General features: G+C 45.1%; 3 protein-coding genes and 1 pseudogene across 3 annotated transcripts in view; 2 read left to right on the forward strand and 2 right to left on the reverse strand.

The window, feature by feature from the left end:
* The first annotated feature begins 9,395 nt into the window (after nt 1-9,395).
* LOC143975979 (vomeronasal type-2 receptor 1-like) lies at nt 9,396-38,664 on the forward strand. The gene is made up of 5 exons (XM_077478507.1): nt 9,396-9,442; nt 15,267-15,558; nt 21,982-22,767; nt 33,602-33,847; nt 38,620-38,664. Exons 1-5 carry the CDS (start codon nt 9,396-9,398, stop codon nt 38,662-38,664), a joined length of 1,416 nt encoding a protein of 471 aa, XP_077334633.1.
* A 789-nt stretch (nt 38,665-39,453) lies between these two features.
* LOC143976257 (vomeronasal type-2 receptor 26-like) lies at nt 39,454-44,541 on the forward strand. The gene is made up of 2 exons (XM_077478668.1): nt 39,454-39,646; nt 43,612-44,541. Exons 1-2 carry the CDS (start codon nt 39,514-39,516, stop codon nt 44,526-44,528), a joined length of 1,050 nt encoding a protein of 349 aa, XP_077334794.1. The 5' UTR covers nt 39,454-39,513; the 3' UTR covers nt 44,529-44,541.
* Nucleotides 44,542-53,286: 8,745 nt separating this feature from the next.
* On the reverse strand, nt 53,287-53,419 carry LOC143979957 (U2 spliceosomal RNA; annotated as a pseudogene).
* Nucleotides 53,420-69,810: 16,391 nt separating this feature from the next.
* Nucleotides 69,811-72,089, reverse strand: part of LOC143975980 (vomeronasal type-2 receptor 26-like) — a 13,951-nt gene continuing 11,672 nt past the window's right edge. The window contains exon 2 of the mRNA XM_077478508.1: nt 69,811-70,727. Coding sequence (XP_077334634.1) covers nt 69,811-70,727 — 917 coding nt within the window. The remainder of the gene's footprint in view (nt 70,728-72,089) is intronic.

The raw sequence follows: 72,089 nt of genomic DNA on the forward strand, positions 1-72,089 counted from the left end.
TAAACAATAGTCAAGGACAACACAAGTAAACACAAAATGCAATTTGTAAATGAAGGTGTTTATTATTAAAGGTGAAAAAAAATCCAAACCATCATGGCCCTGTGTGAAAAAGTGATTGCCCCCCTTGTTAAAACATACTATAACTGTGGTTGTCCACACCTGAGTTCAATTTCTCTAGCCACACCCAGGCCTGATTATTGCCACACCTGTTCCCAATCAAGGCATCACTTAAATAGGAGCTGCTTGACACAGTAAGGTCCACCAGAAGATCCTTAAAAGCTACACATCATGCCGAGACCCAAAGAAATTCAGGAACAATTGAGAAAGAAAGTAATTGAGATCTATCAGTCTGGAAAGGGTTATAAAGCCATTTCCAAAGCTTTGGGAATCCAGCGAACCACAGTGAGAGCCATTATCCACAAATGGCGAAGACATGGAACAGTGGTGAACCTTCCCAGGAGTGGCCGGCCGCCCAAAATTACCCCAAGAGCGCAGCGACGACTCATCCAAGAGGTCACAAAAGACCCCACAACAACGTCCAAGGAACTGCAGGCCTCACTTGCCTCAGTTAAGGTCAACGTTCATGCCTCCACCATCAGGAAAAGACTGGGCAAAAATGGCCTGCATGACAGAGTTCCAAGGAGAAAACCACTGCTGAGCAAAAAGAACATCAAAGCTCGTCTCAATTTCTCCACAACACATCTTGATGATCCCCAAGACTTTTGGGACAACATTCTGTGGACCGATGAGACAAAAGTGGAACTCTTTGGAAGGTGTGTGTCCAAGTATATCTGGCGTAGAAGGAACACTGCATTTCATAAAAAGAACATTATACCAACAGTAAAATATGGTGGTGGTAGTGTGATGGTCTGGGGCTGTTTTGCTGCTTCAGGACCTGGAAGACTTGCCGTGATAAAAGGAACTATGAATTTTGCTGTCTACCAAGAGATCCTGAAGGAGAATGTCCGACCATCTGTTCGTGTACTCAAGCTGAAACGAACTTGGGTTCTGCAGCAGGACAATGATCCTAAACACACCAGCAAGTCCACCACCGAATGGCTGAAGAAAAACAAAATGAAGACTTTGGAGTGGCCTAGCCAAAGTCCTGACCTGAATCCTATTGAGATGTTGTGGTATGACCTTAAAAAGGCCGTTCATGCTCGAAAACCCTCTAATGTAACTGAATTAGGACAATTCTGCAAAGATGAGTGGGCCAAAATTCCTCCAGGACGCTGTAAAAGCCTCATTGCACGTTATCGCAAACGCTTGGTTGCAGTTGTTGCTGCTAAGGGTGGCCCAACCAGTTATTAGGCTTAGGGGGCAATCACTTTTTCACACAGGGCCATGATGGTTTGGATTTTTTTTCACCTTTAATAATAAACACCTTCATTTACAAATTGCATTTTGTGTTTACTTGTGTTGTCCTTGACTATTGTTTCAATTGGTTTGATGTTCCGAAACACTTAAGTGTGACAAACATGCAAAGGAACAGGAAATGAGGAAGGGGGCAAACACTTTTTCACACCACTGTAATATATATGTATTTCAAACACCATAATGGTGGTCTTTGCAATACTATATGTCACACCGTATTTGCGCAGAGCTCTTAACCCTTTCATGACTAAGCCTATTTTTGACATTTGGTGTTTACAAGTTAAAATCCATATTTTTTGCTAGAAAATTACTTGGAACCCCCAAACATTATATATATATATATTTTTTTAGCAGAGACTCTAGAGAATAAAATGGCGATTGTTGCAATATTTTATGTCACACGGTATTTGCGCAGCGGTATTTTAAACGCAACTTTTTGGGAAAAGGGACGATTTCAAGAATTAAAAAAAAAACGAAAACAGTGAAATTAGCCCAATTTTGTTTGCATAATGTGAAAGATGATGTTACGCCGAGTAAATAGATACCAAACATGTCACACTTTATAATCGCACGCACTCGTGGAATGACGACAAAGTACGGTACCTAAAAATCTCAATCGGCGACGCTTTAAAACATTTTTTACGGTTACCAGGTAAGCGTTACAGAGGAAGTCTAGTGCAAGAATTATTGCTCTCGCTCTGACGATCGCGGCGATACCTCACATGTGTGATTTGAACACCGTTTACATATACGGACGTGACTTCCGTATGCGTTTTCTTTGCTTAGCGAGCTCGCGGGGACGTTTATTTTACATTTTTTTATTTTATTTTATTTTTTAAAGAAAATAAAAATTTGATCACTTTTATTGCTGTCACAAGGAATGTAAACATCCCTTGTGACAGTAATAGGTGGTGACAGGTCCTCTTTATGGCGGGATGGGGGGTCTAAAAGATCCCTCCTTTACACTTCAATGTATTCAGATCGCCGAAAACGGCGATTCTGAATACCGTATATTTTTTTTAAACCGGCGCCATTGGCAGCCGAGTAAATGGGAAGTGACGTCATGACGTCGCTTCCGTGTTTACTATTAGGAGACTGGAATGACGCTGAGTACAGTGTCATTCCAGTTCCTCCCCAGCAGCCGGAGGCATCCAATCGTGAATCGGTGTTCCCGATCGAGCAGGAGCACCGGTAACAGCGGCGCGAGGCGGCGGGAGGGGGGGGGACGTCCCCTCCCGCTCCTCTGGCATAACAGCCGAGCGGCTTGTTATGGCTGGATAGCCAATCGTCCGCTGTAAAAAACGGTACCGGGATGATGCCTGCAGGTGCGGGCATCATCCCGGTATAACCCCCGGAAGCCGAGTACGCACATCTGTGTATGCTCGGCGGGAAGGGGTTAAAACAGTAAAATTAGCCCAATTTTTTTTTTATATTGTGAAAGATAATGTTTTGCCGAGTAAATTGATACCCAACATGTCACGCTTCAAAGTTGCGCCCGCTTGATGAATGGCCACAAACTTTGACCCTTAAAAATCTCCATAGGCGTTGTTTAAACATTTCTACAGGTTTCCAGTTTTGAGTCACAGAGGAGGTCTAGAGCTAGAATTATTGCTCTCGCTCTACCGATCACAGCGATACCTCACATGTGTGGTTTGAACGTCGTTTTCATATGCGGCGCGGCTTACGTATGCCTTCGCTCCTGTGCGCGATCTCGGCGGGACTCCGCGCTTTATATTTTTTATTTTTATGTTTTCTTATTTATTGAACTTTTTTTTTTTTTACAATGTTCTTTAAAAAAAAAAAAAAAAAAGGTCACTTTTATTCCTATTACAAGGAATGTAAACATCCCTTGTAATAGAAAAAAAAAAAAAAAGCACGACAGGACCTCTTAAATTTGAGGTCTAGGGTAAAAAAAACTCAGATCTCACATCTATACTTAAATGCAATAAAAAATAAAATAAATACAAATAAATAAATGTCTTTTTTTTTTTTTTTTGCAAAAAAAATAAAATATAAAATTCCCCTTTAAGTCTATTGGGCGGAAGTGAGGTTTGACGTTGCTTGCGCCATCTAATGTTATGGAGCCGAGTGGGGGGCCATCTTTCCCTCACTCGGCTCCAGGCCTGCCAGGGGAAAGGACTGGCAGCTCCGGTAAGCGCAGGAGATGTCCGCCCCCCGATAAAAGTGATCTCGTGGTAAAATCCACCTCAGAGACCACAAAGAGAACCGCCCACATTTGTTGAAAATACCGGGGTTATGGCAGCTAGCTGCTGCCATACCAATGTTATTTAGCGTCAAAGTACCCATGTACACTGACGGCGGTTTGCGTTAAGTGGTTAAATGAGGAATTTGCAGGCTGTGATTGCTGGCCTCAGGAATTCCCTCTCCTCTTATTTACATGTTTGTATAGACTTAGCCCTTGTACACACGGTCGGAAATTCTGACGGAAAATGTCCGATCGGACCGTGTTGTCGGATAATCCGACCGCGTGTGGGTTTCATCAAAATGTTTCCGTCGGAATATCCGACCGACAACGTTTTAGAGCTGGTCTATAAAATTTTCCGACAACATGGTCCGATCGTTTGTAGAGAATTCCGATCGGACAAAGTGCCACGCATGCTCAGATCAAATTACAAGACCAAATCTGTTGGCTACTAGCCTGAACGTAGTCCTGTCGTAATGAAATAACGTCATCATGTTACGAACGATCGGATTTTCCGACAACTTTGTCTGACCGTGTGTATGCAACAGTTTCGGACAAAATCCATCAGACAAAATCCGACGGATTTTGTTGTCGGAATGTCCGACCCGTGTGTACAAGGGCTAAGAGAAAGCAATGCATCCATTGATGGTAAGGCAACGTGCATGTCCTGTTTCTGGCAGCCTCCTTATTTCCCTCAGTAGAGGTTTCCTGGAAGTTGAAGTCTCATTTGCAACTCCCCATTCCGGTGTGAGCGTATATATACAGTTGCGCTCATAAGTTTACATACCCTGGCAGAATTTATGATTTCTTGGCCATTTTTCAGAGAATATGAATGTAAAACGCAAAAACGTTTCTTTCACTCGTGGTTAGTGTTTGGCTGAAGGCCATTTATTATCAATCAAGTCATTTGGAGCGATGAGACCAAAAGCGTGAGCTTTTTGGCCACAACCATAAAGGCTCAACAAGGCCTGTGATGAAAGGTCCACCATTCCTACTGTGAAACACGGCGGTGGATCGCTGATGTTTTGGGGATGTGTGAGCTACAAAGGTCACAGGAAATTTGGTCAAAATTGATGGCAAGATGAATGCCAAAACTTTTCTTTCACTCGTGGTTGGTGTTTGGCTGAATCCATTTATTATCAATCAACCGTCTTTTACATACACCAGTTCCTAATACAGTGTATTTCCCCCTTTAACCACTTGCAGACCGGACCAATTTGCTGGTCAAAGACCAGACCCCTTTTTGCGATTCGGCACTGCGTCGCTTTAACTGACAATTGCGCGGTCGTGCGACGTGGCTCCCAAACAAAATTGACATCCTTTTTTTCCCACAAATAGAGCTTTCTTTTGGTGGTATTTGATCGCCTCTGCGGTTTTTATTTTTTGCGCTATAAACAAAAATAGAGCGACAATTTTGAAAAAAACGCATTATTTTTTACTTTTTGTAATAATAAATATCCCACCAAAAATATATAAAAAAACATTTTTTTCCCTCAGTTTAGGCCGATACGTATTCTTCTACATATTTTTGGTAAAAAAAATCGCAATAAGCGATTATTGATTGGTTTGCGCAAAAGTTATAGCGTTTACAAAATAGGGATAGTTTTATAGCATTTTTATTAATAATTTTTTATTATTTTTTTTTTTACTAGTAATGGCGGCGATCAGCAATTTTTATTGTGACTGCGACATTATGGAGGACACATCGGACATTTTTGACACATTTTTGGGACCATTGTCATTTATACAGCAATCACTGCTATACAAATGCAGTGATTCCTGTGTAAATGACACTGGCAGTGAAGGGGTTAACCAGTGGGTGGCAGTGTAGGGGTTAAGTGTTCCTAGGGGTGTGTTACTAACTGTGTGGGGGTTGGGCTTTCATTTAGTGAACACTGATCTCTGCTCCAATCACATGGAGCAGAGATCAGCGTCACTAGTTGCTAGGCAGAATGGAGAAATGTTGTTTACACAGCATTTCCTCCATTCAGCCGTCCCGTGAGACGATCGCGGGGATGCCCGCGGCGATCGAGTCCACGGGTCCTGCGACCGGACTCACGGGGGTCCCGACCAGCGCGGGAGCGCGCCGCCGGCGGCGCGCTCCCGATGGCAGGGCGGCATTGAATATTGGACGTACCTGTACGCCAATATGCCTGCCCGTGCCATTCTGTCGACGTACATCGTCGTGCGCTGGTCGGGAAGTGGTTAACATCAATGACAGCTTAAAGTCTTTTGTAGTATTTGTGGATGAGGCTCTTTATCTTCTCAGATGGTAAAGCTGCCCATTCTTCTTGGCAAAAAGTCTCCAGTTCTTGGAAATTCTTGGGCTGTGTTGCATGGACGGCACGTTTTGAGATCTCCCCAGAGGGGCTCAATGACATTGAGGTCAGGAGACTGAGATGACCACTCCTGAACCTTCACTTTATTCTGCTGTAGCCAATGGCAGGTGGACTTGGCCTTGTGTTTTGGATCATCGTCATGTTGGAATGTCCAAGTACGTCCCATGCGCAGCTTCCTGGCTGATGAATGCGAATGTTCCTCCAGTATTTTTTGATAACATTCTGCATTCATCTTTCCATCAATTTTGACCAAATTTCCTGTGGCCTTTGTAGCTCACACATCCCCAAATCATCAGCGTATCCACCGCCATGTTTCACAGTAGGAATGGTGGACCTTTCATCACAGGCCTTGTTGAGCGTTTATGGTTGTGGCGCAAAAAGCTCAATTTTGGCCCCGTCACTCCAAATGACTTGATTGATAATAAATGGCTTCAGCCAAACACTAACATATATAGTTACATAGTAGGCGAGGTTGAAAAAAAGACACAAGTCCATCAAATCCAACCTAACCACGAGTGAAAGAAAAGTTTTGGAGTTATCACTCATATTCTCTGAAAAATGGCCAAGAAATCATAAATGCTGCCAGGGTATGTAAACTTATGAGCACAACTGTATTTGTTTCGTTATTGCAACACACCAGACCCCCCAAAATGGACATGCACCATTTAAAGCAAGGCACTGAAATGCATGTGAGTTCCCTAATTACATTAGGGGGCATTGAAAATGAATTGCAATGCACGGACGTGCCTATGTTGCATTAATGCGAGATGTGTTACTGCAATGTATAGTTATAAATGCGTCCTGAATAGTTTTACAGGTTAGGTCTAAATTTTCTTATGAATAGCTAAATAAGATCAATACTTTTTTTGTTTTTTTTAATGCATTATCTTGTTTGTGAAAGCTAAACCACACAATATGCTGAAAGGTTTGTGGACACCCGACCATCCCACCTGCTATACGGTATATCAGTGATGGAGAACCTCGGCACCCCCAGATGTTCTGGAACTACATTTCCTATGATGATCATGCACTCTGCAGTGTAGTTGAGCATCATGGGAAATGTAGTTCCAAAACATCTGGGGGTGCCAAGGATCACCATCACTGGGGTATATCAAAAAGTTTGTGGACCACATCGATTCAGATCAGCCTTTCTCAACCTTTCCAACACAGAGGAACCCTTGAAATAGTTCTCCAGTCTCGGGGGAACCCTCTAAACCCTAAAAATTAAAAATCTACAACTCATGATACATTAGTGTGATGGTCAGTGGGAAGAATGGTCCTCACACTTGTGGTCAGTGGGAAGAATGGTCCTTACACTTGTGGTCAGTGGGAAGAATGGTCCTTACATTTGTGGTCGTTGGGAAGAATGGTCCTCACACTTGTGGTCAGTGGGAAGAATGGTCCTTACACTTGTGGTCATTGGGAAGAATGGTTCTTACACTTGAGGTCAGTGGGAAGAATGGTCCTTACACTTGTGGTCAGTGGGAAGAATGGTCCTTACATTTGTGGTCGTTGGGAAGAATGGTCCTCACACTTGTGGTCAGTGGGAAGAATGGTCCTTACACTTGTGGTCAGTGGGAAGAATGGTCCTTACACTTGTGGTCAGTGGGAAGAATGGTTCTTACACTTGTGGTCAGTGGGAAGAATGGTCCTTACACTTGTGGTCAGTGGGAAGAATGGTCCTTACATTTGTGGTCGTTGGGAAGAATGGTCCTCACACTTGTGGTCAGTGGGAAGAATGGTCCTTACACTTGTGGTCAGTGGGAAGAATGGTCCTTACACTTGTGGTCAGTGGGAAGAATGGTCCTTACACTTGTGGTCATTGGGAAGAATGGTCCTTACACTTGTGGTCGTTGGGAAGAATGGTCCTTATACTTGTGGTCGTTGGGAAGAATGGTCCTTACACTTGTGGTCATTGGGAAGAATGGTCCTTACACTTGTGGTCATTGGGAAGAATGGTCTTTACACTTGTGGTCAGTGGGAAGAATGGTCCTTACACTTGAGGTCATTGGGAAGAATGGTCCTTACACTTGTGGTCGTTGGGAAGAATGGTCCTTACACTTGTGGTCATTGGGAAGAATGGTCCTTACACTTGTGGTCATTGGGAAGAATTACCTCCTTACAGATAGCTAAAAAGATCAATGTTGTCGGTGGGAACTTATCTGAGAGGCAGAAATTGCCCAATGCTGAAGGAACCCCTAGTAACCTCTGGAGGAACCCTAGGGTTCCACGCAACCCAGGTTGAGAAACACAGGTTTAGATGTTTCCAGCGAAGGGCACTGCTCATCCTTTAGGATACACAGACATTTCAAAACAATTGTGTGCCGCCTCCAACTGTAGAACCCTCCTAGATACTGTAGGTGCTGGGATTCGTTCCATTTGGTGCTGGCTCGCTCTGTTCATTGGAGCTGGATTTTAGTTGCTAGGTACATTTAGCTTGTCTCACTGTGAGGCTGCATTCACGCCTGAGAGTAGCGCCTTTGAGTGTTTTTTTTCTCTGGTCTTTTTTGGCGTGTTTTTGTGCGACGCGTCGTGTTTGTATGCAGCTTTTTTATGGTCAAAAATTTGTGTAACGACGAACACTGTATCAATACCTTACATGGATTTAACTGAGTCAGTCATATAGCCATAGCCACATAAAGTGCTCCCATGCATGATGTGCAAACCAAATACAATTAATTCAAAATAAAAATTAATTACAATTCAATAAAAAAAAAGTGCGTAATGTGCATATAAAGTGCAATCTTCATTAGTGCTAAACTTATGGAGACTTGAAAGGTGCTAGAAAGGTAATATATAATCACATACAGTACTAATATAACCTAAAAAATGCTTCATAAAGTACCTGTGTGCACACTAGCGCTTAATAGATTGTATAACTGATACACAAAAATCTGTGGACAATGTGATCTAATATCCCACATAAACCATATGCTTTACGTACTACACAGTGTTAAACAACTCATCCTCCTAATTGCTCATGATAAGGTGCTGGTATACTCATACAGATCAATAAAATCGCCAAAAAAGTCACTTCTGGTAAAGATTTTACTCCTTTTATCACCGCTGGACCTTGCAGTCAGCTCCGATTAGATCTATTCCACCGCAGTTATCTTCACCTCCACATTAAACCACACTGGTCTCTTAATCCCCCTGTCTTATCCTCCCTCCGACTTATAAGCGAACCAATTTAGCAGGTGCAGACATATGGGAGAACAGAGAGAAAAAAAAAAAATTCCCTTGAGAATGTCACGTGACCTGTGACGCAACGCGTCGGGAGGGGGAGCCAAGTGGCATGGAGCCTTCGGTCTGCAGGGAGGCTGTGAGGAGGAGTGCAAATACTGATGCTCTATCAGAGGCTTGACTCACGTTTAGGTTTTGTGAGTAGGACCGCCAAATACAGTGCAGTATTACTCCGTGCCTGCAGTATCACACTATTGGGTTTTTTTTCTCTCGGAGCAGCGAGACCCACCAAGAAGATGGAGGCTCCGTACTACAGTGGTGACTTCGCCGGCTCCTGTGTCAGGTACAGTGGTGTGAAAAAGTGTTTGCCCCCTTCCTCATTTCCTGTTCCTTTGCATGTTTGTCACACTTAAGTGTTTCGGAACATCAAACCAATTTAAACAATAGTCAAGGACAACACAAGTAAACACAAAATGCAATTTGTAAATGAAGGTGTTTATTATTAAAGGTGAAAAAAAATCCAAACCATCATGGCCCTGTGTGAAAAAGTGATTGCCCCCCTTGTTAAAACATACTATAACTGTGGTTGTCCACACCTGAGTTCAATTTCTCTAGCCACACCCAGGCCTGATTATTGCCACACCTGTTCACAATCAAGGCATCACTTGAATAGGAGCTGCTTGACACAGTAAGGTCCACCAGAAGATCCTTAAAAGCTACACATCATGCCGAGACCCAAAGAAATTCAGGAACAATTGAGAAAGAAAGTAATTGAGATCTATCAGTCTGGAAAGGGTTATAAAGCCATTTCCAAAGCTTTGGGAATCCAACGAACCACAGTGAGAGCCATTATCCACAAATGGAGAAGACATGGAACAGTGGTGAACCTTCCCAGGAGTGGCCGGCCGCCCAAAATTACCCCAAGAGTGCAGCGACGACTCATCCAAGAGGTCACAAAAGACCCCACAACAACGTCCAAGGAACTGCAGGCCTCACTTGCCTCAGTTAAGGTCAGCGTTCATGCCTCCACCATCAGGAAAAGACTGGGCAAAAATGGCCTGCATGGCAGAGTTCCAAGGAGAAAACCACTGCTGAGCAAAAAGAACATCAAAGCTCGTCTCAATTTCTCCACAACACATCTTGATGATCCCCAAGACTTTTGGGACAACATTCTGTGGACCGATGAGACAAAAGTGGAACTCTTTGGAAGGTGTGTGTCCAAGTATATCTGGCGTAGAAGGAACACTGCATTTCAGAAAAAGAACATTATACCAACAGTAAAATATGGTGGTGGTAGTGTGATGGTCTGGGGCTGTTTTGCTGCTTCAGGACCTGGAAGACTTGCCGTGATAAAAGGAACTATGAATTCTGCTGTCTACCAAGAGATCCTGAAGGAGAATGTCCGCCCATCTGTTCGTGTACTCAAGCTGAAACGAACTTGGGTTCTGCAGCAGGACAATGATCCTAAACACACCAGCAAGTCCACCGCCGAATGGCTGAAGAAAAACAAAATGAAGACTTTGGAGTGGCCTAGCCAAAGTCCTGACCTGAATCCTATTGAGATGTTGTGGTATGACCTTAAAAAGGCCGTTCATGCTCGAAAACCCTCTAATGTAACTGAATTAGGACAATTCTGCAAAGATGAGTGGGCCAAAATTCCTCCAGGACGCTGTAAAAGCCTCATTGCACGTTATCGCAAACGCTTGGTTGCAGTTGTTGCTGCTAAGGGTGGCCCAACCAGTTATTAGGTTTAGGGGGCAATCACTTTTTCACACAGGGCCATGATGGTTTGGATTTTTTTTCACCTTTAAAAATAAACACCTTCATTTACAAATTGCATTTTGTGTTTACTTGTGTTGTCCTTGACTATTGTTTAAATTGGTTTGATGTTCCGAAACACTTAAGTGTGACAAACATGCAAAGGAACAGGAAATGAGGAAGGGGGCAAACACTTTTTCACACCACTGTAAGTGACACATAATGGGCTACTATGTGATGCGATGCGATGCATAGTAGTCCATTATGCTTTACCTTTGCAGGGAATCAAAGAGGAAGTAACACCCATCAGGGTTTACTTCCTCTTTAGCCCACAACAGTAAAATCAGTCTGTATATGCAGAATAGCATGCTTGTTATACTCACTGTGGAACTTAAGGGGTTAATCCTCTGTGGTAGAGGACAGTGCTATGGGGGTGGCCCAGCCCATAGCAGTGTCCACTGCCCCTTCACATCACCCCCTCCCCCCCTCCACACACACAGTAGTGTTCTCCCCCCTTCCCTCCCATTGCAATGTTCCATTGCATCCAACTTGTACACACCAGACTATGCAGCAGAACAGTTCTGTACAGGGGACGGGAGCAGGAGATGGCCGAGTGACTTTTCTTATTAACAAGCTGGTGATTGGTTGCTAGGTCCTAAGCAACCAATCACCTGCAGGTTAACTCGAAAAGTTAATTTGGCCAGGTCCTCTGCCTGCCCCCTGTCCTGAGCTGTGCTGCCTCTCGCTCTCACTGTTCACTAATGACAGTGGTGGAGGAGACAGGAGGGGAGGGAGAGCGGAGGACTGAAGGCTCGGCGGAAGAGGCTGAGGGCAGAGAGTAGGAGGCGGGGATTGGTGGCGCAGACCTGTTCCCGGTCTACCTGTCACCTACCCGCGGTCGACAGGTAGCTTGCGACTATATACTGTATAAAAATAAATACATTTTGTTTATTTTTATGTAAAGAGCATCAGTCCTACTTAAATATATGGGCAGCTAAGGGATGTGGATGAATTAAAATTGAAATAAGAATAGAAATATAGATTTAGGGACCTAGAAGAATAACTAAGAATGGAGATGGAGAATGGAATGAACACAGCTATACAAGTGACGATTTTATCATGTGCTCTTGCTACGGGCATGATTTAATATTCTACTCATAAAAGATAATAAAGAAGAATTACCTGAAAATGATAGTATGGATAGTATGTAAAATTAATAGAAATAAGAATAACATATAAACATAGTAATATTCTATTTTACAACATAACAAAGCCATTCACAACTCTGCCCTGAGCTACATCACCAATCTAGTCTCCAAATATCACCCAAATCGTCCTCTCCGCTCCTCTCAAAACCTCCTGCTCTCAAGCTCCCTTGTCTCCCTTGGTTGGTGAGTTGAGCTGGGAATTTTCCTCTGGTTTTGTCTTTCATGCGTTTGCCCTTCCATGTTCTCCTTGCTGTGAAGGCCAGTTATAGGTGGGGGCAGGGGCCCTCTGTTTGAACCCTGTCTATTACCCCTTACTGCCACGTACCAGTGCCGGAAAACTCTTTGTAAAACCTCAGGAAATGTTTTTTTCAGACTCTATCGGTGGGAGACCTTCTGGATCTATAACCTTGAAACCCTCTCCCCTGGTGGCCTTAATGAAGATTTGGAGGTGGCCACCATCCTCTAATTCTAGACAGTTAGCATAGTCTGTACCCTTATGAGAAACCAGCACCTAGATTCATAATGGAATTGTAGAGACATTTGCAAGCACATGCATTAACAAAAAAGTTAAATATAAATGGCTATGTTTATATGTTATTCCTATTTCAATACATTTTACATACTATACATACTATAATTTTCAGGTAATTCTTCTTTATTGTCTTTCATGAGTAGAATATTCCATCATGCCCATAGTAAGTACACATGATAAAATTGTCACTTGTGTAACACTAACCCCCGAAGGAGCTGCTGATTAGGTTGGGCCTGCACACTACCAAGAAACCCCACTAACTTGACTCAACCCCCTTGGCACAGCTGTGGTGCAATGTAATACAGTACAATATAAAACAATGAAAAGTACCTGTATTACACCCTCAGGATCCACTGGCTTTACCTGGTGGGAAGAAACAGTATGCTACACAACTGGATACTTAACCAGAAATATCTTTACTGCAAAATATTTACACAGGTGATTACAGGAATTGTGCTGTCATCCCAACGTAGGACGACAGCACAATATATTTCAATATAACTCAATACAAAATGTATATATATGTATAACTTGGGAGCTCCCCCTGCTTTAAATGCTATACTTGAGGCCTCACTTAAAGTACTTTTATCCGGGGTCTTCTTTTCTTCGCTAGCTAAAGTCACTCCTTTGTATTTGTAATCCAAAATTCATGGAGAATTAAGCTGAAATGCTCCTGGTGTAACTCCAGTAACTTATTTACAAACGCTTGAGGCGCCAAGGTAGATAGGCCTCGAGCCTGCTCAGTTTCAGTTGCTCTGCTGGGCCTCCATGGAACTACAGGTTCCAGTGAGGCCTGTATGCGAGTCTAACTGCGTGCACAATTTAACAAACGGTGTGCCTCAAACCGCTCACCAACTGGATCAGAGGTTCCGCGCAATCACTTTGGTCTGGTGACTGTAGCTTGCCTTTCCGTCAGCTGGGCCAGACGCTCTGTATCGCTCCGCTGAATCAATCCGGTTCTCTGATTCTCCGCTGAGTGTCTTTGGACCTTCTCAATCTGGCTACCGTCTGTCAGGCTCCGTCAGGTCACCTCACAAACAGGCTGGCACTCTGCGATGGCTGTCGGCCACTGCCTCCAAGAAAGTAGGACTGATGCACTTTACATAAGAATGAACAAAATGCATTTATTTTTATCTTTATATATTTTAATTATTTATCTACCATGGTTCATGATTTTATAAATAGATTTTTTTTCTTGTATAATAATGCATATTCTTTATGAACTGTGTATAATATATACTATGCTGTATTATTTCTGGCACAAGCATAGTAGTTTTAGATAATGGTATCATTTACATCATTGTTCTTGTGCAGGCTTATCCAGCTCTATATAAGAAACCCCGTCTTCCTGCAGTACTAGCCTGATGAAAGAGCGTGCATGACCCTTTGAGGGTTTGTGCATGCCCAGAAACGCGTTGTTCACTGCTCCCTTACATAGTTAGTAAGGTTGAATAAAGACACCAGTCCATCCAGTTCAACCTGAGTGAGTGTCTAAAATTGCCCCTATCCCTGTATATTTCACACTCACATTGGTCCCTACCCTCAAGGAGCCCACAATCCAAGGTCCCCATTCATATACTAGGGCCAATTTAGACAGAAGCCAATTAACCTACCACCATGTCCTTCTCCGGTGTTATCACACCACTGACGCTGCGGGCCACGTGTGTACTCCAGTGCCATCTTTGGAAGATCTGACTGGCATTCTCCTGCACTCCACGGCGTGGTAGCGGACCCTGGTGTCCCCCCCCCCGACATACCATCCTGCACAGCCTTCTCGGATTTTCCACCTTCTGATGTGCCTTTTCTGTCCTCATACCACCAAAAACAGAACATTCCATAGCTCAACTCACCTCATATCATCATCATCATCATATCATCTTTGTTACTGCATTAAAATACTTTTTAACAGTCTGCACTTAGAGGCGCCTTCCCTTTTTGTAACTACTGGGAAAAGAACCCGGGCAATTTCCAGTGGCTTCTTCGGGGGTAGTGCTACACAACCTTCAGGGCAAGTTTAAGCAAGACTCTCTTCTGTTGGAGTGTGACTGTGCTCCTGTGCACATAACCAACCGTAAAGATATGACCTCAACACCTTACAATATATACTCAACACCTTACAATATATACTTATCACCTTTGGGATGAATTGGAAACATCAAATGCGAGCCTGGTTTCCCTTGCGCAATATCAGTACCTGACCTCACCAAGGCTCTTTTGGTTGAATGGGGAAAAATTCCCGCAGACACGCGCCAAAATCTCGTGGAAGACCTTCCTAGAACAGTAGATGATATTAGAGCTGCCTGGGGGGCACACATTCATATTATTACCATGGTTTAGAAATAATATATAGGGATGATGGTAAAGATGTCTACAAACCTATAGCCCAGTGTTTCTTAACTCCAGTCCTCAAGGCGCCCCAACAGGTCATGTTTTAAGACTTTTCATTATTTTGCACAGGTGGTTTGAGCAGTTTCACCACCTTAGTAATTACCACAGCTGTTCCATCTGAGGGTAATATTGAAAACATGACCTGTTGGTCACCTGTTGGGAAGCCCTGAGGACTGTTGTTGAGAAACTATAGCCATATCCAGTAACATATGGGCTTCTGCCATAAATTGTTCCAGGAAAAAGACATTCAATGTATTTGAATAGTTCTTGATATTCTGCAGTGTTAACCTTGAAGAATATAAAAACATCTTGACGCTGATCTTTGCTGTCAATGAGATAAACAAGGACCCCGATCTTCTGCCCAACGTTACTCTGGGTTATCGTATATTTGATACTTGTGGAGATCCAAAGAAAACCTTGGGATATGTCCTGCAGATATTGTCTGGAAAAAAGATGGAAGCTCCTAATTATTCCTGTAGAGGACACGGGGAAGTGGCCGGTTTTATTGGTGACTCCAATTTCTATACAAGTCATGCCATGGCCCACTTACTCAGTCGGTATCAGTACACACAGGTAAGTGATTAATGTAAAATAACATAATATAATATATATCGCTACCCCCAAAGGAGTCGGTTGGTATGATGAGTTCTGTTCTCTGCCACAGCTTTGTAAACCACTTTATCCACTCTGATACCCCTGGATATATTTAAGCGTGGGTCTAAATATAAATTGCGGTGAATAAATTAATAAATGATTGTTAAGTGTTGATGAATCTATAAGCACATACAAAAAAAAAAAAAGGAAAAGAAAAATCCATAAAGTGACATGAAGTCCAATCAGTGCCTCTTACTTTCACCAGAATGACCGTGAATTTTAAAGAAAAGCCTCCACCTCATGAAATGGCCGCTTACCAGCTCCTCATGGCTTCCTGTTACAGAAGGTTTTTTTGCGCTTATGGCTTTATAGCCAACCAGGGCCTTCGATCGTGTTGAGGGATCGCGATTTCAAGCCTCCACCGCCCCAATTAGATTTGATCACATAAGGCCCAAAAAGCGATAAGGCCTCCACAGTGTAATAGCCTCAATATTTATGAATGAAATCGATCCTCCCTATGCGTTTTGTCACAGATGACGTCTTCCTTGGGTAACTTTACATTTATCAACAATAAACTTAATTTGCCACGTAGTTGCCCAATCAAACAGTGCATTGAGGTCTACTTGTAAGTTGGAGACATCCTGTAAGCATGTTATTCTACGTCAAAGATTGGTGTTATCAGACCTTTAGATCTCAAATTATAGAGATCTCACATGCTGAAGATGTACCTTGGAAGTTCAGCAGCAAAAAGGGAGACGTGCTGTGAGGATTTAGGGCAGGGCAGAAGAACAATAAGTAGTTAAATAAATCCATTTGAATGCAGTCAACTAACTGACATGAGTACCAACTAGGATATGGCAGTTAGATTCGACTTACTGCCACTGTGATCTGAACTAACTGGTGTCAGCAGCACTAGTAAGGGTTAGCATAAACCATGAACCATATGAATCATGAACAACATAAACAGTAAAGTCTCACAGTACCTAGAAATATAGAAACATAGAAAAATGACAGCAGAAAAAAAGACCAAGTGGTCCATTGAGTCGGCCTGGTTTTCTATTTTGCGAGAAAGAGGCCTTTTGTGTACATAGAAAAAGTCGTAGATCTTTCAGTTCAGCTCATGATAAATAAGGCCAAACACAAAAGTGTTAAGTTTAAAATTTTGCTCAGTGTATTTAGTGATAGTTAAGTTATTAGTTAGTTATTTCAGATTTTTGAATTTTCTAAATTTTCTAATTTACGAATATTCCAAAAAATTTGTTAAATGTGTTTTCGTTTGGGAATCTAGTGGACCCTCGATCATGCAAATTGTTGCCTTTTGCCAAACCTCAGACCAAATTTGATCTGCCCCGCCAGGTGTTTTACGGGTACCTGCAAATCCGCCACTACGCCCTAACTATAGCCCCAAACCTGCAATTCTCCCCTCCAACCCCCCTTTGAAAGCCTAATCCTAGCAGGCTTTGCCCAGAAGGGCCTAATTTCCGATATATACAGGATACTAAACGCCGACCCCTTAGAAGTGTGTGGCAAACACGCCTATATGATCACATGGGAAAAAGCTCTCAATAAGGAAATCCCTATAGAGCAGTGGCGGGTGATCTGGTCCCAAGCAGCGAAAAGCTCACTCTGCACACCGTATAAAGAAAACACTTATAAAATCCTACTTTTCTGGTACATGACCCCGGATGTGCTCCATGCCATCTATCCTACTAGCTCCGACCTCTGCTGGCATTGTCAGGAAGACAAAGGTGCCCTCCTCCATACTCCTTTACTGGAGCTGCCCACCGATTGCCCCTTTTTGGAACTCAGTCCAACAGCTGTTGGCCCGTCTTTTCGAGATACCAGTCCCCACGACACCAACATTTTTTTTTTTTACTAGGCTAGTACGTTTTTATTTTTAGCTCTCTCCTCTTTTTTGCCCTTTATTGCTGGTCCCCAACAGTTTAAGTACCATCCCATTGGATGCCTCGGCAGGGAGGGAGAAGCTCAGCTCACTCCATGACACCCAAGAACTTTCGAGAGGGGTTGGGAGCGCCTCTTGCACAAGACCACCCATTGCAGCCGGCGAGTTGATTTTGGTTTGGATGGAAACCTACCTCAGTTTCAAGGGGTTGGGCGGGGTGGGAGGAAAGGAAAGTTGCCCCCTCGAGGGGTGATTTTTGGTTTATGGTTACTTTTTGATTTCTTAAAAAAAAATTATGTTACAAACATGTTTTGAAATTGCATTACAAGTGTCAGTGTTGTATATCTGCTTGTGTTGCCCTCTCCGAGTCAGACGGGCAGTCTCAGGGGGGAGAACGCTCCTCCAGTCCTTGATTACCTTCCAAAAACGCAAATATGACATCATTTAACATACTGTCATAGAACACCAGGGGTCTGAACTCCCCATTCAAGAGATCACTGGTGTTTCAGTTAATTAAGCCCTTGTATACATGATCGGACATTCCAACAACAAAATCCGTCAGATTTTGTCCGACGGATTTTGTCCAAAACTTGTGTTGCACACACACGGTCGGGCAAAGTTGTTGGAAAATCCGATCGTTCAGAACGTGATGATGTTATTTCATTACGATGGGATTACGTTCAGGCTAGTAGCCAATAGCTTTGGTCTAGGAATTCGATCAGAGCATGCGTGGCACTTTGTCCGATCGGAATTCTCTACAAACGATCGGACAAAGTCCAATCAGATCATGTTGTCCTAAAATTTTATAGACCAGCTCTAAAACTTTGTCAGTCAGATATTCCGACGGAAACAGTCCGTCGAATATCCGACTGTGTGTACAAGGGCTAAGGCCCACAATCCATACATTTGCATCCTCCAGGAAACCCACCTAGTGGGTAGTAAAACACTGGCCCTAAAAAAAAAACGCTGGATTGGATATCACTATCCTTCTTCACACTCAAACTTTGCAAGGGGTGTTGGCATCCTTGTCCACAAGTCTCTCCCCTTTAGACTGCTAGACCCGGTATTGGATTTAGAGGGAACATATGTTATAATTCAAGCACAAATCCATACTATGATGTGGGTCATAGCAGGTGTATACTTGCCCCCTCCAGCATCAATGTCTCTTCTACACCAGATCGCATCAAAGATAGCAGAATTTCCTATTGGGAACATGGACATTATGGAAGACTTTAACCACTTCAGCCCCAGAAAAATTTACCCCCTTCCTGACCAGAGCACTTTTTGCGAATTCGGCACTACGTCGCTTTAACTGACAATTGCGCGGTCATGCGACGTGGCTCCCAAACAAAATTGACGTCCTTTTTTTCCCACAAATAGAGCTTTCTTTTGCTGGTATTTGATCACTTCTGCGGTTTTTATTTTTTGCAATACAAACAAAAAAAGAGCGTAAATTTTGAAAAAAAAAAACGCATTATTTTTTACTTTTTGCTATAATAAATATCCCCCCAAAAAATTTTTTTCCTCAGTTTGGGCCGATACGTATTCTTCTATATATTTTTGGTAAAAAAAATTGCAATAAGCGATTATTGATTGGTTTGCACAAAAGTTATAGCGTTTACAAAATAGGGGATAGTTTTATGGCATTTTTATTAATAATTTTTTTTTACTAGTAATGGCGGCGATCAGCGATTTTTATTGTGACTGCGACATTATGGCGAACAGATCGGGCACTTTTGACACATTTTTGGGACCATTGTAATTTATACAGCAGTCAGTGCTATACAAATGCAGTGATTCCTGTGTAAATGACACTGGCAGTGAAGGGGTTAACCAGTGGGTGGCAGTGTAGGGGTTAAGTGTTCCTAGGGGTGTGTTACTAACTGTTGGGGGCTGGGCTTTCTTTTAGTGAACACTGATCTCTGCTCCAATCACATGGAGCAGAGATCAGCGTCACTTGTTGCTAGGCAGAACGGGGAGATGCTGTTTACAACGGCATCTCCTAGTTCAGCCGCCCCGTGAGACGATCGCGGGTATGCCTACGGCGTTCGAGTCCACGGGACCCAAGACCGGACTCACAGGGGTCCCGACCGTCACGATGGCAGGGCAGCAAATTTAAAGGGATGTACAGGTACGCCCATTTGCCTGCCCGTGCCATTCTGCCGATGTACATCGGCGTGCGCTGGTCGGGAAGGGGTTAAGAAAGAAAAATTAAGAAAAAAAATGCGTGGGGTTCCCCCGTGCCAAAAAAAATTAAATAAATGGCGTGGGGGAGTCCCCCTCAAAATCCATACCAGGTCTGGCATGGATTTTAAGGAGAAGTTTTATGGCATTTTTATTAATATATATATATATTTTTTTTAAATGGCGGTGATCATCGATTTTTATCATGACTGCGACAATATGGCGGACACATCGGACATTTTTGACACATTTTTGGCACCATTGTCATTTATACAGCAATCAGTGCTATACAAATGCACTGATTCCTGTGTAAATGACACTGGGGTTAAATGTGTCCTAGGGGTGTGTTGCTAACTGTGGGGGGTGTGTCTGTGTCCAATCACAGGGAGCAGAAATCAGTGTCACTGTTGCTAGGCAGAACAGGGAGATGCTTGTTCACTTTAGCATCTCCCCGTTCTTCCTCTCCGTGAGGCGATCGCGGGTATCCCCACGGCGATTGAGTCCACAGGACCCACGACCAGACTCACGGAACTTCCCGCGGGTGTGCAAGGAAAAGGGCAACGTACAGGTACATGATTTTGCCTGTACGTGCCCTTCTGCCAACGTATATCGGCGTAAGGCGGTCCTGGAAGCCGTTAACATGGTTCCTGATCTAGAAGTAGACAGATGTCCGCTAGCGGGCACGCCCACTCAGGACTAGTGGAGTGGGAAAAGCTGTATGGACTGACAGATGTGTGACGCTGGAGGAATCCTCACTCCAGGGCATACACCTGCCACTCAGCATCTCACAGATCCTTCTCCAGGATCGATCTGGCGTTTCTGGGTGGCCTGGCTTTGTCCAAGGTAACGGATATTAAGATACTTCCCAGGGGCATATCTGACCATGCACCGGTCCTCCTGACGCTGGAACTCTCCTCCACCCCAGCAAACACATTGTGGAGATTGTCTCGGTTCTGGGTGTCGGATGAGGCAGTGGATGGTCATTTTAAGTGGGCACTGAAGGAATACTGGGCAGTTAACCCCCGGCTCAGCCAGTGCATTGACGGTGTGGGACACTTTTAAAGCATACACTAGGGGGAGATACCAGACTATTATAGACAAGATCCGTAGGGAGAGAAGAGCTGACTTGACTAGTGCAGAAAGAAAGGCTGACCTACAAGAAGAACAATATGTTAGATCCAAGGACCCTAGAGACTATGACGTACTTCAGTCTCTGACTCGAGAGGCAGTTCGTATTTGCACCTCTCTCACTCAAAAATGCCTACTTGCCCAAACGCAATGCATATTCGAACAAGGGGAAAGGTCTGGGAAACTGTTGGCCTGGCTGTCCAGGGAACAATCTGGGGGGATGTGCGTACCTTGCATACAAGGACCCGGTGGGGACCTACTGTTTGCCCCTGACGAGATAAATGAGTGTTTTGTCTCGTTCTACAGAAACCTTTATAGCTCTAAGGTTACATACACCCACAACTAGTTGACTTCTTATTTAAACCCCATTGACATCCCGGTCCTGACCGCAAAATATCGTGACACGCTTGATGCCCCTATAACCACTGAAAAAATCTTAAAAGCTATTCAGACTCTCCAATCGGGTAAGTCCCCGGGCCCTGACGGTATACCAGTTGAGTTTTACAAGCAATATGCAGAAGAGTTGACGGGCAAACTGCATGCTATGTTAACTGAAGCACAGAGGTTGAAGACGCTCCCAGACTCCCTGAACGAGGCAGTGGTAGTTGTGATCCCCAAGCCAGGCAAGGACCCATCCTTATGCTCCTCCTACCATCCCATCTCATTGATAATTGTCAATGTAAAACTCCTAGCTAAAGTCTTAGCCATGAGACTTAATACAGTCATAACCGCTTTAGTACATCTGGACTAGACCGTGTTCATGCCGGGCAGGGGAACATACATCAATATCCGAAGGCTTTTCACACACATGGATAGGACTCGGCCGGAGTCGGCGGGAGTGGTGGCTTCACTCGGAGCCGAAAAAAGCCTTTGATTCATTGGAGTGGGGGTTCCTGTGGGGGGTCCTCTTGAAGTTCGGATTTGGACCGAAATTCATGACATGGTTGAGGATGCTTTATGACGGCCCAAGAGCGAGGGTCCACACGTATGGCACACTCTCTGAAACCTTTCCACTAGGCAGAGGAACCCGCCAGGGTTGCACCCTATTGCTGGGCCTATTCCCTCTGGCGGTGGAGCCCCTTGCCATCCCTCTGGGCGAGGGCCGAAACAGGGTAAAGGGCATAAGAGTTTGTGCAATAGAAAAAAAGGTATCCTATTAATGTACTATTGATCATCCCATTATACAGCTTAATTATCAAGTCACCAACCCTCTAATGAGCGACAGATCAATGTTTCCAACTTTATACCGGATGATCCCAGATGATCGGATCTGTTATAAGGCTGTTTTAAAATGTTTGCTACATTTCGGATGGACCTGGGTTGGGATAGTGACACCAAATGACGGAAGTGGTGACACGGAGGTCCAGGAACTGAGAAAGATGATGGCTCGGCATGGAATCTGTATTGAATATGTCATCAAATTTAGTGATAAATTTAGAACGTTGAATAAGCAGGAAACAAGAGTTATTCGGAGGTCAACAAGTAAAATTGTAATAGTGTGCGGTTTCTTCTCAGAATACTTTCTTCATTTTTTTACTGAACTGCACAATGAACAGAAGGTCAACCTGACCTTCATTTTTCATGAGCCGTGGAAGTATTTAAAGAGCCTGGACAATTTTCATCAAAAAATAGTCAACTGCAGTTTAATATTCCTGCAGCCTCTAATAACATTCAGCGCCATAGAAGAGTTTGTCAACGATCATATTTTGTCTACCTCTCCAAATGACCCGATAAGAGAACCTTTCTGGCTTCAGATGCTTTATATGTTTTCTTCAATCCCAAGGAAAAAGGGACAATTTCGTAAGTTTATTCAAGTAAACTACACAGATTTGGACCGATTCAAGCCAATTCTTTATGGAATAAAGGACTCAAAGCCAGTCTATGTGTTTAGAGCAGTATATATTCTGGCCTTTGCCCTGGAATATATGGACTTGGTAAAAGGTAAATCCGGAAGTTATGGACTAGAACATATAGTAAGTTGTGTTATTATTATTTCTATTATTATTATTGTTCTTGTTGCTATTATTTTTTCGCAATGATGGCGAACAAATGAAGTGATAAAAAATGAATGAAGCTGCTATACACAAAGTGCTAGACACTTGAACAAAGTAAGAGAATATAAATCCAGCGCTCACAAACATAAACGCATCATAAGTGAAAAATCAAAACATAAAAGTCCATAAAATAACTGAAAAAAACAAAAAAATGCTTCGCATCCGCTGTGCAGAAAGTGCAAAAAAGAGTTTCAGAAATATTCAGGCGTCACCGGATCACAACGACACCCAGCTTTTCAGTCTGGGGGTCAATTCAGACTCATACCGATATCCAGAGATGACAGATTCAATGATAAGACTTGATGACAAATACTTCTTTAAGATGGTCATTAATTTCTTCAAGATGATTCCTCGGCCAAAGATGGACTAATAGTGAAGTACGCTAAGAACAGGTTTCATTGCGCATAAGAATGCATACTTACAGACATAAGTTAAAAACAGGCATAACATGGAGATGACAACACAACAAACGCTATTCCTAGCGTTCTTACCATGAGACCGGAAGTGACGTCAGTCATGCCGGAAGTTGCGTCAATGCATTCCGCCCTCCCAGAGGGTGTCATCAAAGGTCCTTAGATGATGCCCTGCGGGATGGCGAAATGCATTGACGCAACTTCCGGCATGGCTGAGGTCACTTCTGGTCTCGTGGAAAGAACGTAAGGAACGGTGTTTGTTGTATTGTCATCTCCATTTTATTCCTGTTTTTAACTTATGTCTGTAAGTATCCCCATGTTGAGGGCACGTGGCCTGGTACGGTTCAGTAAGGGGGGTCTCTCTCACTCCCCCTCTTTTTCTGCATCCTGCTAGGTTGCGTGCTCAGATAAGGGTCTGGTATGGATTTTTGAGGGGACCCCTACACCATTTTTTAAAAAAAATTTGGCTTGGGGTTCCCCTTAATATCAGGCCTGGTATGGAATTGGGGGGGGGGGGGCTTTTTTTTTTTACATTTTGGTTCAAGATTCCCCTTAATATTGATACCAGACCCAAAGGGACTGGTAATGCACTGGGGGGATCCCATGCTGTTTTTTTCAATTACTTCTTTTATCTGTATTCCTGGGGCCGACAATTCATTATAGCCGCGAGTAGTTTTACTTTCAATATGTTTTTATTTATAATGTAAAGTAAGACAACAAGATAATATCACAAAAAGTACAGTCAGTAAACATCAAAATTCTAAAAGATGTGACTACCAACATAAGCATCAGCCAGGTCCTCCGACAGTAAAATTGGGAGTGCAGTTTCTCAAAGCCATAAGTTAAATATAAACTATATGTAACCAAAATATTGATGGACTGCACATTACTTAGCAACCTAGAAGAGTATGGTGCTTCATCGACCAGATTTTAAAGTATGCCCCACACTCTGCTAGGCCCACTTACACCTCACCCAGGGAGCCATTTATGCCCACATTGTCAGGGGCAATAACAGTGCAGAGAACAGAGCAGGGTGAAGGGGAAGGAGAGAAAAAAAAAAAAAGGCGGGGGGGGGGGGAATTCTCCTACGCCCCTCTGCCGCGAGTATCAACCTCATGAAGTTGCGCCTGACATTTTGTAAATTATAAGAGTGTCTTGTTAGACAGTAAATATAGAGAAGAAAAAGAAAAAACAGAAAGGAAGGAAAAGAGAAGAAAGAAGAAGAGGAAAAGAAAAAAAAGAAGAGGGAAAGGGAGGGTCAACCAGTGGCAAATCACAAGGGAGAGACATATTTGATCCACGGGTCCCATGTCATATCGAATTTCTTGGAATTATTACGGAGGGTCCAGGTGAGTCTATCATTAACCATGATCCAGTTAAGCTTAATTTTCACAGAGTCAAGAGGAACCATCGACTGCTTCCAATATCTAGCTATAGTTATCCTAGCAGCCAAAATTATATATATTATCAGTTTTGAGGATTTCTTAGGAACCCCATCAGGGAGTTTTTGAAAAAGCGCAACTTCCGGGGCTCTACGAATATTAACCCCAGTAACTGTGTATATGAGGTTAAATATACGAATCCAAAATCTAGTTATTGTTGGGCATTGCCACCAAATGTGGTACATTGTACCCACCTGGCCACACCGTCTAAAGCACATGGGGGATGCAGATGGATGCATCTTAGCGATCCTGGTTGGTACTAAATACCATCGCAGTAAGGTTTTATAATTTGCCTCAATCAGTGTTGTATTAATAGATACTTTAGGTAAAGCATAAGCTATGTCTTGCCAGTCGGACAGGTCAAAAGTAATGTTCAAGTCCCGTTCCCAATGGGTCATATAGGGGAGTTTAGTAGTCGGATCCGTAATAGCGGCATAAATAGTAGATATGCGTCCCCGTAATAGGTCCTTTGATTGGCAAGATAACTCAAAATTCGTAAGTGCAAACGGTCCATCCAGCAAACTGAGTTTAGAACGTATAAAGGAGATAATTTGATTATACCGAAACAGTTCACTAGAGGGCATCTGCATTGTCTCTATGAAGTACTGCAATGAGTGAGGTCGGTTCCCTTCTAGATAGTCACCTATCCGTAGGAGGCCTTTATTGAGCCACCATTGAAATACCTGTGGAGTCAAGCCAGGGGGGAATTCTGGATTACAGAACACCGGGGCCAATGGAGTATGCGAGGATAATAACGGTTTACGATGTCGCACACTGTCCCAGACCTCTAGGGAGTGAGACAGGGTGGGGCACAAAATGGGAGGGCGAAGGCGACTCAGCAGCCACATCAATGAGCCAATAGCAAAAGGGTGGCACGAGAGAGCTTCAATAGACACCCAAAGGGGCAGAGGCCCCTTCGCCGTAGTGTATGAAAGCTGTGTTATTTGAGCCGCTTGATAATAAGCTTGCAAATTAGGGAGGCCAACCCCACTGCACGATTTTGAGGTATGTAACGTTAATTTATTCATGCGAGGTTTCCTATTACCCCAAATAAAGCAGAGAACATCCCTTTGTTAGTATTTTAGTTCTCTCCTCGGGACTGCAATGGGTAAGGTTCTAAAATAATAGAGTAGTCTGGGGAGAAACGTCATTTTGACGGAATAAATTTTACCAAACCAAGATAAGGGATAATCCGCTAATCGCCGAAGATCCTCCCGCAATCGGCGAAAAAGTGGGGGATAATTAGCTTTGTATAAAGTGCCAATCGAGGATGTTAGCTGGATGCCTAAGTATGGAATAGAGGTTGAGGTCCATTGGAAATTATAATTGTGTCGCAACTGTTGTTCTACTAAGGGGGGCAAAGAGACGTTAAGGGCCATCGTTTTTTGGGTGTTTAAAGTGAGTCCTGAAAGCTGGGAAAACTGATGAAATAGGGACAACAAAGTAGGTAAAGTAACTGTAGGGTTAGTAACATACATAAGAACGTCATCGGCAAACAGGGAACATTTATGTTCCTGCTGCCCACAACATATTCCATGGATTCGAGGATGGGATCGAATCGTGACAGCTAAAGGCTCAATTGCCAATGCAAAAAGCAATGGGGAAAGTGGACAACCCTGTCTTGTGCCACGTCGAATGGGAAATGAGAGCGATCTATAACCCCGGATAGCGACCTGGGCCGACGGTTTGCTGTAGAGTTTTTGTAACAGTGAAATAAAAACAGGACCAAAACCAAAGGCCCTGAGAGTAGTAAATAAATATTCCCAATTTAGGCTATCAAAGGCCTTATGGAGGTCCAATGATAGCATTAACAGTTCCCGAGATCCAGGAGCTTCCCATTGAGAGCGAACTGCAGAGATCAACGCTATAGAGCGGCGAATTTGGTCTAAGGTTTGGCGTTGGTTTATAAAGCCGGATTGGTCTTTGTGGATATATTGCGGTAAAAAAGCACCTAATCGTAATGCTAATAATTTTGTAAGGATTTTGAGATCACAATTAATCAGTGATATAGGGCGGTAATTAAGGATATCTGTAGCATCTTTGTTTGGTTTAGGTATAACACTAATGTGGGCCCTATTTTCGTCTGGAGGTACTTCGCCACCGTCTCGCAAGGAATTAAAATAAAGAGCCATATGAGGGACCAGATATTCAGAATTTTTTTTATAATAACTATTAGGGAGGCCGTCAGGGCCAGGCGATTTATGCAGAGACAATAATTTAATGGTTTGGCTTATTTCTTCACAAGTGATAGGTTGGTCCATAATTTCTCTAGGAGATTCCGTGAGAGACGGTAGCGATAAAGTGTTCAAGAAATGATTGATAGAAGCAGACGCACTGTCCTGAGTTGGGGCATACAGTGTAGTATAGAAATCCTGGAATTCATTAAGGACATTTTGAGGGTTTTGAGAAAGATTACCCCCTGAAAGTCTAATTTTAGGGAGGGCCGTATGCGTATGTTTAGGGGTAAGTTTGCGTGTTAATAACGAGCCTGGGCGATCGCGCCAAGTAAAAAATCTATGGTTGGCCCAACAAAGGCACTTCTCGGCCCTCGTAGTAAGGCATATATATTAAGTTCGGTACGGGCCTGTTCAAGTTTAAGTAACAACTCCAACTCGTTTATGCTGGGTAGCTAGGGTTTCATATTCTTTAGTTTTGGTCAGGATCAGTGCATTGTTAGCTTTATTAAGTCTGGATGCCAATTGAATCAGGGAACCTCGTATGGAGGCTTTATGCGCCGCCCAATTAATAGCAGGGTTGGTGTCCTCTGCCTTGTTAACTGCAAAATATGCATTTAGGTGGGCAATAATCTCCGTACAGTAAGATTCATTACCGAGGACAGATTCATTTAGCCTCCAGTGGAACTTCGCTAACTTGAACGTTAGATTAGAAAACAGTAATACTACTGGGTCATGGTCAGACCAAGGTGTAGATACAATTTTGGCTGCAGTCAATTTGGGCAATAGTCCAGAGACGAGAAACACATGATTAATACGCGAGTAGCGATTATGGGCCCTAGAAAAGTGAGAATAATCACGAGCGGTAGGGTTGGCCTCCCTCCAAGCATCGACTAAGTCATAATTGTGTAATAACTGTGCAAAAATTCGGCTATGTTTGGGAGGGGATCGAAGATGAGACAAATGTGATTTATCTAAAACGTGGCCCAGTGCTTAATTAGAATCCCCGGCTAGGATCACATCTCCTTCGAACTCCGGTGCTAAAGACCGGAGCAAGGCCTTAAAAAACGCTACTTGATTCGTGTTGGGGGCATAATAAACCAAAATTGTCACTAAATTGTTCCCCAGGTGACCCTTAACCATTAGATACCTCCCCTCTTGATCCCGCAATACTTTATCCTCAGTAAATGAAAGCCGCCGTGACAAACAGAGTGCTACACCTCGTTTTTTTTCCGTAGCATTAGCAAAGTAACACACGGGGTAATCTTTATGTATATAGCGGGGGGTGAAGGAGGAAGCAAAGTGTGTTTCCTGAAGAGCTACAATATCCGCACCCAGAGATTTGTAATAATTAAATACCTGAATCCGTTTAGACAGGGAGCCCAATCCCTGCACATTATGAGATAGCAGTCGAATGGTTCCAGTCGAGTCAGTTAACCGGGACATGGTAGAAAATGTAAACATTCATGATAGACAGACTCACCCACCGATGATGACATGTGGACCCTTTTGATGACCCAGAGCACCGCTGGCTGACCCTCAAGGAAAAAAGAGAAAAAATAGTGAAGACTAGGAAGAGTGTAAAGAGAGAAAGAAAAAGTCGACACGTGGGCTTAACAACACCCAGTATCAACTTGGATAACATAGGAAAAAACATTAAGCAACAGGAGCTAAACATAGTATAACAACTTAGTCCAGAACCTAGGTCTGGAAATGTGGGAGTCTCCGCCAAAGAAAACCAATGGGAAGAGTCCTACCAACAGGGAGAGCGCATAGCCACCTCCCGGCACAATATGAAATAGCAAGTATTATGCCCTTAAATATATACCTGAAAACCCCGAATATAACAAAAAATAACAGTCAGCAATCTGATCGAGAAAAAATAAAATCTACAGTCGGTAACTAATGTCCTATATTAGGACCGCAGAGAAGCTACCGCTTGAAAAAAAAAAAAACCCAAACCAGAGGAAAAAAGGAAAAAATATGGGATAAAACATAAGTCTATAAACTCTTTCTATTTTCCCCTTCCCCCCGAGTCTGGTTTTCTAGCGTATTCAAAACAAGAAAAAAAAAGAAAATATAGAGTTTCTCAGGTAACTCGACGTGATGTTGCGGATTTCTTCGAAGTCGGGTAAGACCAGAGAGGCGAAAGCGGAGGGGGAAGATCGTTAGCTTTGGACGGGTTAGAAGATAATGGGGTCTGAGTGATAAACCCCAGCTTCAGCAAGATGTTTTCCCCATCTGCGAACGTAGAGAAAGCATACGATCGATTGTCATAAGTAAACTGTAGTCAGAAGGGATAGTTCCAGCGATAGCGAATATTGCGTTGAATCAAAGGGGAAAGCAGTGGCTTAAACGCCCTCCTCTTCTGAATGGTAGCTTGTGAAATGTCCGCAAAGATTTGGATGCGATGGCCTTCAACCTCCAAATCAGGGCGATCCCTGGCATATCGCATGATTGCTTCTTTAACACCAAAGAAATGGGGTTTTACAATCACGTCTCGGGGTGGTCCATCAGGTTTCAGAGGGACCAAAGCTCTATGAATGCGATCAATTTCCATATGGATGTCATCAATGTCTGGGACCGCCAAATGCATCAAAGAAGAAGTGAAGGAAGCTACATCTTTAACTGATTCCGGTAAACCACGGATACGGAAATTATAACGTCTGGCACGATTCTCCAGGTCATCAATTCTATTGTAGGCTTCCTCCAAACGATCGTGGAGTTCAGTAATCATGTCAGAATTCTGTGAGACTCTGTGGACGGTGTCATCAACTTTGGATTCTATGCTATCCAATCGACATCCCAAATTCTGGAAATCTTGCCTTAGATCAGAAGCCAATTTGGACGTAGCTTTCTCTAGCTCCTTTCTCAGCATGTCTGCAAAGCGAGCAAGAAGGATAGTATCTGGGGAATATGGTAGTGGTGCAGGCAAAGGATCAGGGGATCCCTCAGGGCTATCGGGATCCATATCATGGCCACTGGTCTGGCTGAGGAATATGTCCGACAGATCTTTTTCCAGGGCAGATGAGGCATGAGAAGCAGGGCCTGGAGATGGAATAGAGGCCTGAGACAGGGATCTGACAGGGCTGGATGCAGGACAGGGATGGTCCATCGGCTCACCTGAGGGTGGAGAAGCTGTGAGGGAGCCCATATCGAAAGATTTGCAGCCGGCTGAGCGTCTTCTGTCCCTTGGTGGCTGTGGCTGCTGTTCCTGCCTGGGCCCTGTGTGCTTGCCGGTCGCCATCTTAGATTTACGGCCTGATCCACGAGGCGGGTGTAAACTACCACCGTATGCCTTCCCCGACGATCTAGTAGGCATGGGGGAGCGATCTGCTTTGTCAGTGCCCGCCGTCCCATATTTGTATTGGGACGAGCGGGGCCGGTGGGCAGCGTAAGTGTGCTTAATGTGCCGGGAGTGTGCGGAGCAGTCTAAGCTTGCATCCGCTCCGGCCGCCCGTGCATCCGCTCTCCGCGAGTAGTTTTAAATGACTTTTTTTCCTTTAGAAATGTCATTTTGTGCAGGGACTGTTGTAAACACGGGAAACATGCGCCACTTTACAGGCATACTATAGACACCCCCCAGGTATGGGGGTTTTTAAAACTTTTTTTTGCATTGATACATGTCCCAGGTCCCCAAACACTTTTTATGACAATACAATACATATAAACCAGTGATTCTCAACCAGGGTTCTTCCAGAGGTTGCTAGGGGTTCCTTCAGCATTGGGCAATTTATGGCTCTCAGATAAGTTCCCACTCACACTATTGATCTTTTTAGCTATATCTAAGGAGTTAATTCTTCCCAATGACCACAAGTGTAAGGACCGTTCTTCCCACTGACCATCACACTAATGCATCATGAGTTGTAGATTTATAATTTTTAGCAGAGGGTTCCCCGAGACCGGAGAACTATTTCAAGGGTTCCTCTGTGTTGAAAAGGTTGAGAAAGGCTACTATAAGCATTTAAAATGAGCACTTTTGATTTCTCCCATAGGCTTTTAAAGGGTGTTCCGCGGCTTTCCGAATTTCCCGCGAATACCCCAAATTGTTCGCTATTCGGCAAACAGGCAAACACACCGATGTTCAAGCCAAACTTACGTTCGACTCGAACATCAAGCTCATCCCTAATCATTAGTTCATTGTAAAGTCAGTAATTCAAGGATTAATAGTAAATCAGATAAAAGAAAAGAATGACAAGGCAACGGCAGCTGGTGTCCTCAGAGAGCTGACTCTGTGTATAGGAAGACAAAAGGGAGAGCACAGGAAGCACCACCTGAGTGTAGTATTAAAAGCAGCTTTAATGGCAAGGTAACAAAACTCACTTACAAGAACTAAGGAGGACCTGTAGCTCTTAGCTTAGCCTGCCAGTCCTTTTCCTCTTTCTTTGTTGAAGTTCCCCGGATGTGTTCCTGTGACCCGTGACGTCATCTACGAGTGTCCGACGCCGGTTCTGGCTCCCTCCTGGTGGCCACAGGACGTGCTGAGCGACCGAACCATCACACACCAGCACACAGTGACCAGATCTAGATCCAGGGACCTCCAGATGGACTCCACATACTTATACAGATGAGCCTATTATGTTCTTACTTCTTGTAAGTGAGTTTTGTTACCTTGCCATTAAAGCTGCTTTTAATACTACACTCAGGTGGCGCTTCCTATGTTCTCCCTTTTGTCTTTCTTTTCTATCCCCTGATACCACAGGCCCAATTACACACACTGTACTCAGTTCAACATTTAGTGGCTTAACTTCCCAAATAAACTATCCCGCACACCCACTACATATACAGAGCTTTGAACATGTGTGCGTGCCCATATGGCAACACCTAACTTCAGTCTCTTGGAAGGAAGGCCTTGGATCTTCAGCTAGCCACTCTCGTTGGTGCACTTAAACTCCTGAATAGCAGGGCCAAACAACACAACTGACCCGGATTATCAAGCAAAGAATGCAGGATCTTCCTCAGCAAGGTGAAATGACAATGGTGTCTGTATACAGTGTCTCTTTATTTGAATGGCCTTGTGTCCTGTGGCACTACAGGTTTTAGCAAGGTGACTAAGAGCAATAATGTCTGTATACAGTGTCCATACAACTCTATCTTTGTGCAGTGTCCTTGTTTCCAGCAAATGGGCAAATGCTTATGAATATTAGCACGTGTGCAATGTGTACGAGCATGAGCAGGTATCCGCACTGGCCTTTTAGTGGTGGAGGTCCAGTTTACCTTAAAGCTTCACACCATCAATGCATGTAATCCTGTAGTCAAGACCCAAATGAATGTCCTGGAACAGGTAGGATATTCTAGTGACCTGACTGGTCACCTCACACCGGAACGCTTCTATCACGTACCTGGTGGAGACTGGAATGTGATAGAGGCCTCCCTTGCTCCTCCCGCCTACACTCCTGAAGGTGGGAACAGAAAGTGTAAAGGCAAGGAGTGGCACGAGTGCCGGGTAGCTGGCTGGTGACGTCCCCTCTGAAGGTGGGTAGAGCTGGCAGTCACGGTCCTTGGAGCAGGAAGTAGAAGCAGATGGGCACCAGAGCGCGGGCAGGGGCGAAACCAGAAGAAGAGCAGTAGTCAGCAACACCGGGCAGCAGGGTACCGAATCAGCAGGCAAAAACAAGTCCAGAGGGCAGGCCAAGGTCGGGTAACAGCCGGGCAATGTGGTACCAAGTCAGCAGGCAGATCAAGTCCAATAAACAGGCCGAAGTCAGGATATCAGGTAACGGAGTAAAGGAACAAGCGGGGGGGGGGGGAGTCCAAAGGCGAGCCGGGTCATACATGAACAAACAAGAGCAACAGATCAGGACTTGGTGGGTCAGGAAGGAGCTGAAGATCACCCAGCACTTGTTTGCAGTGACAGAGCAGTTTAAATAGGCCACTGGGCGCTAAGTGCTTATTTCTGTGTACACGCGCACTTGCGCACACGCGTGTGTACATGCACACTCTTTCTCCCACCAATGTGCGCACGTGCACATATCCGTGCCATTGTGGGCATTATGTTGGTCCTTTGCTTATGAATATTAGCACGTGTGCAATGTGTACGAGCATGAGCAGGTATCCGCACTGGCCTTTTAGTGGTGGAGGCCCGGTTTACCTTACCGCTTCACACCATCAATGCAAGTGCATTTAGATATGCACCTGGGATCCCCCACTCTCCAGCTGGGTGTCCCAGACCGTCTGTGGTCGATGCCTGAAACAACGCGGTGGACTGACCCGGGAGGCAGCACCTCTCCTCTAAGTCCAGTCTGTTCTCTTGCCTCGTGGTGACTGAACTCCCTCAGGCAAACAAGATGGAGTCTTTGGTTCCTTTTCTCCAGAGCATGCTCTTGTAGCTCCATACAGTTCAATCTGAATGTAAAGTGTGAGTTCTGGGACTACAATTCCCTGTATGCTTTGTTGCCTGGTGGTAATCGAGTCTTAGCTGGCCTTAGAGGAAAAATAGACTCCCTGCAACATGGAGAAAGAACATTACCTCCCTAGAACAGAAAGTCTGAGAACAGCAGAAAAAAAAAAAAAAGCTTGCGATCGAGAGATGAAACAAAGGAAAAGAGATAGATAACAGGTACATTCTACTTATTATTAAACATATTACATGTATTTCATGTTATAAACAATTGTGTCACTGAACTGAATGCTATCAATTTTTCGAGCTCCCTTTAGTTTTGGGGGACATACTAACTTTGAAACTACACGGCTGTAATAACATGTGTCTTTTTTATTTAATTAGGGAAAGTTGCACAGATATATCAGGAAAGTTCATTATGTGGAACCATCCGAAGAGGAAATCTACATTAACGAGAGAGGGGAAGTGCCCTCCGAGCAGATTTTAGGAAACCTAATATATATTAAAAGTAATCACCATCAAATATTAAGCAACGTTTCTATTAAACCACTGGCCAAATTTAGAGACTATCCGGAACTTGATAGACTTTTGAACATTAAACCAGAAGACATCATATGGAAAAGGGGCACAGTAAGAAAAAAAAGCAAAAAAACAAACAAACGTATATTTATTATCCATCGCTATAATTATCCATCTATAAATATTTAGCAACTCTGGGCGCAATTTTTGACTCTGTATTTTCCGCTTTAAAATTTGCGGTAAAATATCTCATAGCATTTTTCTAACTTTTTATATAAGGCAGTGGAGAAGAAAACTGTCAGTTTTTATTGCAAATAATCAGGGTTTTTTTTCAGCGGGAACGCGGGGGAACGCAGTTCCAGCACCTCCTCGACTGACTGTATGTAATGGCAAGGGGTGCTGGGGTGTGCTTTTCTTGATATTATCACCAAGTTCCATACAAATTACTTAGCACCACAAAATTATACTTGGTTCTGTATTGTCTAAAGGCGACGGTACTGGGAGGTGGGAAGGGGATGGAACCAAGGGACGGTGCTCAGAGGTGGGTAGGGGATGGAACCAAGGGACGTTGCTCGGAGGTGGGTAGGGGATGGAACCAAGGGACGGTGCTCGGAGGTGGGTAGAGGGTGGAACCAAGGGACGTTGTTCAGAGGTGGGTAGGGGATGGAACCAAGGGACGGTGCTCGGGGGTGGGTAGGGGATGGAACCAAGGGACGGTACTGGGAGGTGGGTAGGGGATGGAACCAAGGGACGGTGCTCAGAGGTGGGTAGGGGATGGAACCAAGGGACGTTGCTCGGAGGTGGGTAGGGGATGGATACTTGGTTCTGTATTGTCTAAAGGCGACGGTACTGGGAGGTGGGAAGGGGATGGAACCAAGGGACGGTGCTCAGAGGTGGGTAGGGGATGGAACCAAGGGACGTTGCTCGGAGGTGGGTAGGGGATGGAACCAAGGGACGGTGCTCGGAGGTGGGTAGAGGGTGGAACCAAGGGACGTTGTTCAGAGGTGGGTAGGGGATGGAACCAAGGGACGGTGCTCGGGGGTGGGTAGGGGATGGAACCAAGGGACGGTACTGCGAGGTGGGTATAGGGTGGAACCAAGGGAAGGTGCTCGGAGGTGGGTAGGGGGTGGAACCAAGGGACGGTGCTCAGGGGTGGGTAGGGGAGGGAACCAAGGGACGGTGCTCGGGGGTGGGTAGGGGATGGAACCAAGGGAAGGTACTGGGAGGTGGGTATGGGGTGGAACCAAGGGACGGTCTTCAGAGGTGGGTAGGAGATGGAACCAAGGGACGGTGCTCGGGGGTGGGTAGGGGATGGAACCAAGGGACGGTGCTCGGTGGTGGGTAGGGGGTGGAACCAAGGGACAGTGTTCAGAGGTGGGTAGGGGATGGAACCAAGGGATGGTGCTCGGGGGTGGGTAGGGGATGGAACAAAGGGACACTACTGGGAGGTGGGTATGGGGTGGAACCAAGGGACGGTGCTCGGGGGTGGGTAGGGGATGGAACCAAGGGACGGTGCTCGGGGGTGAGTAGGGGATGGAACCAAGGGACGGTGCTCGGAGGTGGGTAGGAGATGGAACCAAGGGACGGTGCTCGGAGGTGGGTAGGGGATAGAACCAAGGGACAGTGCTCGGAGGTGGGTAGGGGATGGAACCAAGGGGACAGTGCTCGGAGGTGGGTAGGAGGTGGAACCAAGGGACGGTCTTCAGAGGTGGGTAGGGGATGGAACCAAGGGACGGTGCTCGGGGGTGGGTAGGGGATGGAACTAAGGGACGGTGCTCGGAGGTGGGTAGGGGGTGGATGTAATGGCAAGGGGTGCTGGGGTGTGCTTTTCTTAATATCATCACCAAGTTCCATACAAATTACTTAGCACCACAAAATTATACTTGGTTCTGTATTGTCTAAAGGCGACGGTACTGGGAGGTGGGTAGGGGATGGAACCAAGGGACGGTACTGGGAGGTGGATAGGGGATGGAACCAAGGGACGGTGCTCAGAGGTGGGTAGGGGATGGAACCAAGGGACGTTGCTCGGAGGTGGGTAGGGGATGGAACCAAGGGACGGTGCTCGGAGGTGGGTAGAGGGTGGAACCAAGGGATGTTGTTCAGAGGTGGGTAGGGGATGGAACCAAGGGATGGTGCTCGGGGGTGGGTAGGGGATGGAACCAAGGGACGGTACTGGGAGGTGGGTATAGGGTGGAACCAAGGGAAGGTGCTCGGAGGTGGGTAGGGGGTGGAACCAAGGGACGGTGCTCAGGGGTGGGTAGGGGATGGAACCAAGGGACGATGCTCGGGGGTTGGTAGGGGATGGAACCAAGGGACGGTACTGGGAGGTGGGTATGGGGTGGAACCAAGGGACGGTCTTCAGAGGTGGGTAGGGGATGGAACCAAGGGATGGTGCTCGGGGGTGGGTAGGGGATGGAACCAAGGGACGGTGCTCGGAGGTGGGTAGAGGGTGGAACCAAGGGATGTTGTTCAGAGGTGGGTAGAGGGTGGAACCAAGGGACGGTGCTCGGAGGTGGGTAGGGGATAGAACCAAGGGACAGTGCTCGGAGGTGGGTAGGGGATGGATCCAAGGGACAGTGCTCGGAGGTGGGTAGGGGTTGGAACCAAGGGATGGTGCTCGGAGGTGGGTAGGGGATGGGGAAAAGGGGTGACTCGGAAAAGGGGAGTTCCTGCACCTATTGTCTGAGAAAATAATAATGATGTAAAATGGTTTAAACTGTAGAAATATGCCGACTCACTCAGTCAGTGTGCTTCCTGCAGCATGTGTATTAATATCAAAGAAAATAGGTGACTGGGATACTAATGCTACTCAGTTCAATACATGTAAATGCAAAATATCTTTATAAACGAAAATAGTATAGAAAATCACACACATATAATACCCTTCTTCAACCAGTAAAAAAGACTACGTTGTCTTTTTTTTTTTTGGGCGGAAAAATTAAAACATTATATATAGATATTTATAGATATCTATCTATATCTCTATATCTATAATTATATCTCTATATCTCTATGTCTATAATTATATCTCTATATCTCTATATCTATAATTATATCTCTATATCTCTATGTCTATAATTATATCTCTATCTCTATCTCTATATCTCTAATTATATCTCTATATCTCTATAGCTATCTATAGAAAAAAAAAAAATATATATATATATATATATATATATATATATAGATATATATATATATATATATATATAGATATAGATATATAGATATATATATATATATATAGATATATATATATATATATATAGATATAGATATTACACGATATTTGCGCAGCAGTCTTTCAAATGCATTTTGTTGGGAAAAAATACACTTTCATGAATAAAAAAAAATAAAAATAAACAGTAAAGTTAGCCCATTTTGTATTGTACAATATGAAATATGATGTAACGCCGAGTAAATAGATATGTAACATGTGTTGCTTTTAAATTGCGCACACTCGTGGAATGGTGACAATCCACAGTACCTAAAAATCTCCATAGGTTCTGCTTAAAACAAAATCAACGGTTACCAGGTTAGAGTTACAGAGGAGGTCTGGCGATAGAATTATTGGTCTCACTCTGACAATCATGATGATACCTCGCATGTGTGATTTGAACATTGTTTACATTTGCGGGCCTGACTTATATTGTCCCTTTAAATAAAAAAATAAAAATGATCAATTTTATTGCTGTCACAAGAAATGTAAACATCCCTTGTGACAGTAATAGGTGGTGACAGGTCCTCTTTATGGAGAGATCGGGGGGTCGAAAAGACCTTATATCCCTTTTTTGCACTTCAAAGTATTCAGATCTCCCTAAACAATGATTCTGAATACTGTCTTTTTTTTTATTTTTTATTGCCGAAATTGGCAGCAAATGCCACCGAATGTCTAAGCTGTCTGGGACACTCCTCATGATTGGCTGGGATACAGCAGCAGAGCCATTGGCTATCAATCAAAGTCAGCCAGCCAATCAGGGAAGAGAGGAGGCAGGGCCAGCTTAGGGGGGGGGGGGCTCCGTGTCTGAATGGACACATGGAGAGGGCTGTCACAACTCTAAATAGATGGTATGAAAATCCCAGTATGACGGGGGGGGTGTCTCAAATCTTGTAGCTGCCAGATGAAAGCGCTCAGCCTACAAACACACGTACGGGCACGGTAAGGAGGATCCTCAGATGGGCACAGCAAGCCCTCCCGTGGGACGTGGGATGACGCTCCTATGAGGATGCTTTGTAGCTGAGCTGAGCTGTGTAAAGGATAGACAGCGACAACCGCAAGGGGGGAAGGAAGCCAAAAAAGCCGAGCAGGCAGACTAGGAGCCGGACACACTGGGTGACGTCAGTCTTTGATAAAGCGCTGAAGAGTGAAACATGTAGCCACGGCTTCCCCTGAGCTTATGATGTTCCACTGCTGATTACCGACGAGTTCCCGTTGTTTCCGGCTCCCCTTTGTTTCCGTGGTAACGCTGACGTCTCCCAGTGTGTCCGGCTCCTAGTCTGCCTGCTCGGCTTTTTTGGCTCCTTTCCCCCCTTGCGGTTGTTGCTGTCTAGCCTTTACACAGCATCCTCATCCCACGTCACACGGTAGGGCTTGCTGTGCCCATCTGAGGATCCTCCTTACCGTGCCTGTACGTGTGTTTGTAGGCTGAGCACTTTCATCTGGTAGCTACAAGATTTGAGACACCCCCCCCCCCCCCCCGTCATACTGGGATTTTTCATACCTTCTATTTAGAGTTGTGACAGCCCTCTCCACGGTCCAGCCTGAAGCCGATTGGTTGATGTTAACCCCCTCTCATCCGGACTCAGCAGTGGTATCATTTATTATTTACACCAGTATCTTATTTAGCTATATGCTTTTATGACTGTTCTGCAACCATCTACAGGTATCTATACTACTATTGACTGTTGCTGCAACTTTTTATATTTGACTCTTAGTGCAATAAATTCATTATGTTACTTATCTAAAGACTAATACGTTCTCGAGAAAAATGAAGTGCAATAGCCAGTGCGGCTCCTTCTGCTTCATTCCGAGCATGCGTGGCACTTTGTGTGTCGGAATTGTCTACACACGACCGGAATTTACGCAAAACGGATTTTGTTGTCGGAAAATTTGAGAAAAAGATCTCAAATTTTGTGCGACGGAATATCCGATGGAAACTGTTCCGATGGAGCTCTACACACGGGCAGAATTTCCGACAACAAGCTCCGATCGCATATTTGCCGCCGGAAAGTCCGACCGCGTGTACGCGGCATAATACTAACATATCTAACATTAAGACCCCTTTCACACCGGGGGCATTTTGCAGGCGCTATAGCGTTAGAAATAGCGCCTGCAATCTGCCCCCAAAAACTGCTGCACCATTGTCTGTAGTGTGAAGGCCCCGAGGGCTTTCACACTGGAGCGGTGCGCTGGCAGGACGTCAGGGAAAAGTCCTGCCAGCAGCTTCTTTGGAGCGGTGAAGGAGCGGTGTGTTTACCGCTCCTCCACCGCTGCTTCCCATTGAAATCAATGGGGCAGTGCTGCAATACTGCCGGCAATATGCCACTATTTTAACCCTTTCTCGGCCGCTAGCAGGTGGCAAAAGCGCCCCGCTAGCGGCTGAAATGCGCCACAAATCCGACGATAATATTTTGAGCGGGGTTTTACCGCAGGCGCTATGGGCACGGCAGTGTGGAAGCCCTCTAAGTAAAAAAATTGTCTTGTGAAAACTTTAAATAACAAAGTAAAAATGTGAAAATGTTTGATTGTGAAAATATTCTTCTGTATATTTTATTGCATGTTCAAGATGCCAGAATCGCACTGCAATGACAGATGTCCTCCCGGGTTTAGAAAAGGTTTGACTACAAGTATCCATTTCTGCTGCTATAACTGCGTCCCGTGTCCCGAGGGGGAGATGTCCAATGTAACAGGTGAGAATGGCCAAAAGTTAATAGCGGAAATATGTGATTAGCAATCCAACAAATAGAATATGTGAGATTCTTTTACTGACTTGTTTGTAAAGGTTCAAGCCAAGGCTTCTGCCTTTCTTGATTCACTATTTATTCATTCTCTAACCTTAAAACAATCATGTGTATATCAGGTTTCCTCTCACGTATCTGGTTGGAGGCTGACGTTCTGACAGGGCTTCCCTTGCAGGGTGCAGGGGTTGTCGGTTGCAACAGGCTGAGCGATGCAGCAATGTCTGCTGGATGGATGCTGGACAAGCAGGAGGCACTGCTAGGCAGGAGCACCACAGCCACATCCGATGTGACTCGGCAGAAGAGGGAGCTGGAAGCAGGGTCAGGAGCCAGGCCAGATGTCATACATGAAATGTCAGCCAGGCATAAGGCAGCAAGCAGAGTCAGGAGGAAGCCAGGGTCATACACTGGTAATCAGGCAGAAGAGCAGTCAAGGAGCAAGCCAGGGTCATACACTGGTAATCAAGCAGAAGAGCAGTCAAGGAGTAAGCCAGGGGTCATACACGGATCAGAAGGCAGAAGCGGGGTCAATGGAGCAAGCCAAGGGTCAAAGCCAGGAATGGAGACAAGACAGGTCAAAAGCAAGCCGGTGTCTTGTCAAATAGCGTCCTCCATCAGATGGTGTCCCCTGCGTACTGCGCATGCGCAGTACACAGGAAAACAGATTCCGAAAATTGCCGAGGATGAACGGCGCCTGCGCCGTGAGTCCAGGTTCTATCCCCACTATCCAAGTGGACATAGAGTTAGAATAAAAAAGAGCCGAGCGCAGCGAGGCCGAGCCCAAAGCGTGGCGAGCCAAGCTCGCCCGCGAGGGGCCCTCTAAAATTCACAACCCTATGTCCGCTTGGATGGTGGGGCCACCACCTCCACTCACGGCGCAGGCGCCATTCATCCTCGGCAATTTTCCGAACCTTCGGCTGCTCCGTACTGTGCATGCGCAGTACGGAGTGGACACTATGTGATGCCCGGACTCTATACGCCAGAACACCGGGTCGGTAACAGGAATCCGATAGTGTCAAGAACAGTAACACACGGGGGGAGCTGAAGATCCTCCAGCAGCTAATGGCTCATGCTGCTGGCTTTAAATAGGCCACTGGGCATCAGCATCTGTCACATTTTGCGTGCACTTTGGTACGTGAGTTGGCGCAATGTCAAATGGTTCCTCGCGGCCGTTCTTACTCGTGCGTTTGCATTGGCCAGTTTCTATGTGCCAATCCTCAGTTATGCTGGGCATTAGTGAATGTGTCGGCCCTTTTACGCACCGTTCTCTGACATTTCCTAATACCCGACACCTGCCCTGGTCTGCCTGGTTACAGTTATTTGCTGCCTTCCATGATCTATGTTCTAAACCTAAGACTCGGTCTTACGAGCTGATTATCTGCCTGTTCCTGTTTGATTGTAAGTGAAGTGATCCCAAAAGACCATAGACTGGGTGATCCCAAAAGGCCTGTAGCCAAATCCTACCTTACCATCAGTGGTCATTACCGGCCCCACCAGTGGCGCCAGTAATGACCAGTCACTCATAGAGCCTGCAGCTTGGTGAGAACCCTCCACCACCTTCTGGTAACAGAAAGGACCAACCCCATCTTTAAAAAAAACAGCTTTTATATTTTACTACTGCTCTACTGTTATATGTTAAATAATTTTGTATACAGAAAACCAGCTATGTGGCCTCTTTGGAGCTTTGTTAGTAGGCCAATTTTGTGATGTTGTGTAGGGATAAAAATACAATTTAACAAAAAATTGCTTTAAAGAACTACCTACCGGTTTATTTTGATGGTGCTTTTATCAACTGGAAGCTTATGACCATAGAGAGTGTAGTCTTTCTACCCCTGAGTAATCTCCAATGTAGGTCCTTCTTTTATCCCCAAATCAGGTGATAGAATGAAAATTCCCAACACCTTTGACATCAGTAGCCCAGCTGAGAAGCACTATACTCTCTGATTAGTGTGATAATGCAGGACCCTGTGAATAGCCATAAAAGCGACACCGGATTCTCAAAGCTTCATTTTGAGAAGCTCTGGAAGGTTGCTTGTGAATGGAGAAAGTGGTGTTCTATGTTTTCTCCAGATTTGGTAGTTCTGGATAGTGGGCCAAGAGCTTGAAGGTTACAAAGAGTATTGGGGAGGACGGAACCTTCAATCCGGTGTCCAGGCTTCGCTAACTGCCAGCAGCCTGTTTTAGTACGATACAAAAATCGGTAATCTTAAATAAATATTAAATCATCAATCAAACATTTTAAGGGACAAAGAACGTCCTAGTGATAGAGATACTGTTGCCTCCGCAATGATAATTGTTCTTAGACATAGGTTAATGACATTCTAAATGCTGTAACTTTAATCTGTATATAAAAGTGAATAAACTGTGAGTTATTCATAAATGAAAGAATAATAGAAAAGAAGTTCATAGATGTGTAGCACTAACCCCCGAAGGAGCTGCTGGTTATTTTTGAGCTTACCGTTACCTTCCGCTTCTCCTTGTGGCACGTCTAGGGGATGTCCCGTGGTAGGTGACCCAGTAACTTGAGACTGACAATAGATCCAGTTGAATGGATTTTATTTGCAAACTTCAACCATTGAACAGTCGTTTAACTTGGGATCAGAGGGTTGGGAAAGGAAGTTCAGGTTCTCTCAATGTCAAAGTCTATAAACATTAAGGAACTTGCTTACTTTGACTGCATCCAGAGAATAGCCATTCGCAGCTGGATGGTCACTCAGGTTGGACAGTCCCTCTCTAACAAGGCCTAGCAGCCAACAAGGTGCTTCCTCAGGAACAAAGTCTTTATCACCGACATTGTTGCAGAACACACAGGAAACTAAGCTGTAGAACACTTGTAGGATACCTGGATCTTTCAGCCAGCTTGGCGATATCCACAAGACCAGATTCTCTCGGTTACTTCAGCCCTTCCAGGCTCTTGTTAAGGAAACCAAACTCACACGTGGTGTTCTTCTAAAGAGTCCTCCCCTGGAATGCTTGAAGTTCAATGAGTCTCTCCCGAACCGGAGACGGCACCCAACCACCTCAGAATCCTTCTTTAGTTTCCCTGCCTAGGGCTAGCCAGCTCCAAGCCATCAGAGTCGGGTGGATCCACACCCCAGGCCATAGCCTTCCTGGGGGCTGGTCAGGAGGACCAGGACCATGTAATCAGCACTTCATACTGGACCAGAAACCCCGAACCATGTGACGTCCTTGTCTTAAATACCCTCTCCCAGAGGGCACAGCGGGAGGGCCACTCCCACTGACCTGACTCAGAGAGAGAGAGTAAATTAAGCGCCTGACTAGACCATAGTTACGCTCTTGCCACCAGAGACAGTGCCCCCCTGTGGCCAGGCTGAACATCTTGCAGCCCAGTCAGACTGACACAGAAGTCAAATTTAGGCAAATAGACCCAAACCAAACTGTAGTTTGGGTAAAGTTATGTTTTGAAAAACACATAGCGTGTGCTCTTCAGGAGCCCGGTGCTACAGATGTCTTAATTATTTTTGTTTTTCATCCTTTACGGGGCATTCAAAACCAAAATAGGGAACTTAAGAATTGGTGAAGGTTCTTGTGTTAGGCAATCATGCGCTTTTTCTGGTATGAGTGTTGGTGGAGATTTAGCTCGGTTTTGAAAATAGATCTAGTAGTGTTGTTCGGAAAAAAAATACACATTTGTGTTAGTTTCCGTGGGATGTAGCGGTAATTCTTGTCTTGAATTCTACACTGATTTATGTAGGCCTATCGAGTTTTGAATGTATATAGTTTAGAAAACATAATGTTTGTTATTTTATACACATGGTGTCCAAAAGATTTATCACAGCCTAGTTGTAATGCAAAATAAAAGTATTATTTTAGGATGAATAATTTTGCATTTGTATGTAAAGATTCTGCCCTTTTTTGGCATAAATAAATTGTTTATTTTCCTTTTTTCATTACAGATAGTAGAAACTGCATCAAATGTCCTGATGAAGAGTGGCCAAATGAGAGGAAAGTGAAATGTGTTCCCAAAACATATGAATTTCTGTCCTATGAAAATGAAGTGATGTCCTTAATTTTTTTGTCAACCTCTTTAATATTTGCAATGATAACGTTATTTGTATTAGGTATCTTTATTTATCACTGGAACACTCCAGTTGTGAAGGCCAATAACCGGACTGTGAGCTTCATCCTCCTGACCTCCATCTTGCTGAGCTTCCTCTGTGTCTTCTTCTTCCTCGGACGTCCTGTGGACATAACCTGCATACTGAGACAAATTTCATTTGGGATCTTCTTCTCCGTCGCTGTGTCTTCTGTTCTGGCCAAGACCACCATTGTCTGGATTGCTTTCAAAGCCACCAAACCCCGTAGTTCCTGGAAAAAATTGGTCACTGTCAAAGGATCAAATTCTATGGTTCTGACGTGTTCTTCTGTCCAAGTTCTGATCTGTGTTATTTGGCTGTCGGTGTCTCCTCCCTACCAGGAGTATGACATGGACTCCTATCCTGGGAAGATCCTCATTCAGTGTAATGAAGGGTCAGTTATCGGGTTCTACTCTATGTTGGGTTATATGGGGTTTCTGGCAGCTGTGAGTTTTGTTCTGGCTTTCATGGTGAGGACATTACCGGACGGTTTTAATGAGGCCAAGTACATCACCTTCAGCATGCTGGTGTTCTGCAGTGTCTGGATTGCCATGATCCCGGCCTATCTGAGCACCAGAGGGAAATACATGGTGGCTGTGGAGATATTCGCCATATTGGCCTCCAGCGCTGGAATAGTAGGATGTATATTTTTCCCAAAATGTTATATTATAATTTTGAAACCTGAGCTGAACTCCAGGAAAAAAAGCATAATACTGAAAACCAATCTGTCAAACTGAACAATGCCTTGACCAGATTACATAATTTATTTAATAAAATCGCTTTTAGTTATTAAAATACTAGTCATGCTAATTATGTTGCCGATACTTGAAATAAGAAGATTAGATCATTGCCACATTGTTCACCTGAAACTTTTTGATAGTTTTCTGGTCTGTTCAAAAAAGAAATAATGCATACTAGACATGGGCGCCGTCAATAAATTCGTTTTGTTCTGTACCATTACGGTTCGTATTAAAATTAATTCGTACTTCGTATTTCATGTCCAAAATTCCGTTCCAATTCGTACAAAATACAAATTGTTGTTAAGTTCATTAACTTGTACGAACGTTCGTTCGTTATGAAAATATACCTCAATATGACAGTCGATGCTGATGGAAGTTTGGTTTTTATCTGAAATACAAAATTCCGTTGAAGAATTTCCTATCCGAAATACGAATTTTCTTTAGATGAGGGGCCCCCATCATCCCTGTGCTGTGCTGACTTCCTCCTTCGGATTCGTAAGCAAAAGTTTGTATTTCGTACAGAATTCGGACGCACGGCAATTCGTATTTCAGATCCTCCCGAACGTACGAATTTAGGAAAATTCGTACGAATTTGAGATGCGTACGAAACGAATCGCACATGTCTAATGCATACATATGTAGCACTGACCCCAGAAGGAGCGGCTGATTTTAATGGGCTTACCGTTACCTTCTTCACCTCAATTTGCGTCTAGGGGGTTTCCCGTGGTAGATGGCCCAGAAACTTTAGAGACTGACGACAGATCCGCTCAAAGGGATTTTTATTTGCAAGAACGTAGTTAACAACAGTCTCTCAGTATAGGATCAGAGGGTTAGGTGAAAAGTTCAGGTACTCTTAGTGCCAAAGTCAGTATAAAGGACTTTATTACTTTGAATAAATCCAGAGAATAGCCATTCACAACTGGATGATCACTCTAGTTGGATAGTCCATCTCTCACAAGGCCTAGCAGCCAACAAGGTGCTTGAGTCAAGAATAAATCTCTGTCACAGACTTTGTTGTAGAACATGAATAAAGAAACTGGAAAACGTATAGAACACTTGTGTGCCACTTGGGTACCAGTATCTTGCAGCCGGTCCAACGATACCACATGAGATCGGATTCACTTAGGTCCTTCAGCTTTACCAGGCTCTTGCTAAGAAGCCAACCCTCGCGTGGCCTTCTTGTGAAGAGTCCTCCCCTGGATAACTACAAAGTTGCTGGGCCTCTCCACAACTTGAGATGGCACTGGACCACTTCCGATTCCCTTCCTTAGTTTCCCCGCCTTGGGCTAGCTAGCCCCGAGACGTAAAGTTGGGTGGATCCGCACCCCAGGCCATAGGCGTCCTGGGGGCTGGTCAGGAGGACCAGGACCATGGAGTCAGAACATACTTCTGGACCGGAACCCCGAACCATGTGACATCTGCATCTTAAGTACCTTCTCCCAGAAGGCACAGCAACAGTGACACTCCCACTGGGCTGGCTCAGAGAGAAAGTAACCTGAAAGTACCCAACCAGACTGTGTTTCCATGCCTACCAGAGGAGACAGCACCCCCTATGGCCAGGCTGAACACCCTATAGTCCAGTCAGACTGATGCTGAGGTCAAAATTTGGAATAATAATACCCAAACCAAACTGCAGTTCAGGTGTAACATTACATTTTAAAAACACATAGAGTGTGCTCTTCAGGAGCCGGTGCTACCCTTATACAAAAGTTGTAATAACAAATTGTAAGACACCTTGCTAGTAGACCATATACTGTAAACCAAACTGTATGTTGGAAGGCACTACATGCCATCCTCTGTGCTCTCGCAGTAGGAAAATATTGACTTTTCTAGTCAGCGGTCAGTCATGCTCCCCTCACATCTCATAAGTGTCAGGGCTGGCTTACCCCTTCCTCCTCTGGGCTGTCAGCTCAGCTGTCGGCTAATTACCAGCTCTCTTCTCTTTCCACAGTTACCAGCTGTTCCCCATGATGCTCGTCTGACCTGCCTATTTAAAGTCTTCCAGCCCACTCTTTCCTATGCCTTCACGTTGGTCACATCACAAAGAACCATCTCCTGCTGTTTGTTTCAAGACTGGCTTGCTGACATCCCTCCTGGCTATTTATCCTGCTTGCAGTTGCTCTTCTTGGATCCCTGACTTTTGGCCTGGCTGATTACCCGATCTGGTTTATGAACTTTGGACTGGCTGACTACCCGATTTGGCTACTGGACTCTATGCTTGACTACGCTTTTTTCTATTTAACTTTTTATTTTTATTAATAAACAAGTGTGATTTGATTGTACTTCTGTCTCTGTCTGTTTCGTGGTTCCTGACAATAAGACAATACTGGTGCCTGTAAGGTACCTGTAAAAGGTTTAATCCAGACTAGAGCTTTGGCTGAGCTATTAGTGGAGTCAGGCAGGCCGGGTCAGTAACAAATCTTGACAGCAAGGTGCAAAGTCATAATCCAGAAGCGTGGTCAGAGGCAGACAGGGTTGTACAAAGACTGACAGAGTAATGTAGAATAATCAGGCAAAGAGATTAATCCAGGAAAAAGATGGTGGTTATCGTCTAGAAGTTCAGTAACTCATCAGTATAACACACACCCAATGATACAGATCCACCAAACAGGCACAGAGCCTAGGAAGTCCTGCTATGTAAAGGCTGACCTGATTACAGATTGATTGCAGCTGTAAGACAGGTGAAGCCAAAGCAGGGCCGTCTTTAATATTGACTGGACCCTGGGCAAACATTTTCTTGGGGCCCCCTCTTCCACGCAATTTTGCTCTCCACATGCTTTGAGACATACAATAAATAGCAGCTACACTCAAATTCAGTTTACTGAATCAGATCAGGCAGCATTTGGGATTGGTTGCCAGAGGTTACAGTGTATTATTACTGCTCACTGACTGGCTGCTAGAGGCTACAGCACACATTATGGTTCACTGTTATTTTCTAGAGGTTACAGCGCATGACTTCTGCTTGTTGATTGGTTGCTAGAGATTACTGTACCAATCAATACTGCTCACTGATTGATTGCTAGAGGTTACTGAACATCTATCCCACTCACTAATTGGTTGTTAGAGGTTACTGCACAGCATAACTGCTCGCTGATTGGTTGCTAAAGGTTACAGCACATCATCTCCTCACTGCCTGCCTTTGCAAAACAGGCTGATGTTAGGCTTAATGACCACAGTTGTAGGCAGGACTTTCAAGCATGATCCTTTACCTCACCAGTGGGCAGCATTCAGCAGAAGTGATGGTGGATGTGACCTCAGGGGGGCATTATATACATATGAATGTCGCCTCTATTTACATATCAATGCCATGGTCCACGACTATTTGCATATTATTGCAGCTACTTTTTACATATCAATGCAGGTTATTTACATGTAAACACAGGGTCTGCAGGTAATTCACCTGTACATGGCAATAGGGCAAAGTTGGGCAGCAGAAGTTTACACTGAGATATCGGGACACAGCACAGGACTAAATCTTCAAGGGACAAGGGAATTTAAACTGGGATAGTTGGCAAGTATGAGGCAGCTGCTTTGGGCCCCACAACAATGACAGGGCCCAGGGCAGCTGCCCCTTTTGCCCTGCCTTAACAAAACGGTCCTGAGTAGAACTTGGGGGAGTTTTTGTCGAAATTGCACCATAACCTAGCCATTCTTCTATAGTGCACTCTACACTAGTTTTATTATTTATATTGTAGTTAATTCTTATATGCACAGTTTATTGCTGACTTTGCTGATTCATATGTTAATTATGTATTCTCCAAACCACCATTCATTCTAACCCCTATAGATACCAATACACTGAGATAATTTACCACTAACCGGTCTTCTGTCTATTTCTTGGTACTAACTCACATGCAAGCTAAAGGTATCCATGCTTATGTTCTTATAAATGCTTATGTCTTGAGCCCTGTACACACAAGAGGACTTATGTCCGACAGACATCCGAAGGAGTTCTGCCGGAGTTCTGCCGGAGTTCCGACAGAGTTCTGACGGACTTTTCGACTTGGCCACACACAATCACACTAAACTCCGACGGATTCGAACGTGATGACGTACGACTGGACTCGAATAAGGAAGTTCATAGCCAGTAGCCAATAGCTGCCCTAGCGTCGGTTTTAGTCCATCGGAATAGCACACACATGAGCGAATTTTTCGGTAGGAACTGGGTCCGGCGGAGTTCCGTCGGAAAAATTTGAAGCATGTTCCATATTCTAAAGTCCGTCAGACTTTGGCGAATCAAAAGTCCGTTGCAGCCCACACACGATCGAATAGTCTGACGGAATCAGTCCGTCGGACTTTGGATGTTGAAAAGTCCGCCCGTGTGTACGCGGCATTGGAGTCGAGGTGCAGAGCCCAAATGACCAAATCCTAGGGGGGAGGGGGGGCAGTACTACAATAATACAATCCTACAAAGCCATCCGCCATCTGCAACTCTTCCTCAAGTTACATCACCAATTTTATCTCAAAATATCACTCAAACCATCCTCTTCACTCCTACCAAAACCTTCTGGAACTCCCTACCCCAATCTGTCCAGCTATCTTTTACTCTGCCTGCCTTTAGATGATGACTGAAAACCCATCTCTTCAGAGAGGTATATTCTGTCTTTCTCTATCACAGTGATGGTGAACCTTGGCACCCCAGATGTTTTGGAACTACATTTCCCATGGTGCTCATGCACTCTGCAGTGTAGTTGAGCATCATGGGAAATGTAGTTCCAAAACATCTGGGGTGCCAAGGTTCTCCATCACTGCTCTATCAGCTCATCCCCAACAGTTGTTTCCTAGTGTATCACTTGACCTTCCTTTTTAGATTGTAAGCTGTCATGAACAGGGCCTTCTGATCCCTCTTGCATTGTATTGGATTGAATCTGTAATGTCTCCCTCTAGTTTGTATATAGTTCAGACAACACTTTACAATCTGTATAATAATAATAAAAATAAAAGTCCTCATCCTGTCAACTCCCTCTTAGCCCTTGTACACACGGTCGGAGATTCAGTCGGAATGTGTCCGATCGGAGCGTTTTGTCGGATAATCCGACTGTGTGTGGTCTCCATTGGACTGTTTCCGTCGGAATATGCGTCGGACCCAAATTTTCCAACTTGCCGGAAATATTTTCTGACAAAATGCTCCGATCGGACATACTCCGATCATGTGTAGAGAATTCCGATCGGACGAAGTGCCACGCATGCTCAGATCAAATTCCTACATCAAAGCTATTGGCTACTAGCCTGAATGTAGTCCCATCGTAACGAAATTATGTCATCATGTTCTGAATGATCGGATTTTCCGACAACTTTGTCCGACCGTGTGTATGCAACAGTTTTGGACAAAATCAGACGGATTTGGTTGTCAGAATGTCCGACCCGTGTGTACAAGGGGCTTATTATCCCTTTCATGACTAAGCCTATTTTTGGAATTTGGTGTTTACAAGTTAAAATCCATATTTTTTGCTAGAAAATTACTTGGAACCCCCAAACATTATATATATATATTTTTTTAGCAGAGACTCTAGAGAATAAAACGGCGATTGTTGCAATATTTTATGTCACACGGTATTTGCGCAGCGGTGTTTTAAACGCAACTTTTTGGGAAAAGGGACACTTTCATGAATAAAAAAAAAAAAAAAAAACAGTAAAATTAGCCCAATTTTTTTGCGTAATGTGAAAGATGATGTTACGCCGAGTAAATAGATACCAAACATGTCACACTTTATAATCGCACGCACTCGTGGAATGACGACAAAGTACGGTACCTAAAAATCTCAATAGGCGACGCTTTAAAAATTTTTTACGGTTACCAGGTTAGCGTTACAGAGGAGGTCTAGTGCTAGAATTATTGCTCTCGCTTTGACGATCATGGCGATACCTCACATGTGTGATTTGAACACCGTTTACATACGCAGGCGCGACTTCCGTATGTGTTTTCTTTGCTTCGCGAGCTCGCGGGGACGGCGGGCGCTTTAAAAATTTATTTTTTATTTTTTTATTTATTTTATTTATTTTAAAATGACTAAATTGTTTAAAAAAAAAAAAAAATTGATCACTTTTATTGCTGTCACAAGGAATGTAAACATCCCTTGTGACAGTAATAGGTGGTGACAGGTCCTCTTTATGGAGGGATCGGGGGGTCTAAAAGACCCCCCACCCCTCCTTTACACTTCAATGTATTCAGATCGCCGAAAACGGCGATTCTGAATACCGGATATTTTTTTTAAACCGGCGCCATTGGCAGCCGAGTAAATGGGAAGTGACGTCATGACGTCGCTTCCGTGTTTACTATGAGGAGACTGGAACGAAGCCGATTACGGCTTTGTTCCAGTTTCTCCCCAGCAGCCGGAGGCGTCGGATCGTGAATCGGTGCTCCCGATCGAGCGGGAGCACCGGTAACAGCGGCGGGAGGCGCAGGGGGGGGGGGCTTTTAGCCACTTCGGTTGTTATGGCTGGATAGTCAACCGCCCGCTGAACAAAACGGTACCGGGATGATGCCTGCTGGTGCGGGCATCATCCCGGTATACCCCCCCGGAAGCCGAGTACGCACATCTGCGTATGCTCGGTGGGAAGGGGTTATTATGGTGGATTTTATTTGATTTAAATCACCTTTAGAACTTTTAGTTTTACTCTATTAAAAGAGAATTATGGGGTTTGGATTTTTTGCAGATTTATACTTACCTAGGTGGATTCAGCATCTGTTCCCCGCTGGCTCTAATGCCCCATACACACAATCGGACATTCCGACCACAAAATCCATCTGATTTTTTTTTGTGACGGATGTTGGCCGAAACTTGTGTTGCATACACACGTTCACACGAAGTTGGCGGAAAATCAGATAGTTCAGAATGAGGTGACATACAAAACGTACGATGGAACTACGTAGAGGCCAGGAGCCAATGGCTTTCGTCTCCAATTTTTTTCTGAGCATGCGTGGCACTTTGTGCGTCGGAATTCTCTGCACACGATCGGAAAAAGTCCGATCGAATTTTGTTTTCAGAAAATCTTAGATCCGGCTCTCAAACTTTTTCCATCGGAAATTCGGACGGAGAAAGTCCGATAGAGCCCACACACGATCGGATTTTCCGACAACATAGGCCAATTGGACTTTTTCCATCAGAATTTCCAACCGGGGGATAATACAGTGAGAACCGAGCAATCTAACACTGCAGATCGCTCAGTCAGCAGCTCTCTGCTCAGGGAGCTGTGAGAACTATCAGTCACGGCTCTCTGCTCTGCCCCCTCTTCGCTCATAGGGGCACTTGGCTGTGGATGGGGGGGGGGGGGGAGTGGCCATCTCAGGCTCTCAGCAGCTCGCTGAGAGCCTAAACCGGATACCAGTCCAGGCTTTTGGGTGAATTTGACTCCAGTGTTGTGATCTTGCCCCAACCTGTGCTGGCCTGGTGACGTTAGCAGGCAGCGGACTTCAGCTCGCTGTCAGCTGAAAACGGGTCACAGGAGTGCAGAAAAAACAAAATAAGCTTTGGCTGGTCTTCTCCTTTAATAAAATTAATAAAATGGGAAGGGCCAGCAAATCCTAGACATCAATTACGTCAGTATCTTATAAATAACAGATAGGAACTCAATACAGAAAGCTAAATTTATTCATTCAAAAAGGTTCTAAGCTCTCCAAACATTATTGATGGAAGCAGATCAATCAGTTAGGCTTTACAGGCGCTCTACAAACCTGAGTCTGCACTTCATAACTCTATCAGTAAAGTATGTATAAACATAATGCAGTACATGTTTTTTTTTTTTTTATTGAAAAAGCCCATGGCGTGCAAACACACCCAAAAAACTTCCACCCAGTGCATAAAGAAAGTGCACACACATAAAGAGTGAAACACTAAAAAGTGCAGACGGGTGCCTGATGTCCTCCAAAAGAAGGACCATACCCTGATCCCCCGGGGCGTTAGGCTCCAGACGGGGACTGAGGTACCAGACTCAACACCGTGGTCCCCGGACGAAACCGGAAGACCTCCTTTCCCCGGGAGGACTGCCGAAACAGAACCTCCTAGGTACTTGGTACTATGGGGGCTTCCCCGAAGGTAGGGCCCCCCCAATGGAGATTGGACCAAGCCAGAAGGCCTATGTCCGCTCTCCCAAAGACTTTCAGGATTGGTCTGAGGACCGACACCCTACTCATCACACGTGCAGTGACAGACTGTGACAAAACACACACAAATAAAATAAATAAAAAGTGAGAAAGGGATAGTGGAGAGGAGAGTGAAAAGTGGCCATTGTGCAATACAATGACCAGGCCCTCCGGCCAGGAATCAAAAATTCCTCTGGTCCTAGCCAAAAGGCCGGGCCCTAGAGGCAGGTGTAAAAAAATGGTGACGTGACCTAGGTTCCTAAATCAAAGTGCAGAGCACAGTGAGATAAGGCACCCCTGGACTGCCACTCCAGGGGCACATCACCATGGGCTTTCCAACAAAAGCATCCCGACAGCCCAGCCCAGACCACGACAGCCCCCACCACAGCCAGAAAGGCATGGAGATCAGCGAGCTTAGTGAGACCCTTTGCCATCAGGTCAAACCCTCACTCCCGTCACTCCTACCTAATTATATTCGAAAGGTACAGGCCGCCCCCCTGCTGGAACAGGAGAGCTAAGCGTTCCCTCCCAAAAAACTGACTGGGGCTAAAGCTGCCACAATCCAAGCCGGTCTGCCAGGGTCCCCTCCCCTGGCGCCGACCAGTGGTTCTCCGCCCCCATCAGGAGGCTTCCCGGTCCGGCTACGAACCGTTCCGGGTCACCTTTACACCAACAGGCTTTGCATAGCAACCGCCACCCCTGCTCCACCTCGCCGTAGAACAGGGACGGTAAACCAGCGCCACCTATTGGTAACTGATAAGAACAGATACTACACTTGGTCTTAGCCAAAAGGCCGAGAAGCGATAATGCAGTACATGTACTTACCTTGACCATAGAGTCCGTTGAGCAGGGCCAGGCAGGCAGGGCAGCTGATAGAAATCATGGGGCCCCGTACAGCCTACCTGACGGGGCCCCCTTCAGCTCCACCCTGGCCCCGCCCCTGGTCCCTCCTTCAGCCCCACCCATTGCCCCTCCCCAGACCCCGCCTTGAAACAAAGTGTAGGTTTGTCTACAAGTGATATTTGTTTTTCTCCAGCCAGTTATAGGTTTGATTATCCAAAAGAAATACTGTTTTCAGATGAGAACAGACCTCTTTAATATCTATATGTAATACAAACCATTAATGGATGAAATAAATAAAATGGTATTTTGGAGAGTATTGGCAGGGTATGTATTGCAGAGTATTGGCAGGGTATGTATTGCAGAGTATTGGCAGGGTATATATTGCAGAGTATTGGCAGGGTATTTATTGCAGAGTATTGGCAGGGTAAGTATTGCAGAGTATTGGCAGGGTAAGTATTGGCAGGGTAAGTATTGGCAGGGTAAGTATTGCAGAGTATTGGCAGGGTAAGTTTTGCAGAGTATTGGCAGGGTATGTATTGGTAGAGTATTGGCAGAGTATTGGCAGAGTATGGCAGAGTATTGGCAGGGTAAGTATTGCAGAGTATTGGCAGGGTAAGTATTGCAGAGTATTGGCAGGGTAAGTATTGCAGAGTATTTGCAGAGTATTGGCAGGGTATGTATTGCAGAGTATTGGCAGAGTATGTATTGCAGAGTAGTAGTAGATGTTGAACTTCAAGCCCCCCCCCCCCCCAAGCAAGCATACACCTCACCTGTGTAATTGTTAGCTCCAGCAGAGATCACTTTCTCCCTCTTCCTGAGTGTCCACAATAGCTCGATCGCCCAGCCCCTGCACTCTCTGCTCCTCTCACTCTGCTACTTCTTCTCACGCGGAGAGAGAGAGAGAGGAATATCACTGCGGACGATGATCGGCAGGGTATTTATTGCAGAGTATTGGCAGGGTAAGTATTGCAGAGAATTGGCAGGGTAAGTATTGCAGAGTATTGGCAGGGTAAGTATTGCAGAGTATTGGCAGGGTATTTATTGCAGAGTATTGGCAGGGTAAGTATTGCAGAGTATTGGCAGGGTATGTATTGCAGAGTATTGGCAGGGTAAGTATTGCAGAGTATTGGCAGAGTATTGGCAGGGTATGTATTGCAGAGTAGTAGTAGATGTTGAACTTCAAGCCTACCCCCCCCCCCCCCCCCAAGCAAGCATACACCTCACCTGTGTAATTGTTAGCTCCAGCAGAGATCACTTTCTCCCTCTTCCTGAGTGTCCACAATAGCTCGATCGCCCGGCCCCTGCACTCTGCTACTCTCACTCTGCTACTTCTCACGCGGAGAGAGAGGAATATCACTGCGGACGATGATCGGTGGAGGAGAATCTTTTTTTATTTACTTTGCAGTTCAGGTTGCCCGGGCCCCCCTGCTGGTCAGGCCCGGTACAGCAGGGCCAGTTGTACTGGCCTATCAGCGGCCCTGCAGGCAGGACAGGAACCACAGGATCGCCATTCTGTAATTCTTGGCTATGCGGATAATGGTGAGAACCTATATACCCTGAATATGCAGATCAAGGGAAAGCTCTGGGATAAGTACTATTTTATGCCACCTTATCGGGATACCTTGAGCAAATCTGAATATTATAACAACTAGGCCTGTAGGAAAGATATGAGGAAACAGGTGTTACAGGAGAACGCCATTTGATGTTTGTTATCACTGAGTGTTAAACTGGAATGGAATCTATGTGTCACAGTGCAATACAGGGCTGGACTGGGATACAAATTTGGCCCTGGACTTCATCCAGACTGGCCCACTTTAATTTTGCAAACATGCAAAAAACAGTATATAAACTGTACGCAATTGCGCAAAAAAACCCCCAGAGAGCCCCCCTTACATCAGGGTCCCCAGAGAGCCCCCCACTTACATCAGGGTCCCCAGAGAGCCTCCTCTTACATCAGGGTCCCCATATAGCCTTCCCCTTACATCAGGGTACCCAGAGAGCCCCTCTTACATCAGAGTCCCCAGAGATCATCCACCTTACATCAGGGTCCCTAGAGAGCCAAGCCCTTACATCCGGGTCCCCACAGAGCCCCCCATTACATCCAGGTCCCCACAGAGCCCCCCCCTTACATCCGGGTCCACAGAGAGCCCCTCCTTACATCAGGGTCACCAGAAAGAGGGCAGGTAGTGGGCCGGGACCCTGTGGTTGGGGACTCCTGGACTGACTCGGGGCTATGGGCCCCAGATTCGGGGCTATAGCCCCAAAAGTCCCCCCCAGCGATGCCACTGGCTGTCACTGAAACCGGCCCACTGAGCCATCGGCCCACCAGGAAACTCCCTATAGTCCCTATGGCCAGTACATGCCTGGTGCAATATTTACACCATATTACAGAAACAAAGAGTGGGTTTGAAATGAGATATGTCATGGAATAATAATAGATCAATACAAATTTTGGTAACACTTATGCCGCGTACACACGTAGCCAACTATCCGACGGACTTATCGCCAGACTGTCCGTCGGAATTTCTGAACGGGCTACTTGCCCACACACGGCACCTTTTCAGCGGACTAATACGGCGTACCAAGTCAGCCGTACTATCCGCCCTACTTTTGAAATGAGCGGACTCGCCCACACACGCGGAGGAAAGTCCGCTCATTTCGAGCGCGTCTCCAGGTAGGCGGGGCCCGCGAAGGAGACGCCGCTGGCTCCACCATCTGGTATGGACTTAAAGGGGAACCCCAACAAAAAAGGGGGCTCCCGGATTCCGATAAGCCCCCCGCCCGCAGACCCCGACAACCAACGGCCAGGGTTGTCGGGAAGAGGCCCTTGTCCTCATCAACATGGGGACAAGGTGCTTTGGGGTGGGGGGTCGTGCGGCACCCCCATGTTGAGGGCACGTGGCCTGGTACGGCTCAGGAGGGTGGGCGCTCGCTCGCCCCTCCTTTCCTGGCCGGCCGGGTAGCGTGCTCGGACAAGGGTCTGTTGTGGACTTGGGGGGGGACCCCACGCCGATTTTTTTCGGCGTTGAGGTTCCCCTTTAAGTCCATACCAGGTGGCGGGGCCAGCGGCGTCTCCTTCGCGGGCCCCCGCCTACCTGGAGACCCGCTCGAAATGAGCGGACTTTTCTCGGGGCGGGAAAAGTCCGTTCATTTCAAAAGTACGGCGGACTGGCATATGCACGGCCAGATTGTCCGCCGAAATGCGAGTCCGGTGGGAAGATTGGAGTGCAAAACTACTTTCTAAGTCCGCCGTACTTTCGGGTCAAAAAAGTATGCCGAGGCCACACACGGGGGGATTGTCTGGCGGACTTCAGTTTGCCGGACTTTTCCACCCGCTTGTTTGATCGTGTGTACGCGGCATTACAGTGCCTTGAAAAAGTATTCATACCCCTTGAAATGTTCAATATTTTGTCATGTTACAACCAAAGACGTAAATGTATTTTATTGGGATTTTATGTGATGGACCAACACAAAGTGGCACATCATTGTGAAGTGGAAGGAAAATGATAAATGGATTTATTTTTTTTTTATTTTTTTACAAATAAATAAGTGAAAAGTGTGTGGGGTACTAAAATCTGCTGGAACCAATTGCCTTCAGAAGTCACCTAATTAGTAAATAGAGTCCACCTGTGTGTAATTTAATCTCAGTATAAATGCAGCTGTTCTGTGAAGCCCTCAGACGTGTGTTTGAGAACCTTAACAAACAGCATCATGAAGGCCAAGGAACATACCAGACGGGTCAGGGATAAAGTTGTGGAGAAGTATAAAGCAGGGTTAGGTTATGAAAAAAAAATCTCCCAAGCTTTGAACATCTCACGGAGCTCTGTTCAATCCATCATTTGAAAATGGAAAGAGTATGGGCACAACTGCAAACCTACCAAGACATGGCCGTCCACCTAAACTGACCAGCCGGGCAAGGAGAACATTCATTAGAGAAGTTGTTACCTTGTGTTGGATGTCCAATAGTCCTTCCCGTGTTCCAGATTACTCCAACTCATAGCTGACATTAGAAGAATGGAATATCTCACAGCCACGGTACAGAACATCATCCCACAATTTAACAAAATATGGGAACCATGGGATCAATGAGAGTACGGGGCTCCCCTTCCAGTCTCTACATCTTAAGACAAGGGCTTCCAGACACTGGCATGTTCACTGTATAGATGGTTTATATGTGTGACCTCTACAGTATGGCAAGATTTTTATTCATATATGAAGTATATTTTCACTTATAACCTACAGTCTTCCTTTTTGTATTGTTACCTTGGACATCTTGTTTGCACTTCATGTTTTTGGTTACATGTTATATTATATGAAGATGATGTAACTTTTTCTTTTTGTTTTGCAAAAAAATTCTAATAAAAATACAATTATAAAAAAAAAAGATTGTGTGTCTGGCTGTGCAGGGTGAGAGACGGACCACAACTACCAGCAGCTCCTACAGGGGTACCACTACACGTATTTCCTTTTATCCCTCCTTTTTTTTAATCTTAGCCATTTTACTAGTTCATTTTTGTTTTTACCCTTTTGCTGACGTCTTGTAGTCATCCATCCAGCTTCTTCCTCCCCTTTTAGGAAGTCAACCTTTCAGGAGAGCCCTGTTTTGGCTGCGGTTGGGCAAGGTTGCAGATGGTCATGGTTGGGCAAGGCTGCAGATGGACACTGTTGGGCAAGGCTGTAGATGGACACTGTTGGGCAAGGCTGCAGATGGACACGGTTGGGCAAGGATGCAGATGGACACGTTTGGGCAAGGCTGCAGATGGACACGGTTGGGCAAGGTTGCAGATGGTCATGGTTGGGCAAGGCTGCACATAGACACTGTTGGGCAAGGCTGCAGATGGACATGGTTGGGCAAGGCTGCAGATGGACATGGTTGGGCAAGGCTGCAGATGGACACGGTTGGGCAAGGCTGCAGATGGACACGGTTGGGCAAGGCTGCAGATGGACACGGTTGGGCAAGGTTGCAGATGGTCATGGTTGGGCAAGGCTGCAGATGGGCATGGTTGGGCAAGGCTGCAGATGGACATGGTTGGGCAAGGCTGCAGATGGACACTGTTGGGCAAGGCTGCAGATGGTAATTGATAAGGCTACAACTGATGATTTAAAATGTAAGTTTTTTTCTTTAAACTTCCCTCCTAAAAGTTTTTTTCCTTAAACTTCCCTCCTAAACTTGGGGTGCGTGTTATACGCCGGCGTGTGTTATACACCGATCAATAAGGAACTTTCAATTAAACTTGCACTGTCTGAATGGAGGCATCTCCTGGAAGGGATCCCACAGCCTTTTATTATAACGACTGATCACAAAAACCTGTTGTATCTCCAGACAGCTAAACTTTTGAATTCATGTCAAGGCTGACGGTCTCTTTACTTTTCCCCCTTTCAATTCCATCCTCTTCTATGTTCCAGGACACAAGAACAAGAAAGCTGATGCACTTTCCAGACAATTTAAAACTACGGAAGTAGTCCAACCCACTGAACGGTACATAATCCCACCACATAAAATCATGGCACAAATCTCTACAGCTCTTCTACACCAATTACAGGAAGCCCAGACTCATATTCCCCAAGGTCTGAAAGTACCATCTGGCCTTCTGTTTGTAGCCCCTAGTCTCAGGAAAACAGCCCTCCTTTGGGCTCATAACTGAGTATTGTCTGGCCATCCTGGAGTCACGATCACTCTAAAGAATTTAGAGCATCATGTTTGGTGGCCAGATATGAAAAAGGATGATTCTGATTATGTAGCCGCCTGTCCAATCTGCGCTGCTAATAAAACTCCGCGCACCCAACCCACCAGCCTGCTACAACCACTCACCAAACCTTGACAGCCTTTCACCCATTTGACAACGGACCCAAATCTGTTGGAATGACTGTAATATAGGTCATAGTGGACCAATTCACTAAAATGACTAATTTTGTACTGCTTCCTGGACTACCTAGAGGCGAAGCATTGTCTTCCCTCTTGTTAAATCATAAAAAATCAAGGGATACCTACTAGTATCGTGTCCTACCAAGATTCTCAGTTCACTTACCAGTTCTAGAGAGCCTTGTGTAAGAAGTTGGGGGGTAACAGTGTTCCTTTCTACCTCACACCACCTACAAACTGATGGACAACCTGAACGCATGAATCAGACCCTCAAAACCAACCTTTGGCACTACATCAACCTGCATTGGCGCAGTGTCCTTCATACCACACCTTTCTATGCAGCTCTAGGCTACCACCCACAGACTTTCCCTTTATTGCAACCTTCCTCTGGTGTACCAGCAGCAGATCAACAAGCAAAAAATATATTGCTACACTGGAAAAAATCTCATTGTCTTTACAAAGGGCAGCTGACAAATACAAGCTTTCCCCCAACAGGCAAAAGTGTCATATACCTCCGTATACAGTGGAAGACAACGTTTAGCGATCCACTAAGTACATAAGACTGAAGCAACCTTCTACCAAGTTGGGCCCTTGGTTTATCGGTCCCTACATGGTTGTTGCACTATTTGGTCCAGTTTCCTATCACCTGAAATTGCCCCCTACGCTTCAGATAAATCTAGTTTCCTATATTTCCCTTCTTAAAAAGACAATCGCCAGTCATTGCTCCAGAGCACAGCAGCCACCGACTCCTGTCTTCATTGATGGTTGGCACAAGTATGAAGTAACTAAGAGTCTGGATGGTGGGGCTGCAGAATACAATATCTTGTTCACTGGAGAGGATATCTTGCAACTGAACGTTCTTGGGTTCCTGCTAGGGATTTACATGTTCCGACCCTCATTTGACACTTTCATGCTGCTTTCCCCACTGGGCCCCCCCAGGGGGGTCCATTGGGAGGGGGGCGCTCTCATATGCCTGCCTGGTTTTGAACCTGGGACCTTCCAGTTCTGTGCTGCGGCTCTGTGTGTCTCTGCAGCATACACTCTGCTTGGTGCCTCTACCCCGGGTCTCTTTGGCTTCACCTGTCTTCCAACTGCAATCAATCTGTAATCAGGTCAGCCTTTACATAGCAGGACTTCCTAGGCTCTGTGCCTGTTTGGTGGATCTGTATCATTGGGTGTTTGTTATACTGGTGAGTTACTGAACTTCTAGACGATAACCACCATCTTTTTCCTGGATTACTCTCTTTGCCTGATTATTCTACATTACTCTGCCAGTCTTTGTACAACCCTGTCTGCCTCTGACCACGCTTCTGGATTATGACTTTGCACCTTGCTGTCAAGATTTGTTACTGACTCGGCCTGCCTGACTCCACTAATAGCTCAGCCAAAGCTCTACTCTGGACTAAACCTTTTACAGGTACCTTACAGGCACCAGCATTGTATTATGAGGTGTGAGGGGAGCATGACTGACTGCTGACTAGAAAAGTCAATATTTTCCTACTGCGAGAGCACAGAGGTAGTGCCTCCCATCATACAGCTTGGTTTACAGTATATGGTCTACTAGCAAGGTGTCTTACAATTTGTTATTACAACTTTTATATAAGTGTAGCACCAGCTCCTGAAGAGCACGCGTGTTCATGTGTTTTTGAAATGTAATGTTACACCTAAACTGCAGTATTATTATTCCAAATTTTGACCTCAGCATCAGTCTGACTGGACTATAGTGTGTTCAGCCTGGCCATAGGGGGCGCCGTCTCATCTGGTAGGCATGAAAACACAGTCTGGTTGGGTGCTTTAAGGTTACTTTCTCTCTGAGCCAGCCCAGTGGGTGTATCACTGTTGCTGTGCCTTCTGGGAGAGGGTACATAAGATGCAGATGTCACGTGATTCGGGGTTCCGGTCCAGAAGTATGTTCTGACCCCATGGTCCTGGTCCTCCTGACCAGCCCCCAGGACGCCTATGGCCTGGGGTGCAGATCCACCCAACTTTACGTCTCAGGGCTGGCTAGCCCAAGGCGGGGAAACGAAGGAAGGGAATCGGAAGTGGTCCAGTGCCATCTCAACTTGTGGAGAGGCCCAGCAACTTCGTAGTTATCCAGGGGAGGACTCTTCACAAGAAGGCCACGCGAGGGTTGGCTTCTTAGCAAGAGCCTGGTAAAGCTGAAGGACCTAAGTGAATCCGATCTCATGTGGTATCGTTGGACCGGCTGCAAGATACTGGTACCACACAAGTGTTCTATACGTTTTCCAGTTTCTTTATTCATGTTCTACAACAAAGTCTGTGACAGAGACTTGTTCTTGACTCAAGCACCTTGTTGGCTGCTTGTGAGAGAAGGACTATCCAACTAGAGTGAACATCCAGCTGTGAATGGCTAATCTCTGGATTTATTCAAAGTAAGAGAGTTCTTTATACTGACTTTGGCACTAAGAGTACTTGGACTTTTCACCTAACCCTCTGATCCTATACTAAGAGACTGTTGTTAACTACGTTCTTGCAAATAAAAATCCCTTTGAGCGGATCTGTCGTCAGTCTCTAAAGTTTCGGGGCCATCTACCACGGGAAACCCCCTAGACGCAAATCGAGGTGAAGAAGGTAACGGTAAGCCCATTAAAATCAGCCGCTCCTTCAGGGGTCAGTGCTACATAAGTATGCATTAGACATGTGCGATTCGTTTCGTACGCATCTCAAATTCGTACGAATTTTCCTAAATTCGTACGTTCGAGAGGATCCGAAATACGAATTGCCATGCGTCCGAATTCTGTACGAAATACAAACTTTTGCTTACGAATCCGAAGGAGGAAGTCAGCACAGCACAGGGATGACGGGGGCCCCTCATCTAACGAAAATTCGTATTTCGGATAGGAAATTCTTCAACGGAATTTTGTATTTCGGATAAAAACCAAACTTCCATCAGCATCGACTGTCATATTGAGGTATATTTTCATAACGAACGAACGTTCGTACAAGTTAACGAACCTAACAACAATTTGTATTCCGTACGAATTGGAACGGAATTTTGGACATGAAATACGAAGTACGAATTAATGTCTAGTATGCATTATTTCTTTTTTGAACAGACCAGAAAACTATCAAAAAGTTTCAGGTGAACAATGTGGCAATGATCTAATCTTCTTATTTCAAGTATCGGCAACATAATTAGCATGAATAGTATTTTTTTTTTTTTTTTTTTAAACAAATTTTTATTGAAGTATACATAAATATACAGAAAAATACGACTTAAAGCCAAAATAACAGGAACCGTTGTGACAAGCTATCACATTACAACTTATACAAAATATGTAGTAACAGCCATGTATTATGCATGCTAAGACCAGGAATACATTAGACAGTTTGAGAAGTATAAGGACCTATACTATATATGTTGTTTATAAAAAAAAAAAAATAAAAAAAAAAAAAAAATTCGTTTTACTAATTGGTAGAGGGGAGGGGAGCAACTCCACCCGGACACCCCGAAAGGGAGCTGGACTGTGTCCAAGCGGAGTCAGGTCCCTCCCCCCACCATAAGATCCTGTTAGTCTCCTTACATCCTGTTAACCAACATGTAGAACAAAGGCAGCGGTTTTGAATCCGAGTATGCAGAAAAGAACGGCCTCACTTAAACTAGAAGTCTGGAGTAGCACAATAAAGAAGTAAACATTTGACACCCTGTGAGGCTCAATAATGTAAACCGTAAGATGCGTGAGAGTAACCACAACCGAAGACCACCGGAATCTATCTCCACAGTTTATCCATATCTCAATAGGTGGTGTATAACCAGGATACTATCAGCTACAAGCATAGGGATCATCTCTTCAGAGACAAGATGTCTTGTGAAGAGGGGATCTAAATCCCTCCTCAGGGGAAAAGGAGGCTCTCCAGAGTACTGGGGTTAGGGCTCCAACGTGAGAGGGAGCAGAGATAGAGACAAGAGGGGGAAGAAACCAGGAAAGGAAAGGTAAGAAAGATATAAGACATAGGAGTTCTGTCCATTGACTCCGCACCTACGTCCCACTCTGATTTGTGAGTGACTGATAATCAGGGGTAGAAAGGAAGTGGAACCAACAAGCCCAGGTAGAAGTGAATTTTTCTTGTTTGTCATGGGCTTGATGAATCAGGTCCTCCATTTCCGCAATTTTGCGGACTCTCGCCAGCCATTCTGCGATCGTGGGTGGATCGGAGTTTCGCCATTTGGTCGGAACACAAAGTTTGGCTGCGTTTAACATGTGCATTGGTAGTGATCGAAAATAATGTTTTTTGGGGATAGAGGGCAAGCCTAGTAGAAATTGTGAAGGTCGGAAGGCCAAGTCAAAGGTGGTAACCTGTTTGATCACCCTATGAACTTCTTTCCAAAACGGTTGTAATTTGGGGCAAGACCACCAAATATGTAAAAAAGATCCTATTCCTTCTGAGCAGCGCCAACATTGTGGGGAGAGGTGTGGGACGAAGCGTTGTATTTGGAGAGGTGTCCTGTACCATCGTGAAATTATTTTAAATGCATTCTCCTGTGTATGAGAGTTCAAGGTCCCTTTATGCGCCATCTGAAATATAGTTTCCCAGTCTTCTATTGAAAAGGGCTGGGACAAGTCATCTTCCCACTTCTGTTTCAGGCTATCGAAAACCGACTTTAAAGGTGATACTAGCAGCGTATAGATCTGTGAAATGAGGTGTCGTTGTGGTTCTGATAGCGTACAGAGTTGTTCGAAAGTAGTTAAGGGCCGAGACCATTGATAAGGGGATGGAGCCGACTGGAGGAAGTGTCTCAACTGAACATAAGACCAGAAAGGGACATAATTCGTATGTGTCATAGCTTTTAAGGATTCGTATGATTTCATTTTCTCCCCCACATAGAGGTGTCGAACTTGCAGGGGATCCTGAAAACCGGCATCGTTCAAGAAGCTTGTCGCTAAACCTGGAACAAAATCGGGGTTACCTCTGATGGGTGTTAAGGGGCTGTTAGGGGAGGACAATGCATATTTTGTGAAGCTATCTTTGGCTGCTATTAACGTGGGACCAATTAGGGGGTGGTTTCGTATGGCGAGCGGGATGTGTTTTGTATGTATCCAGGGAAGTGACCCCAGAGACGAGGGGGTTAGGGATTTCTCAAGTTGTACCCAATCCTTCCCTGGAGCGTGTAAGTTCCAATCGAGGATCCTGGTTAGATGGCTAGAGAGGTAGTATTTATAAATGTCTGGAAGGCCCAGACCTCCTACAGCCTTAGGGGCGGTGAGTTTCAGGAAACTAAGTCGGGGAGGTGTCTGTTTCCAAATAAACGAAGTGAAAAGTCTACGTAGAGAGGCAAAAAACAAGTTGGGGATTGTAATGGGAAGAGCTTGTAAGACGTATAACACCCTAGGGAGAATATTCATCTTAATTATAGCTATTCTCCCGAGCCAAGAGAACAACCCTCCCGACCACTTGGAAAGATCTTTGGTAATAGATCGGAGTAGCGGTAGAAAGTTAGAAGCATACCAATCTTGGATGGACGTGGTCAGGTGAATTCCCAGGTATTTGATGTCATGTGTACTCCAAATGAATGGGAATTTAGCTTTGCATTGATTACAGGTCTCTGTTGAAAGAGTCAGGTTAAGGGCAGTGGACTTTGAGTAATTGATTTGAAGGTTGGACAGGATATGGTAATGTTGTAGTGTCGAGAGCAGTGCAGGGATGGTTGATAGGGGATCTGTTAAAAATAAGAGGATATCGTCTGCAAAGGCCGCTGTTTTAAACTGACGATGGTGTATTTGTATCCCTTTTATGGCTTGGTCCGCTCGAATGCAGTTGAGGAGGGGTTCAAGTGTGAGAATAAAAATTAGTGGGGATAGCGGACATCCCTGGCGGGTACCATTTGCGATGGGGAAGGCGTCTGACAGTTGGCCATTCACTCTAACTTTAGCCGTGGGGCTGGAGTAGAGGGTCTTAATCAAGTTCAACATCGATGGTGGTAGGCCCAGGGATTCCAGCGTTTGAAACATAAAGTCCCAGGCCACCCTGTCAAACGCCTTCTCCGCATCGAGGGACAGAAAAAACCCTGGGAGACCCTGGGATTGCAGCCAATGGTGAATGTTGAGAGCTTTGATTGTATTATCTCTCGCTTCCCGTCCGGGGATGAAGCCAACCTGGTCTAAATTAATAAATTGAGGAAGTAAGGGGAGAAGTCTGTTGGCCAGAATTTTTGCGAACCATTTTAAATCGACATTAAGTAGGGAAATCGGACGGTAGTTCGCTACCTTCGTCACATCTCTGTCCGGTTTGGGAATGACCACAATGTGGGCCGTAAGTAAGTCACGTGGGGGCGTCTGGGGAGAGGAGCAGGAGTTAAAAGCTAAGAGGAAATGTTTTATAAGGTTGTCTTGAAACGCTTTATAGTATCCCGTGGTCAACCCATCGGGGCCTGGGCTTTTACCCGACTTCATTTGTTTTAGAGCCAAAGTCGCTTCCTCCGCTGACAGAGGGGTTTGGAGTTTCACGCATTCTTCAGTCGAAAGTTTGGGAAAAGCGTGCTTATGCAGAAATTCCGATATCAAAGCCTTCCTATCTGTCAGCGGATTAGCCGGCGAGGCAGGGGAAAGATTATATAGTTGTTTGTAGAATGAGACAAATTGGGAGGCAATCTCTGGGTTTGACGTGAGTTTACGACCCGAGTTGTCTGAAATAGAATGTATCGTCACAGCTGCTTTTTTTGCCTGGAGGGCTCTGGCTAAACCCTTGCTCGCTTTGTTACCGTATTCGTAAAAAAATTTCTGAGAGAGTATATATTTACGTTTAATCTGTTTTCCCAAAAGTTCCAACATGTCCTGCCTGGCTTGGATCAGGAGGGTCAGGGATTGTAAAGCCTGGGTCTGTTTGTGTGCTTTCTCAAGACTAGAAATTTTGGCCAACAGATCACTGAATTGTTTTTTCCTGGCTTTCCTACGCTGAGACATTTCTGCTATGAGTATACCTCGGATCACACATTTATGGGCTTCCCAGTTGGTCAGAGGGGAAGTGTCAGTGGGTTTGTTATCTTCAAAGAAATGCTTGATGCTCATTTTGATTTTATCTTGTGTAACCATGTCTGTCAATAGGGAGGGGTCTAGACGCCAAATCGCGGCTGTGGGCGGGTTGTCATCAGTATATATGGACATAGAGATCGGGTGGTGATCGGAAAGAATTTGAGGATCAATCGAGGCTTGGTGAAGTGAATGGAGATCTTTTTGAGACAAAAAGAAGTAGTCTATACGTGAATATTTATTGTGCGGGGGGGAAAAGAACGTATAATCTCTGGTATCGGGGTATAGGGTCCTCCACGAATCATGTAGCAGTAAGTTTTGCAGCTGGGTCTTGATGGAGCGTAAGGCCGCGTAGGGGATAGTCGATTTCCCTGTTGATGTATCAATGATAGGGTTCAGCGGGGTGTTGAAGTCCCCACCAAGGATTAGGGTACCCTCTACAAAGGGGATCAAAGTTTGGGCGAGAGATTTAAAGAAGGAGACTTGCTTTGAGTTTGGTGCGTATATGTTTGCTATGGTATATGTGGTGTGTCCTATTTTGCCCTTTAGGAATAGGTATCTACCTCTTGGATCTGATAATTTATCTAGAAGGAGGAATTTGCATCGTGATGCAATGAGTGTGGAAACCCCCTTTGACTTGGCCTCCGAATTCGTAGCGTGATATACTACCGGGAAGTGTCTAGAACAAAGTTGCGGAATTGCATTGGACCTGAAGTGTGTTTCTTGAACGAGTAGGAAATCAGGATGAGATTTTTGCATTTGGAGTAACATTTGTCTCCTTTTTTCAGGTATGTTTAAACCTCGAGCGTTAAAGGACGTGAACGTGAGTGTGGGCCTGGCAGGAGTCGGCATCTTGCGCTGTTACAAATTGGCAAGAGAGGAACACTGAGGTTAATGAAAGCCAGAAAGAGCACAAGGGCACGGAGTCAGCGGACAGAGGGGTTACCAAGACAGAAAAGGTCAGACTAGAAATCGAAAAGGAAAGGGAAGGGAACCAGAAAAGGGGAAGGGGAAGGAAAGGGAATGGGTTGGTTTGTAAACACCGACTGTAGGGACGTACCTACTGTCCCTCCTAAATAATTACAAAAAGTCGGTATAGATTGGGTGAACTACACGAAAAGAGCTACTGTTTAACGATAGGTTTTGAAACGTGTCAGTTCACCTTGTGGGAGGTGGGAGTACCGTGAGGAAAGTGTATCTAAGAACAACCGTCGGACCTACGACCTATATTTAGTGTAAAGGCCTGATAACATAATATTAGGGGTTGTAACCCTTTATAAAGCAGCCCCCATGGGATAACAGCAGGGACGGGCAATTAAAGGCTAGTTACACATCCGGGCAGTTTACTAAGGACGAGAAACTGTCTATGGTATCCTTGCGGTGAGGGTCAATAAAAAAGTACCTAAAAGGTCTAGAGCATAACCTAAAAAACATTTTAACATACCGAACCTCTGCACACAATAGTAATCAGTCAGCATAGCGAAACATTATGGGAACTTCTTGTAACCACGTAAGGTGTGCGTATCTTGCTTCCATGTCAGGGCGAGTGGACCATAAATCGCCAGGATACCCGAGCAACCAGCAGAGAACTGGATCGAGATCAATGTTGTACCGGGCATAATGAACCAGGCCTGACAGGGGAGCAGAAAGGCGCGCTGGATCGTAAATATATGCATTTTGTCCAGGGGTTTAAAAAAGAGCAAAAACTTGAAAAAAGAAAAAACAGAGAAAATAATTAAAAGAGATCATTGACCATTAGTTACCCCTCCTCACCCCACGAAGCCTATTAATAGGTTTTCAGACGGGGCGACCTGCTACTGTAGATCTCTTTCTCTATACATAGGCAGTCTGGTACATATTCACAGGGATGTGTATTGGTGAACGAAGGGATCAAGGGTTCCGTCAGATCGAACAATGGAGTAGCGTGTTCGTCCGAACGACAGTTGTGGTATAGGTGGTGTAACTTAAGTATCGGAACCGTGGGTCGTTTATTCGATTCAAAAGAGGTTTGAGAATAAACATTGGGAATCGCAGCACTCTAAGTAGGAAAATGTCAACGATGAACGAACAAGAAAAACTTGCGGTGAGTGAATGTCCCTCCAACCGAACGAGTGGCTTTGTTCGCAGAGCCAGAACGGAACAAGGCGTCAGGTCTTATACAAAAGGCGTTGAACTGCAATCTCACCTAACGATCCCTTCGTGCGCGTCGCGGTGTCGGACCGGACGGAGATCTGCGATCGGGTTGCCTTTGATGAGCATGGTTTCTGTCGTTCAGAGGCGGAGACGGGGAACGACGTCTTCTGAAGGATACCTCCGACACATCCATTCTTTCTTCCCTGGCCCGAGGTTGTGGCCTGGAACGAGCAAATTCTACGTACCAATTAGGGAGCTCGACATACGGGAGATCCAGGGAATGACAGAAGTCGTCTAGATCTTCCGGGACCTTGAGTATAGCAGTGCGATCGTGATAAGAGGCCTGTAGACCGAACGGAAATTTCCACTTGTAGGGAATGCCCTTGCGCCTGAGAACGTCTAACAACGGACGTAAATCCCTTCGATTTTTCAAGGTGATGGCTGACAGATCTTGAAATATACGTATGATATGGCCCTCATAGGTGATATCCTCTTTTGCTCTGGCCTGACGTAGAATATCTTCCTTTATGGCATAGTCTACAAGGCAGCAAACAATATCTCTGGGCGGATCGTTATCTCTGCCCCTGGGCCTGAGCGCTCTGTGGATTCTCTCCATGCTTATAGGCGTCTGAAGGGGTCTGTCTAAAATACCATTAAAGATGGATGTCACAGTGTGCAATAGCTGTTCACTACTCACTGTTTCAGGTAGGCCTCGGACCCTCAGGTTGTGTCTCCTTCCCCGGTTGTCGAGGTCCTCGACGTGTCTTTGGAGATCCCTGAGGTACAGGCTGTGGGTGGTGGTCTTCCGATCTAGGTCTCTCAGGATTCCTTGATGGCGGTCAGTAGTTTTTTCTACCGCGGTTACTCTTCCCGCTATTTCCTGGAGTTCCTGGCGCAGATCAGATATGGCTGCCGTAAGCGTGTCCTTTATGTCTGAGGCGACCGCCCTGAGGTCCGCTAGGCATAACGGTTGAGATGCAGGGGGAGTAGATGGCACGGGCAGTCGCGTGGAGTTGCGTTCTGAGGGAGTGAGAATAATGGATTCGTTGTTCCTCACCTCAGGAGGGGAACCCTCCGCCATATTGGGCCTCTGAGTGCGGAACATCTCCGGGATGTTGTAGGTCGCACGGTGATTTGGGCCCCTCGGGGACCTGGAGCGGGAGCCCGAAGTGCCACGGGAAGAAGTCCCCATGTATAGGAGGGTAGATGAACGCCGCTCGGCAGGGAAAGGCAGAAGATTAGGCCGTGGTCCGACGGAGCTGAGGAGTTAGGCAGCCATCTTCCTCGGCCGGCAAGCCACGCCCCCAGTATTTTAATAACTAAAAGCGATTTTATTAAATAAATTATGTAATCTGGTCAAGGCATTGTTCAGTTTGACAGATTGGTTTTCAGTTTTATGCTTTTTTTCCTGGAGTTCAGCTCAGGTTTCAAAATTATAATATAACATTTTGGGAAAAATATACAACCCAATATCCCAGCACTGGAGGCCAATATGGCGAATATCTCCACAGCCACCATGTATTTCCCTCTGGTGCTCAGATAGGCCGGGATCATGGCAATCCAGACACTGCAGAACACCAGCATGCTGAAGGTGATGTACTTGGCCTCATTAAAACTGTCCGGTAATGTCCTCACCATGAAAGCCAGAACAAAACTCACAGCTGCCAGAAACCCCATATAACCCAACATAGAGTAGAACCCGATAACTGACCCTTCATTACACTGAATGAGGATCTTCCCAGGATAGGAGTCCATGTCATACTCCTGGTAGGGAGGAGACACCGACAGCCAAATAACACAGATCAGAACTTGGACAGAAGAACACATCAGAACCATAGAATTGGATGCTTTGACAGTGACCAATTTTTTCCAGGAGCTACCGGGTTTGGTGGCTTTGAAAGCAATGCAGACAATGGTGGTCTTGGCCAGAACAGAAGACACAGCGACGGAGAAGAAGATCCCAAATGAAATTTGTCTCAGCATGCAGGTTATATCCACAGGACATCCGAGGAAGAAGAAGACACAGAGGAAGCTCAGCAAGATGGAGGTCAGGAGGATGAAGCTCGCAGTCCGGTTATTGGCCTTCACAACTGGAGTGTTCCAGTGATAAATAAAGATACCTAATACAAATAACGTTATCATTGCAAATATTAAAGAGGTTGACAAAAAAATTAAGGACATCACTTCATTTTCATAGGACAGAAATTCATATGTTTTGGGAACACATTTCACTTTCCTCTCATTTGGCCACTCTTCATCAGGACATTTGACGCAGTTTCTACTATCTGTAATGAAAAAGGAAAATAAACAATTTATTTATGCCAAAAAAGGGCAGAATATTTACATACAAATGCAAAATTATTCATCCTAAAATAATACTTTTATTTTGCATTACAACTAGGCTGTGATAAATCTTTTGGACACCATGTGTATAAAATAACAAACGATATGTTTTCTAAACTATATACATTCAAAACTCGATAGGCCTACATAAATCAGTGTAGAATTCAAGACAAGAATTACCGCTACATCCCACGGAAACTAACACAAATGTGTATTTTTTTTCCGAACAACACTACTAGATCTATTTTCAAAACCGAGCTAAATCTCCACCAACACTCATACCAGAAAAAGCGCATGATTGCCTAACACAAGAACCTTCACCAATTCTTAAGTTCCCTATTTTGGTTTTAAATGCCCCGCAAAGGATGAAAAACAAAAATAATTAAGACATCTGTAGCGCCGGGCTCCTGAAGAGCACACTCTATTTGTTTTTCAAAACATAACTTTACCGGGGGGCGTGGCCGACGAGCGGAGCGGATGGACGCTTGAAGGAGTAGCTCCGCCGTGACTCGAGCAAATAAGGCGATTTACAGCGACGACAGCCCTCGTTCTCAGCATCAAACCACCCCAGCACCTGCGTGAACCACTTAGGATGCCCTCTAAGAAAAGAAAAGGCCATATGAAACCGGGCAAAATGCTGGATTTCTTTGTCCAGCAGCGCCAGCTCCCAGCCCAAGATGGCGGCCGCGCACGAGGCCTACAGCAGCAGCGAACATGGACGGACCGGCACTCAGATCAGGGGGACACGCAAACTGCGGTGTCCGCGCCGAACTCTATATCCACCTCTGCATCCACAAGCCCAGCAAAAAGCAAACCGAGGAGGGAGACACACGGAACAGATACAGAGGAGGTGAGTGCCTTCAATTCATCTTTGGATGATACAAGAGAGCTGCAGGACTCTATAACTGAGTTTCCCACGTTAAATCAGCCAGTGTTGGATACCACCTTAAAGGACATGTTGGTGTCATTGCGCTCCACACTACATGCAGACATTATGACCATTACTCAACAATTTAAATCCGAGGTGCAGGCAGTCACTAACAGAGTCTCACATGTAGAAACAAAAATGGGGGAATTCGCCCAAACATTTAATGAGCTTGTGGACGCACATAACGACAGAGATGAGGACATGGTGGCCATTAGAGCGAAATTAGCGGACCTCGAGGACCGATCGAGGCGCAACAATGTAAGAATTCGTGGGATTCCAGAGTCCGTCCTACCGCAGGAGCTGAGAGAATTTTTTCTCAACTTGATGAAAGCTGCACTCCCAGATTCACAAGTAGAGGAGCTGGTGATCGATCGTA

The sequence above is a fragment of the Lithobates pipiens genome, unplaced genomic scaffold (genome assembly GCF_037356315.1).
Source record: "Lithobates pipiens isolate NorthernLeopardFrog02 unplaced genomic scaffold, aLitPip1_a1.2 Scaffold_13, whole genome shotgun sequence".
In the NCBI taxonomy this organism is placed as follows: Eukaryota; Metazoa; Chordata; class Amphibia; order Anura; family Ranidae; genus Lithobates; species Lithobates pipiens.

What these genes read in the sequence shown, in the direction of transcription:
- LOC143976257 (XM_077478668.1), top strand. Translation starts at nt 39,514, where the DNA reads ATGTTCAAGATGCCAGAATCGCACTGCAATGACAGATGTCCTCCCGGG. An exon ending in GGAGATGTCCAATGTAACAG is followed by an intron (nt 39,647 to 43,611) that starts GTGAGAATGGCC and finishes TTTTCATTACAG; the next exon opens with ATAGTAGAAACTGCATCAAA.
- LOC143975979 (XM_077478507.1), top strand. Translation starts at nt 9,396, where the DNA reads ATGGAGGCTCCGTACTACAGTGGTGACTTCGCCGGCTCCTGTGTCAG. An exon ending in GTCGGTATCAGTACACACAG is followed by an intron (nt 15,559 to 21,981) that starts GTAAGTGATTAA and finishes CCCATTATACAG; the next exon opens with CTTAATTATCAAGTCACCAA. An exon ending in GTTATGGACTAGAACATATA is followed by an intron (nt 22,768 to 33,601) that starts GTAAGTTGTGTT and finishes TTATTTAATTAG; the next exon opens with GGAAAGTTGCACAGATATAT.